General features: G+C 42.1%; 2 long non-coding RNA genes across 2 annotated transcripts; both read right to left on the minus strand.

Moving 5' to 3' along the window:
- Nucleotides 1-724: 724 nt before the first annotated feature.
- LOC112423686 (uncharacterized) lies at nt 725-45,159 on the minus strand. Its single transcript, XR_011611592.1, has 3 exons — nt 45,096-45,159; nt 5,671-5,746; nt 725-861 (listed from the first exon to the last, which is right to left on the minus strand). It is a non-coding gene; the product is annotated as an uncharacterized lncRNA (long non-coding RNA).
- Nucleotides 45,160-49,907: 4,748 nt separating this feature from the next.
- On the minus strand, nt 49,908-52,154 carry LOC105464815 (uncharacterized). Its single transcript, XR_977020.2, has 3 exons — nt 52,060-52,154; nt 51,000-51,059; nt 49,908-50,183 (listed from the first exon to the last, which is right to left on the minus strand). It is a non-coding gene; the product is annotated as an uncharacterized lncRNA (long non-coding RNA).
- Nucleotides 52,155-57,953: the final 5,799 nt, after the last annotated feature.

The following is a 57,953-nucleotide window of genomic DNA, read 5'->3' on the forward strand; positions in this document are numbered from 1 at the left end:
AGTGAATTCAGAAAATAAATTGTGTTGATTCTTTAGAGTTTTGAGGCTTTGAACAAAATAATGAATAACCCGTAGTAATTAACATGCTTGTTTGTTTTTAGATCTTTTGAATGTAATCAAGGAAAGGAATGGAAAGGAAAGAAGTGCCCAGAAGCATTTTGGCACTCACCAAAGCCAGGGGACAATAAATAACACAGTGGGGATAGATGGCTAAGTGGGTCCTATTTATGTGTTTTTCCTCGACACTAGAAACCATGCTTTAATTCAAAGCATTGTTTTCTCTTCAGGTGTCTCCAGTCAGCATCACATAGCTTTACTAAATGTTTTGATAATGCTAGAGTTATTTCAGCATACCAAGTGTCTTTGAGTAGTGCCTTAAGGAAATAAAGCTAAGAAAAAGAAGAGGGCAGACAGAGGGCATTTGACCACAAAGACTCAGAATTTCATTGGCTTGTAGAAGAATCCTTCTGGGAAATGGAATAGTTTATAGCAGAGATTCCGAGGCACATGTGTTCTTAAGAACAAAGGGGCCTTTGGGATGCTACATCAGTGAGGATGCTTTTAGCTGCAAGTAACCGCAGATCCAACTCAAGATTGGTTAAGCCAAGAGGAGATTTATTATCTTGTGTAACAAACACTTAAGTAGCTGTGCTCTACCCAAGGCACACCAGGCTGCTGGTTCTGCTTCTCTGTGGCTTCTGGATTTGTCCTCTTCTCTTTGTGGGCTTCATCCTGCAGCAGCTCTGAGCATCACATCCCTTCACATCAGTCTTGTGGTCTGTTTGGCCCCAGCCTTGTCTGGACATGTGTATGTTCATTAGGGAGTTCTGACTCTTCTCAATGAGTAGGTGCTGGAACCAGCTGCCAGTGAGGAGAGCAGAGGCTGAAAAGACTGAGAGGTACTACAAAAGTAAGAAAGGAATGTATAATTGTGAACAGGTCAACCCTAGCTCTTGAGGAGGACGTGCCTACCTTCAGTCACCTTTTTCTGATATCTGGGATAAAACAACCAGCAAATCAAGTGAGAGCAATACTACACTCCATAGATTACTGCTGGCATAACCCCTTAAGAGAAAACAAATCTTAAGTGATCTTAAATGAAAGAGGTTACTGTAAGCAGAGATGCATGTTTTCAAAGTTAAGGCAAGAGCGATAACATTATTGCCTTATATTTGTTTTTGTTTAGTTGGTTGGTTTTATTTTTTCCTTGAGACAAAGTCTCGCTCTGTTGCCCAGGCTAGAGTGCAGTGGAACCATCTTGGCTCACTGCAGCCTTGACTTTCTGGGCTAAAGCAATCCCCCTGCCTCAGTGCCCCAAGTAGCTGGGACCACAGTGGGGTCTTGCCATGTTGCCCAGGCTGGTCTTGAACTCCTGGCCTCAGGCAATCCAAGTGCTGGGATTATAGGTGTGGGCCACTGTGCCCAGCCTTTTTATTTTTATTTCTTAAGAGATGGGGTCTCTCACTCCGTTGCCCAGACTGGAGTGCAGTAGCACAATTATAGATCACTGCAGTCTCCAACTTCTGGAGACTGCAGTCCTCATGGGATCCTCATGGGATTCTCATGGGATTCCCCCACTTCAACCTCCTCAGTAGCTGGTATTACAGGCGCGTGCCATCATGCCTTACCTTTATATTTGTTAATATAAGCATCATGACAGCAGGATTTTTTTTTCTTATTCACTACTGGATCTGCAGTGATTAGACCAATGAATAACACACAGTACTTTCTCAACAAATATCTGTCAAATGAATGAGTAATGGTGGGGGCAGTTAAAAATAGTTTTAAAAGACCCGGAAAGAGAGAGAGAGAAAGAGAGAGAGTGTTAGAGAGACCTGGGTTCCAATACCAACTATATCATTTACTAGCTGTAGAATCCTTTTTTTTTTTTTTTTTTTTTTTTTTTTTTGAGACAGGGTCTCATCTGTTACCCAGGCTGGAGTGCAGTGGCGTGATCTCAGCTCATTGCGAACTCGACCTCCCAGGCTCAGGTGAGTCTCCCACCTCAGCCTCCCGAGAAGCTGGGACTACAGTCAGGCACCACTATGCTTGGCTAATTTTCTGTATTTATTTATTTATTTTTTTGTAGAGATGGGGTTTTGCCATGTTGCCCAAGCTGATCCTGAACTCCTTGGCTAAAGTGATCGACCTGCCTCAGCCTCCCAAATTGTTGGGATTACAGGCATGAGCCACCATGCCCAGCCTGTAGAATCCTTTTTGTGCCTCAATTTCCCCTTCTATAAAATGTGCATAATAGAAACCTGCTTCATCAAGTTGTTGTGAGAATTAAATGAATCAATACATGTAAAGTGCTTAGAACAGTGCCAGGCCCATAGTAAGCCCTCAGGAATTGTTAACTATTCATTATCATTATCATTACTACCACTTACTAAGTTTTTGACTTCTATAAGCCTCAGTTTCCTCACTTGTAAAATGGGAATAATAAAATGTACCTCATTTTGAGGATGAAATGAGACATTGTTTATTCTTTCCTCACAACCTCAGGTACAGGATTAGGAACAACTTGGACAAAGGTCACTATAATTCCTTATCTATTCTCAATGCTTTTTATTTACTAAGTTATTTTTATTCCCATAATATATTTGATTCCCACAAAAACTTAATAAGAGAACAGTTCAACTATATGCCCCTTTTACAGGTGGAGAAACTGATGCACGGAGCAGCTGAATGCCTGTTAAGACTCACTTTATAGACAGCTAGTAGAGCCAGAAGTCAACACAGCAGCCATTCGATGCTTCTCATTGCAGATCTTCCACATTCTAACACAATTTTTAAGCAGAGATTTCACAGCTGGAGAGTGACTTTATTGAGCAAATGTACAATATTGGCTCAGAAATGGAGGACTTATAAAGACTATTTCTACGTGGGATGATGTAGGGGAAAGAGGAAGGAAGTGACCAGGACAGGAAATAACATTTCACAAGAAGTGCTCTTAAGGGAAGAAGGTTAGAATGATCCATGTGGTACTGGATTAGAGTTAGAGACATCAGAATGAACTTATGAATTTAGTTTAATATAGCTACAGATGGTTGCAAATAGATAGTTGCAGATATGTATCGATTCACGGATTAGTATGTATAGATACATACATTTTATTGCTCTGTCAGCTAAAAGGGCCTAGAAACCACAACACCCCAGTAGTAATGAGCACCTCCAGCACCCAGATCTTGGTTTCTAATACCATTCTCCAGTAAAAGAAACCAGGAATCACTGGAGAAATGGCTGATTCTAGGGCTGCACTAATAACACACAAAAGGAGACTGTAGTGCCAGAAAGTAAGGAAATGCTGGGGAAAAAAAGATAGGGGTATGTCAAAGGGATGCAAGAGCCAACTGAAAAGGTTCCGAATGGCCAAAGCTTGAACAATTTGAGCAATAAAGTAAATAATGTAGCACTGGCTGATTACCCAAAGTATAAAATAAATGTTAGTCCACCTAACAGAAATACATGATTGTATAAATAAATAAATGGGGGAGAAGAGATAAATCTCCCTTGCAGAAGAATTCCAAATAATTTATGTAGATACTCCCCCATCAAGGAGGTGAAAGATATTTTTACCCCTTAAGTGGAGGCTGCATATAATGACTTCTTTCCAAAGAGTCCAGGATGGAAAGAAGGGATAAAAGAGTAATTTTACAGTGGAGAAGTCTGATAAACACTACCTCAATCAGAAGATAAAGTTAATATCAATAGTGATAAGTCAACTTGACAGTAGGTACCCTTCAGGTGATGCCATGAGAATGGTACTTTATCTCGGTGATCTTCCTTCCAAAAACGCATAATCCCTACCTCTCCATGAGAAAAACATCAGACAAACTCAAAGTGAAGAATATTCTACAAAATACCTGACACCTGACCAGTATTTCTCAAAACTATTAAGGTCATCAAAAATAAGGAAATTCTGAGAAATTGTCACAGTCAAGAGGAGCTTAAGTAGACATGACAACTAAATGTAACATTATATCCTGGATGAGATCCTGGGGCAGAACAGAGATGCTTGGTTAAAACTAAAGAAATTTGAATTAACTAAGGATGTAATTAAGAATGCATCAGTATTTTTTAGTTTTGATAAATATGCCATATGAATGTGAGATGTTAATACGAGAAACCAAGAATGGAATATTCAGCAACTTTCTGTACTGTATTTTCTTTTCTGTAAATCTAAAACTATTCTAAAATTTAAAGTTTGTCAAAAATTAATCAGGCTACTAGGACAGCAACAACAACAAAAAAGACATGGAAAACAAAACGCAGATGGGATAATAGAAAACAAACAGCAAGATGATGAATGTATACTCAACCATATAAATATATTCATTGTAAGTGGTTTAAACACTGCAATTAAAAGCAGACATTGTCAGAAAATTTTAAAAATACAATATCCAGGCTGGGTGTGGTGGCTCATGCCTGTAATCCCAGCACTTTGGGAGGCCAAGGAGGGCAGAATACTTGAGGTCAGGAGTTTGAGACCAGCCTGGCAAACATGGTGAAACCCCATCTCTACTAAAAATACAAAAATTAGCTGGGCATGATAGGACATGCACCTGTAATCTTAGCTACCCAGGAGGCTGAAGCAGGAGAATCTCTTGAACCTGGGAGGTGGAGGCTGCAGTGAGCCAAGATCGCACTATTGCACTCTAGCCTGGGCAACAGAGCAAGACTCCATTTAAAAAAAAAAAAAAAAAAAAAAAGCAGTATCCAATATTCAGTGTATGCTGTCTAACAAGAAACCACTTTAAATATAAAGATATAGATAGATTAAAATAAAAGATGGAGACACATATACCAATCAAGCAATAATCAAGAGAAAGCTGGAGTAGATACAAAGTAGAGTTCATAACAAGGAATATGATCATAGATAAAGGGGGCATTTCATAATACTAAAGGTATTATTTCATTAAGAAGACATAACAATCCTAATGTGCATGTACTTAATAACAGCTTTGAAATATACAAAACAAAAACTGATAGAACAGAAAGGAGAATAGAGTAAGAGTTTTCATTGATTTCAATACTCTTCTCTCAGTAATGATAGAACAAGTAGAAAAGAGAAAATAATACAAAATAAGTGAAGATAAAGACTCGAACAAATTCCTCCCCAAAACATCAGAATAAATTACATGTCTTTTACGTAGCATATAGATGGCTGTCACTTTTTAATCCAGTCTAAAAATCTATACTTTTTAATTTCAGTGTTTAATCTCTTACATGTGATTGATGTAATTTCTGATGGTGTGAGTTTATGAATCAGGTTGCTTTGTTTTCCATGTGTTCTTTATTTCTTTGTTCCTTCTTGATTGCCTTCTCTTAGATTATTTTCATATTCTTTTTATCTTCTTTATTGCTTCTTACCTTTGTCTCTTTGGTTTTTTTAAAATAATGATGGCTTTAGTGATTTCAATATGCAACCTTAATTTATCATTGTCTACATTGAATAAATATTACAGCACTTCACGGACAGAATAATGACTTAAAACACTATGATTCCATTTACAGCCTTTATCCCTTTGTGCTATTTTGTTATGTGTTTGACTTCTACATATGTTATAAACCCCACAACACTTGCTATTATTTTTATCTAAACACTCAAACATCTTTTCCAAATTAAAAAAATAAAAACTAGTTTTTTATATTTACCCATATATTTACCTTTTTTAGTGCTTTTCATTCCTTCCTGTAGATTCCATCTGAAATCTGGCTTCCATCTGTGATAACTTCCCTTTAGCTGAAAAAACCTCTAGAGATTTTAGTGATATAAACATATAAACAAAATGGCCTATTTCTTGTACTTTGGGTCTGTTGGTAACACATTCTCTGAGCTTTGTATTTTTTTTTTTTCCATTAAAAGTGTCTTTATTTCCCCCTCATTCTGAAGTTTATTTTCACAGGATGTAGAATTCTAGGTTGACAATTGTTTTTTTTTTATATATATATATATATATTTTTTTCTTTTCTTTTTTTTTTTGAGACGGAGTCTCGCTCTGTTGCCCAGGCTGGAGTGCAGTGGTGCAATCTTGGCTCACTGCAAGCTCCACCTCCCAGGTTCACGCCATTCTCCTGCCTCAGCCTCCCGTGTAGCTGGGAGTACAGGCGCCTGCCACCACGCCCGGCTAAATTTTTTTTTGTATTTTTAGTAGAGACAGGGTTTCACAGTGTTAGCCAGCATGGTCTCGATCTCCTGACCTCGTGATCCGCCCGTTTCAGCCTCCCAAAGTGCTGGGATTACAGGCGTGAGCCACCGTGCCTGGCAACAATTGTTATATATTTTTAAAACACTTGGCCAGGCACGGTGGCTCACGCCTGTAATCCTAGCATTTTGGGAGGCCGAGGCAGATGGATTGCCTGAGCTCAAGAGATGGAGACCAGCCTGGGCAACATGGTGACAACCCATCTCTACTAAAATACAAAAAATAAAAAAATAACAAATAACTGGCATGGTGGTGTGTGCCTGTAGTCTCAGCTACACGGGAGGCTGAGGCAGGAGAATTGCCTGAACCCAGGAGTCAGAGGTTGCAGTGTCCGAGACTGTGCCACTGTACTCCAGCCTGGCAACAGAGTGAGACTCTATCTCAAAAAATAAAATAAAAACAAAAAAAACCCACTTCAATGATATGATTCCACTATCTTCTGGATTCTATTATTTCTGATGAAAAGTCAGTTGTCATCCATGTCTCTCCTCCCACATTCCAAACCCCCTCTTCCTCCCAAATATAAAGTGTATTTTTTTCTTTGACTTTTTTTTTTTTTTTTTTTTTTGGAGACAGGGCCTTAGTTCTGTCCCAGGTTAGAATGCAGTGAGTTTTGTTTTTGCCACAACTCACTGCAGCCTTGACCTCCCAGGCTCAAGTAATCCTCTTACCTCAGTCTCCCGAGTAGCTAAGACCACACACCACCATGCCTGGCTAATTTTTTATTTTTTGTAGAGACAAGGTATCACTATGTTGCCCAGGCTGGTCTCAAACTCCTGGACACAAGCAATCTGCTCACCTTACCCTCCCAAAATGCTGGGATTATATACCTTTCAATATTTATTTTATCCAATTTTCTTTGTCCTTGCTTTCTGGGACTCCAATTCTATGTATATTAGACTATTTGATATTGTCCCCCTAAATTAATATTTTTATTTTTAATCTTTTTCTTCTCTGTGCCTCTGTTAATTTCTATTCACTTGCCTTTAAATTTTCCAATCACTTTTTCCCTGTGTCCTGTATTCTTAGGAATTTAGTTCACATATCCTCCTCTTCATTGTTCACTGGCTTTAAAAAGCAGACAGACAGATATTTTTCCCTTGGCATGAGTAACAGTCTTTCACAACTGTCTACATTTTAATTGGAAATAGAACGTTGAGTGGTTCTTAAGCTGTCTTATACAAAGAACATGCTAAAAATGTAGTATTTCTGAGAAATACTATCAGACATCAGACAATATCTAGGATATTTTTAAAAATTCCTTAAGTAATTCTGATGCGGGAGTCCCCACACACCCTGAGAGAAACACTAATTTGTTGCTAAAAGCTGAAGTCAAAATAAGTAGTTAGCAGTCAAAAAATGCAAATCAGTTTCAGTTGAGGCCTCAGGAGGACCATCAAAGAAGCTATCAGATTGCTTTACTAAATTCAACTTTCAAAAACTCATAGCCATTATGAAAACCAGTGTGGAGGTTCCTCAAAAAATTAAAAATGTAACTACCATATGATCCAGATTAGTACCTTCACCTATGAGCAGACCTCTGGGTATATGTCCAAAGGAACTGAAATCAGCATCTTGAAGAGATATCTAACCTCTCATGTTCATTGCCACATTATTCACAATAGCCAAGATATGGAATCATCCCAAGTGTCCACTGATGGATGAATAAATAAAGAAAACGTAGTATTGGCACGCAGTGGAATACTATTCAGCCTTTGAAAAGAAGGAAATCCTGTCATGTGACAACATGGATTAACCTGGAAGACATTACACTAAGTAAAATAAGCCAAGCACAGAAAGATAAATACTACACGATCTCATTTATATGTGGAATCTACAAAAGTCAAACTCAGAGGCAGAGAGTAGAATGGTGGTTGCTAGGGACCGGGGAGTGGTGAGGTGGTAGAGTGGGGGTGGGGAGATGTTAGCCAAAGGGTACAAAATTTTAATTAGACAGAATAAATAAGTTTTGGAGATTTATTGTATACCATGGTGACTATAGTTAATGATAATGTTTTATATACTTGAAAATTGCTAAGAGAATAGATCTTGAATGTTCCCACCACAAAAAAAAGATAAGTATATGAAGTGATAGATACGTTATTAGCTTGATATAATCAGTTCACAATGTATATGTAAGAACATCAGGTTGTACACCATAAACATACACAATATTTATTTGTCAATTATACCTTAATAAAGCTGGTGGAGGGACAACTTAATTTAAATAAACTGGTAAATATGGAAACAGGCATGGCCTGTAATTTCCAAAAGCCAGGTCGTTACTCCATTTCATTTGTTCTTGTTTTTATCCTGGGCTGTGGCTCCTCAGTGAGCCAACTAAAGTCATAATTAGACAGTTTTAGGAGACAAGAATGTGTACAGGCAGGCTTGTATAACTCTTTGAAAGATCTCCAAAGAAGAATATGAATGATTGAGGACACCTAGATCTGCTATTTACCATTTAATCCTAAGGTTCCATGGCCTGGAACAATTACCAAGAGCTAAAGATGTTAACTTGGATATTATGTGGCTATGAAGAAAGGACTCTAATTTTTTAACAAATATACCAGAAATTACACACTCAAATGAGTGCTGTTCTCTTCAGTAGGCAAAAGGAAATTGAGTATCAACCCTGCCTCATTGGTTTCACTCCCTAGAGAGTTGCATTGGGGATTCTAAGGTAGAAGCTAGCTCAGCAGGAAAGAGTCATCTGTGAGCATGGTCTGCCATGAGCATGGCTAGGGTCCATGGCAACACAAGTGGTACATAATTGCCTTTCCTGGGTTAATGGTAAGAGCCTTGGGTTTGAAGATTTGAGCATAAATTTGGCTCTGCCATCTACTAACCGTGAGGTCTTGTGAAAACACGTACTCTGAGTCTCAATTTATTTTACCTAATGGCAATTGGTCACAAAAAATTTCCACTTTCTATTTCATAGGTATACATGTGATATCCCCTTTGAAACTTAACAGTGCATTAATAGCAAGTTATTCTTCAAAGAAGTCACTTTGGTAGGCTATGATCTTATTCACAACAATTCAGTCGTTGCACATTTTTTGGGAGTGCATTTATAAACAGTTTGAGCAATTTGGTAGAAGCACTTTTACATGTCCCTGTGATGGCTAATTTTATGTGTCAATTTGGCTATGTTAAGGGATACCCAGAAAATGAAAAAAACATTATTTCTGGGTGTGTCTAGAAGGGTATTTTCAGAAGATATTAGCATTTGAATCAGTAGACTGAATAAAGAAGATTACCTCTCACCAGTGTGGGCGGGCATCATCTAATCCATCGAGGTCTCTAACAGGGCAAAAAGGCAGAGGAGGGGCGAATTCTCTCTCTTCTTGAGCTGGATGTCCGTCTTCTCCTGCCCTTGGACATCAGAGCTCCTGGTTCTTGGACTTATATCAGTAGCCCTCTTGGCTCAAACTGGGAGTTACAGCCTGTGGTTCTCAGGCCTTTGGATTTGGACCAAACCGTGGGAACTGGCTCACGATATTATGGAGGCCAGGAAGTCCCACGATATGCCATTTGCAAACTGGAGAACCAGCATCGTAGGACTTCTTGGCTTCCACAGTCTTGTGTGAGCCAATTACCATAGTACATCTCCTCTTAGGTATCCTTAGTTATTCTATTTGTTCTGTTTCTCCACGGAATCCTGACTAATACACGGTGGTTTGATAATTCAGCTAGATCACCTACAAATCAATCAGGACTTTGGATTCAAATGATATCCTTGTTCCCCAAAATCGAATTCACTATTAGTAGATGAAGATTTGTTACCACTGTGTTATTAAAAAGCATAGGCCACAGGCTTTTGAAGATTCTTCCCAAAGATGAATTCCAGAAATGATTTATGCAATTGCAGCCTCATTAGTGTAAGAGTATGGTCTCCCAAGGGAGCTAATGTTGAAGGCCAAAACTCACTTGAATGTGTAACCTTCTGTTAGCTTGTTTAATTAATCCGTCATTTTGCATTAGAATCTCATGGATGTATAGCAGAGTTACTGTGCTTTGAATCAGAATGATGGTCACAGACTGATCCTGCAGTAGTCTCTACGGATATAAACAAGGTAGCTGAGATGAACTCTCAGCCTCTGATAGAGAGGGAATTGGAGCTTTCTGGTGCTTACTAATAACATAACAAGAATGTCCTCAGTGATGTATATCTTGTGTAACTCTTTGGAAGATCTCCAATTAATCTCCAAGCAAACAACTATTTGTAACCCCAGAATTATAAAATATAGATTTAATACAGTTGTGAAAATCCTTTCTGTTTGGGCCAGGCAGAGTGGCTCACGCCTGTGAATCACTTTGGGAGGCCAAGGTGGGAGGACTGCTTGAGCCCAGGAGTTCAAGACCAGCCTGGGCAACAGAGTGAGACCCTGTCTCTACAAAAAATTTAAAAATTAGCCAGTTGTGGTAGCACATGCCTGTGGTCCCAGCTGCTTGGGAGGCTGAGATGGAGGATTGCTTAAGCACAGGAGGTTGAAACTGCAGTGAGCCATATTTGCACCACTGCACTCCAGCCACTCCAGCTTTGGGGACAGAGCGAGACCCTGTCTCAAGAAATAAAAAAAAAAAATAGGGATGAAAAAAGAAAATCCTGTTTGTTCAAAGGTAACTACTATGGTTAGGCAAAGGCAGGAAATGTTAGAAGAAATGCAGCAAGCAGTCATTGGAAGGAAAATATTTCAGCACTGGAGTCTGGGCTACGTGAAGGAGATGTCGACACAGTTTCAATCCTAAACTGTTAGGAAGGGTGCAGTATCTCTCTGAGACTGTGTCAAGAGGGATATCTGCCCTTTGCTGAGCTTTAGAGGGTCATACTCTAGCCTTTTTCTCTCTATGAGAAGAGGAGTCCGCAGGTTAAAGGGATGTGCCCCCCTTAAGCCCACTGTGGTAGAAGGAATTCTAAGATGGCACCCAAGATTCATGCACTCTCTATCTTCCCCCTCCCTGAGTGTGGGTGTAACCTATAAATCACACCACATGATTAGGTTACATTATATGGCAAAGGTGGAGGGATTTGCAGATATAATTATCGTTTCTCATCAGTTAACTATAAGTTAACAAAAAAAGATTGTCCTGGATGGACCTTACTTAGTAAGGTGAAATCCTTTAAAAGAGGGCTGAACCCTTCATGAAAAGAGAGGCTCTACTGCTGGGCTGGTTTTGAAGAATCAAGTTGCCATTAGTTCTTTCAATGACCACGTGAGCTTGAAAGAGGACTCTGAACTTCAGATGAAACTGCAGCCCTGGCTGACACCTTGACTGCAGTCCAGTGAGACCCTGAGTAGAGGACCCAGTTAAGCCACACTCAGACTCTTGACCCAGGGAAATCATGAGATAATGGACATGTGTTGTTGTAAGCCATTAAGTTGGTGATAATTTGAGATGCAGCATAGAACACGAATTCACCCATGCTTCATCTTCTAGTCCAATGGCACACAAAGTGTGATCTGTTTACTACTGGTCCAGGATGAGCTAAGTATAGAAAGTGAGAGTAAGTAGTACTTTCTATGGCAATTTAACCCTGCTGAAACATTTAAATTATATTTTACAAAAATGTGGATCCACAATAGAGTGAACATTTTTTTAAAAAATCATTTTTCACCGGATAAGTACTGTTCTAGTTCATGATCTGCCTTCTTAGAATTCTGAATTCTCTGCCCAACTGACCCTGAAAGAGGAATGAATCAGCTCTTCAAGGGCCTACTCAAGTCCTCTTTCTTTGGTCTGCCTGTCTAAGGGCAGACAGTGCTGCTGCTGAACTAACCCCTGGCCCTGACAGTTGGCCAAGAAACAGCTCTTTGTGGGGGTTGAAGATGGAGCTTCAGATGTGTGGGTTGGCATGTTCATACATGAATATGAGCACCTGGAAGTGCTGGATAGAAAGATGGGAAGAGGAGAGAGGAATAGCCAGGGGCCAGAGGCTATGGATGGTTGTTGACACGTAACCTCAACATTCCCTGCTAAAACATGGGAAATCCCAAAATTTTAAGTTCAAATACAGCTTTCATGTCATTGTGAAGGTCTATTGGCCAAAGTAGTGGGAGAAAACTTATTTTATTTAATATTATGCTAGCTTGGCTTATGTTTTTAAACATTCTAGACATAAACTATGCTGGCCTTCATTTGTTCTCTTGCACTGGCCTTGCAAATGTTAAGAGTGGGCCAGGAGAGTGGCCTTTGCTCCTGGAACACTTCCCTCTACTTCTCCCAGAGATTTCAAACCTAGAATCTGGAGCTGCTTAAGTGGAAGGGTTTCGTTCTTTTTTTGTTGTTTTTAGTGATGCCTCACCATAATTAACACAAAAAGGTTTTCTGCACTAATGATGCTTAGATTTTTGAAACCCATTTTTTTCCTAACTGCATGATGGTAGGTGCTATGGTTTGAATGCATCCCAAAAACCACATGTTGGAAACTTAATCCTCATGCAGCAGTGTTGGGAGTTGGGACCTAATGAGAGGTGATTAGGCCATGAGGGGGAAGTAAATGGATTAAAACCCATTTATGCCTAGGGTTCCATTATTGGAACCCTAGGCATTTGGGAGTTATTTATATCTACTGCTCAAGTTCTGATTGCAAAAATTCAAAAAATTGCAACCTCAGGCATAAATGGGTTTAGTACTGTTATCATGGAAATGTGTTTGTTATAAAAGGATGTATTTGGCCCCCTTTTGTCTCTCTCTCTTTTGCCCTTCCACCTTCCACCTTGGGATGGCACAGCAAGAAGCCCCTCTCCAAATGCTGGCCTCTCTGGTACTTCCCAGCTTCCAGAATTGTGAGCCAGTCAGTTTCTGTTCATTATAAATTACCCAGTCTCAGTCTCAGGTATTCTGTTATAGCAGCACAAAACAGAAGAAGACAGTGGGTTATCCTAAATCCATACGATGCCAGCGAGAACAAAGGGGTGTAGCATATTTCCTGAGCAGTGTTTCAGATCCCTAGCAGAAGGTAAATGCTGTAAATTACTGTGCATTTGCCACAGTGTAGTAGACTGAATAGTGGCCACCAAAGATACCCAGGTCCTAATCCCTAACACCTGTGGATACTAACTTAAGTGTCAAAAGAGGCTTTGTAGATGTGATTAAGTTAAGGAATTTTTTATGAAGAGATTATCCTAGATTAACTTGATGGGACCTAAATGCAATCACAAATGACCTTATAAGAGAGAAGCAGAGGGAGACTTGACACCAAATAAGGAAATAGGACATTAAGTCAAGAGGCTGAGCTATTGGCTTTGAAGATGGAGGAAGGGGCCACAAGCCAAGGAATGCAAGGAGTATGGCTCTAGAAGCTCAAAAGATAAGAAAAACGAGTCTCCCCAAAAGCCTTCAAAAGGAGTGCAGCCCTACCAACACCATGATCTTGGACCAATGAAACTGATTTTACATTCTGACCCCTAGGACTATTGGAGAATAAAAGTGTGTTATTTGAAGCCACCAAGTTTGTGGCAATTTGTCACAACAGGCAAAGGAAACTAATACACACAGCAAAAATTGAGACTATTTTTAAAATCTTTTTTTTTTTTTGAGACGGAGTCTCGCTCTGTCGCCCAGGCTGGAGTGCGGTGGCACGATCTCAGCTCACTGCAACCTCCACCTCCTGGGTTCACGCCATTCTCCTGCCTCAGCCTCCCGTGTAGCTGGGACTACAGGCGCCCGCCACCTCGCCCGGCTAGTTTCTTTTTGTATTTTTAGTAGAGACGGGGTTTCACCGTGTTAGCCAGGATGGTCTCGATCTCCTGACCTTGTGATCCACCCGTCTCGGCCTCCCAAAGTGCTGGGATTACAGGCGTGAGCCACCGCGCCCGGCCTATTTTTAAAATCTTAATTAAAAGTCTGGGATTTTGGTGTGTGTCGCAACCACTATCAGTTTTCTAGATACTCTTCTAGAGACAAGGTATTGTGAAACAGACAATATAAGTAAGAATGGAAGAGAGTAACACAGACCAAAAGGGCGTGCTTCAGAAACCACGTGGGAGGCCAGATCCCAGCTGACACACCACTTTAGAATAAGAGTGTTTCCTCAAAATAACTGTGAAGGAATGTCGAAAAGGGCTATAGATGTGTTCAGCTTTATTCCCACAGTTGACATTTATAATGTATCAGTCCGTTAATAGCTCGACTGACAGACAATCAAAGGATGTGTAGGACCCATAAATAGTCCCAAGCACACCCGAGAGGGAGCATTTGTAATGTAGCCTTCAGAGACTAGGTAGAAAGGAAAGGAAGGGAGCAAAGGAAAACTCAGGGAGGAATTGAAGGGACAAATGTTCCTGACCAAAGTGTCAGAGCCTGGACTAAGCTCTTGATCACAAAGAAATGGTGAGAAGCCCCGTAGCTGAAATTACTGTGAGAGCCCTTTGGAGTCACAGGAAGTATTTGTGGTGAGATTATTGGGAAACTTTCCCACTTCTTGTCTCCACAAAAGCCCCAGGTTAGTCCCAAAGGACTGTGGATGCTGTTGAGGCTTAGTGAACGTCCAGTAATGGGAGAAGAAGAGACTCGCTTTCAGTACCATTTTCCCCTGGGTGCAGAGAAAAAGCTCAGGCCATTTTGAAAACAGCTGCTGCACTTTTCCCAAATGGCCTTTCTTAGTTCCCTTCAGCTCCAAGCCCTTGGACTCATTCTCCATTTTTCTCTTTATGCAGGTATATGTTTAAGCTCAGGCTAGAAAAGGATCGCTGAAAGTCACTTGGATGGTGTCTCGTGTGTCTGTGATGAGCTTGCTGTTGCTTGCTTTCTTCTTGACAGGTGGGTTTATTTCTTATGGAATCAGACCTTTTGGCTACAGTGTTCTCTAAACATCTGTAACACCATCTCACTCAATTAATCTAACTTTGGATCTGATGTACATCAGAATAAAACCTATAGAGAATAGAGCTGACTACCCCAAATCCATGTGCCTCCACTAACCCCCCAGGAGCTTAGTGTGGCTGGTTGTGAATGACAGTGATCTCTGTGATGAGAAGTAATCCCTCCTCTAGAAATACTTTACCTGTTTTCTTTGGTGCTTAACACCCTCTGCATGAGAGTTATTGCTCTATGTGCTTTCATCTCTCCTGTGACAAAGGACACATCTTTCTCATTTCCACATTCCCTCCTCTTGCTTCTTTCCCACGCCACCTTCCCTTTGTCCCTCTGCCAACACATAGGTACCCCCTCAGTTAGGCACTTGCTGTACAGCCCATGGAACAAATAAAACTTTCAAACATTAGTTAATCAATGGGTTAAACAAACCAGTATCTTGAATATGCACAGCACCTAACCATTTTGATGGACTTTTGAATCTAGTGCCTCATTTTGTCTCTTCAACATCCCTCTGAAGTCAATGTAACAAGTAGTAATAGCTCCATTGAACATATGAAAAAACTGATGCCTGGGAAAGTTTTAACTTAAAAAAGGTCACATTGCAGATTATTGGCAGAGTTCGCATCAGAATCTGTTTCTTACTCTGTGGTCCTCGCCACTATACCGTGGTGCTTTTGTTTATTGAGTTGACCTATGGTAAAGTTATAAGCCTTGTTATTTTTGCAAGTGGGGAGACTGGGACTTGGGCATCTGAGTTTTGACCCGGAGGTTAATGGTGTCAGTAGGAATGTAACTGCATGCAGTCTCTTAGATGGATGTGTGGTAAGAAAACCTTTACTTTCTATATAACTCCAGAAGACAGTTCTGTCATTCTGAACTACAAATATCAACTATGGTTTTTTTTTTTTCAGGGGGATATGTATTATTTAATTAAAAAATATTTTTGATACAAAGTCTCGTGCTATTGCCCAGGCTGGAGTGCAGTGGTGCCACCTTGGCTTATGCAGTCTCCTCCTCTCAATCTCAAGTGATCCTCCTGCCTTAGCCTCCTGAGTAGCTGGGACTACAGGTGTGCACCACCACACCCGACTAATTTTTCTATTTTTTGTAGAGATGGGTTTCACCATGTTGCTCAGGCTGGTCTCAAACTCTTGGGCTCAAGCAATCCTTCCACCTCTGCCTCCCAAAGTGTTGGGATTTCAGGCCTGAGCCACTGCACCCAGTCAAACATTTTTTCTTTTGTTAATTTTTGTGGGTACCCTGTAGGTGTACATATTTGTGGAGTACATGAGATGTTTTGATACAGGCCTGCAGTGTGTAATAATCTCATCATGGACACTGGGGTATCCCTTCTCTCAAACACCTACCCTTTGTGTTACTATTTATTTATTTTTCAATGAACTCTCTTATTTATGTGAGATGACTCTGTTGAGGGTGAGGACAGGGCCAGATACTTGCTTCCTTTTCTGCCACATCACTGCCAGTCCATATTAAAGCCCACTCTGGAGGCTAATGAATTTTTCTTCTCTCTGTGTGTCCTGTCAACCCCAGTCACCTCTTCCCATTGGACCCGCTCTTCCCAGGACCCTGCGTTCTCAGCTAATGGATTTCAGTCAGAGGCAGCAGTAGATTCTTTAGGTTCTTCCCAGAGAAATTCCCCACAGCCCAAACCACATTTATCCTGCAAATATTAACCACTTTTCATAGCACTGCATCCATGAATTATTATGCTAACAGCTGCCTCTGCTTCATTGTGAGAAAGATATTTTCCCAGCAAAGGGTGGGGATGCAGGGCAGAGGAGGGTGAGAGGGGAGGAAAATCCCATCCCACCCTGTCATGCTCATTTAAAGTTATCATGTGCCGCCCACCCCTGATTCATTCAACACACATTTACCTTCTGGCAGCAACTGTGTTATGAGATATAAATATGAATAGAATGCAATGCTCTACCTAAGGGAATTCATGGCTAAGAAAAAGAAATAGACACAAACAGGTTGGTTGTAAAGCGAAGTGGAATTAGAGCAGGTTCAGCAAAGAAAGGCAGCAGGGACAAGGGACGGGCATTCCAGGCAGCAGGACAGGGTGAGCTGACGCGTGGAGGTGGGAAACAGCTCGCTGTGTGTGTTGTATCTCTCTAGGCAAAGCTCCCTGCAAGAGGAAAGAGCCAAGGAAGTGACAAGCAGAGTCCAGAGGGGCTTGCAAGCCATGTGAAGGAGCTTAGGGATGGGGTGGGAACTGACGGGTTTCAAGCAGGGGAATGATGGCAGATGTGCAGTTGTGTGGATGGTAGATGGGAGGATGGATCAGCTCAGGGCAAAACTGAAAGCAGGGACCAGCCACAAGAGGAACTTTATTCAGGGGAGAGATGTTGAGGGTCTGGACTGAGGCAGTGCAGCGGGAAGAGAAGGATGAATTAGAAAACAGTTGCAGAGGAACTTGGGAGGTCACGGGAGCTAGACGGGGATGAGGGCTGAGGGAGAAGTAGCAGTCTGGAAGCGTCTTTGAGTAGGGCTGGAACCCCTCTCTGAGGCTCTCTGCCCGGTGCCCAGAGAACTTCACAGGGGATAAGAAGATGGACACATGGGGTTGATGACTGCTCCAGACATTGTCCCCTCCCCTACAATCCCTCGTTCAAAGCTGGTGAGGAGTATGGCCAAGCAGCCCTGACCCCGGGACGTTGGTCCTCAGCAGGGCGAGGGTGCGGAGGATTTGGAAAGTGGGAAACCAGAGTGTAGCAAGAGGCTGTCAGTGGAAGGAGTGGAAGGGCCAGGCCCATGTGGTCACGTGTTTGCAGCTTTAGCTAATTCATCCTCCCAGTGTCTCTATGAGGGTGACACAGTTATTGTCCCATTTTACAGGGAGAAAACTGAGGCTCAGCAGGTAATCTGTGGCCAAGTTACAGACCACAGTGCTGGCGCATGGAGGGCATTTCCTCCAGCTCAGCGTGGCTGGCATGGGAGAAAGACTGGCTTCATCACAGCAAGCCCCACAGGGCCATCAGAGTGGACCAGGGAATAGTGCAGCCAGGGAGACCTAAGCAGAGCTTCCAGAGACGAGGAGAGGATTCTCAGGAGGTAGCGGGCATGGACCCATGAGACGCCTTTGGGCATTCACAAAAGGACTGAGGGCTTTGGGGCTCCAGCAGATTTCCTCAGGGTAGGGTAGAGGTAGGGAAAGAGGCTGAAAAAGATCATGATTTTGTTGCAATTTTACTAACCATCTTTCTTAGTTTTTACCTGAGCTAGCAGCCCCTGAAAGAGTTCATAAGCTCAGCCTCTGAATCTGTCCCATCATCCCCACAACCATCCTGGGAAAGAGAGTCTTTTCATTTTCTCTGTCTCTCTCTGTCTCTCAACAGATGAGAAAACAGTGGCTTCAAAGGTTAAACAACTTGTCTTTGATTGCACAGCTAACAAGAGGGAAGACTGGAATTTGAATCATGGTACTGCGACTTCAGAGGCCAGGTTTATAGCTGCTACACTAACACAGAGACCAGAAGAACCCTTGACATTAGCATAAAACCACAGATATGTGTTACAAGGCCAGGAAGAAGGAGGCTTGGGAGCGTGTTAGCTGAAATATATTGATCACCTTTTCACAGATTTTGCTTACTATCCTCCCAATGTCTCTATCAGGACAGTACAGTTACTGCCCCATTCTAGAGATGAGGAAATTGAAGCTCGGACGTGTTAAAAAACGTGTTCCAGGTCATACAGCAAGTAATGCTTGGGATCAGGATTTGAATTTAGACTTGTCATATTCCAAAGTGGTGAACTATAGGTGTATAGTCCCAGTGACTAGGGAGGCTGAGGCAGGAGAATTGCTTGAGCCCAGGAGTTTGATTTCAGATTGAGCAACATAGTAAGAACCCATCTCAAAAAAGAAAAACAGGTGAAATTAATTTTAATAATATACTTTACCTAACCCAATATATGCAAAATATTATATTTCAACATGTAATCAATATTTTCAAAGTTAATAATGAATATCAGAAATAACACATGTGCTAACAACATGTACACTGCAACACTAATATCTTACCTGATACAACAGTTAAAATCAAGTCCCACCACAGCAATAAAGTTGTGTCTACTAGAAAAATATTTTACACTGCTTCCATTTTTAAATTTACATTTAAATTAATTGATATTAAGTAACATTTAAAACTCAGTTCCTCAGTCACACTGGCTACATTTCAAGTGTGCAACAACTGCAAATGGCTAGTGGCTACGGTGCTGGTTAATGAGCACAGCTCTAAGATTTCCTTGTGTTTTTTAAAAAATTCAATTCAATTAAAATTCCCCTTCCATTGTTTGCTTGTTTAACTTTAAAATCCGTGTGTTTTAACACACCTGTGTTTAAACCTTGTAAGTCCCATCACAAAGTGTAAGTGGTTTGGAGATAGGTTCTACAACCTTCTCTTTGTAACATTATCACAAATCTGTGGTTGTTAGGCTGGTCTTAGTTGATGTTTGAGTTAAACCCTTCGTGTGGTGTTGAGACCTTTTCAGGCTTATGTTTCCCCTGGAGAGAGGAATAATCTGCTATTTTGGACCCCGTCATGATCCCTGCCCAGAGTCAAAAGTCATTCCCAAGCAGACCAATTTTTATGGGATCGTGTTCCTCTGATCTTTTCTCCAGGAGTATGATTTTCAATGGGATAGAGAAAGGCAAACTCCTGAAGAAACATTTCTCTGGGAAAGCTCAGGCTGAAGTTGAGGAGGGAAGAGGATAAAGGCTGAAGGGGCTGCCATCTCTGAGGGAGACCTTCTCCCAATACCTCAGAAGGCATTGTGGGATGGTCAAAGAGCGGGGAAGAAAGGGGATCTTTGAGAGAAACTTAGGGCTGGGTGCAGTGGCTCATGCCTGTAATCTCAGCACTTTGGGAGGTCGAGGTGGGTGGATCACGAGGTCAGGATTTCGAGACCAGCCTGGCCAACATGGTAAAACACCGTCTCTACTAAAAATACAAAAAATTAGCTGGGCATGATGGTGTGCACCTGTAATCCCAGCTACTCAAGAGGCTGAGGCAGGAGAATTGCTTGAACCCAGGAGGCAGAGGTTGCAGCAAGCGTAGATAGCACCACTGCATCCCAGCCTGGGTGACAGAATGAGACTCTGTCTCAGAAAACAAAGAAAGAAAGAAACTTAGGCAGAAAATTTGAATGGACACAGAACAGCAAACTCAGGGACTTCCACAGCTACTGGGAACCAACACATGGCTGGTATTGACCTCTCTTTGCTATTCTAGAATAGCACCTCCTTTGACCTCTCTTTGCTATTCTAGAATATTTTAATAATGAGACACACCCAAAACTTGTTTAGCATCACACCACCTGCTGTTTCTCATGGCCAGCATTATTTGTCATCAAATCTGATCCCAATGTTTGCCATATTATTGGATATCCTGTGAAACAGAATCTAAAAATATACATTTTTTTCCCTCTAAATCAGTCCTAACCTTACAGCCAGGGTTGCAACAGTAACATTGTTTTCTATTTCATTTTACTTTCCGGGATTAGGTAATAATATTAAATTCCCCATCTCATGTTAGTCTCTGTTTGAACTTGGCCTGGTATTTGAAGAATATATTTAGAGGTTAAAGCGTGCTACTTTTTATCCCATGCAAGTCAGTTATGGGTTCATAGATTTGTGGTTCTCATAACACTTTCTGTCCTAAACTGAACACATCCAGTCTCTCCAAATTGAAGTTCCTCAGCTGAGGTTATTTTCATCTCGGAGAATTTCTTGAGAGCTGTTTCTGTTATACAGGATAAAGGGATAGAGGAGTCACAGCTGCCTAAAGTCAGTGCCTCTTTAAATACAGGCCTTCCTTGAATCCGAGACTTGATGTCTTCCTTTAGTGGAGGGCAGCTCCTCAACTGAAGAGGGCGGGATTGAGGGAGCAGTTGAAGCAGCAGGTTTGCCTGGGCTCATGCTTTTCTCTTGTGTGGCCGCTGTTACAGGGACCTTCAGGCATGTTCTAGGAAAGCCAATTAAAGCAGAAAAGGCCCTTAGAACCAAATCGATTGCCCCCAGTATAGCTGTTAAACTTTGAGAGAGCAGCTGGGTGCTTCTTGTGGCCCTGATAGTGCCAGATTGTTCATGCTGCCTTAGGCTTTCCTGTGACATTTTTGAAAACCCTTGTTATATCTAGTTTAGTGAAATGTATTGATCAGAACAAAAAGGGCTGAAGTACTGACTCCAGGACCAACTCACAGAGCGAACCATACATTTCTATTTTTTAGATTCTGCAAAATACCCAAGTCAAACATAGGATTATTCCCAGGGTCATGACCATACAGCATTTTATCTGTAAAGAACAGATAGTTTAAGTCCTTTATTTCCATTTGATTTCAAATGTGGATAATGAAACAACGAATTTATTTTCAGAAATGTACATCACCTCTGACTCTTAAATTATCACCTGATGTTCTTCTTATTTTCACTTTGTAACTGCTGTATGCTATTTTGATTCTCCAGAAAGAGTTAAACTTCTCATAGATGTTAAACCCAAGTGGAAATAGTTGGCCCAATGCCTAAACTTGTTCTTTATGAGAAATGTAAGACTCGAAGGGATTCTGCCTTTTTAGAATTATCACAGAATGTGTACAGGAAGCATGACATTGGCAGAAAGGGAACATAGGTGCCTTTTACCATGTTTATATGGACATGGATTCTGGGTTTTACAGATAGGGAAATATTGTATGAGTCCATGGGGATATGTAGTGAAATGCAGAGGGAGAGGGAGAGAGGGAAAGAGAGAGAGAGAGAGAGAGAGAAAGAGAGAGAGATTCTTTTATACTTTCAGACTGAGCAGTATACCCAAGTCAGAGAAGCAAGGGTATACAGGTAAAGTACAGAATAATCTGGAATAATGTCATTATTGTTTGTTCTCTTTACTTCTTTATAGTGCATCTCAGAGAGAGAACACAGTTTCTCAAAGTGGATGGAAGGTGTATTAAAAGTTTTTAACCCAGAATAACCAAAACAATTTTGAAAAAGAACAAAATTGAAGATTCACACTTCCTGATTTCAAAACTTACTACAAAGCTTAAGTAATCAAGACAGTGTAGTGCTGGCATAGACTAGGCATAGAGACCAATGGATCGGAATTGAGATTCCAAAAATAAATCCATACATCTATGGTAATTGATTTTCAACTAGAATATCAAGCCCATTCAATAGGATAAGAATGTTTCTTTTCAACAACTGGTGCTGGTACAACTGCTTATCCACAGGCAAAAAAATGAATCTGGAACCCTACCTCACACCATATATAAGAATTAAAATGGATCAAAAGACCCAAGTGTAAAAGCTAAAAGTATAAAACCCTTAGAAGCAAACATAGGTGTATACCTTTGTGACCCCTGGATTTGGCAATTTTTTTTTTTTTTTTGGAACAGAGTCTTGCTCTGTCACCCAGGCTGGAGTGCAGTGGTGTGATCTTGGCTCACTGCAACCTCTGCCTCCCAGATTCAAGTGATTCTTCTGCCTCAGTCTCCTGAGTGGCTGGGACCACAAGTGCAGGTCACCACACCTAGCCAATTTTTTTATTTTTAGTCGAGATGGGATTTCACCGTGTTGGCCATGCTGGTCTTGAACTCCTGACCTCAGATCATCTTCCTGCCTTGGCCTCCCAAAGCGCTGGGATTACAGGTGTGAGCCATGTGCCCAGCTGGCAATGGTTTTTTAGTTATGACATTGAAAGCACAAACAACGAAAACAAGAGAGAAAAATCAGACTTCATCAAAATTAAACATTTTTATGTGTTGAAGGAGACAAGAAAGTAAAAAAACAACTTACAGAATGGGAGAAAATATATGCAAACCTTATGTTTGGTAAGGGTCTAGCATCTAAAATATATGAAGGACTCTTACAATTCAATAATAAAGAAACAAATAGCTCAACTTAAAAGTGGTCAAAACATGTGAATAGACACTTCTCTAATACACGAATGGCCAATACACACATGAAAAGATGCTCTACATAATTAGCCATCAGGTAAGTAAAAATGAAAACCACATTAGATACCACTTCACACTCACTAGGATGCTATAATAAATTTCTTTTAAATGGGAAATAACAAGCGTTGGCATGGCTGTGGAGATTGGAATCTTCATATATTGTTAGTGGGAATATAAAATTGTGCAGCCACTTTGAAAAACAGTTTCACAGTACGTCAAAAAGTTAAACATAAAGTTACCATATGACCCAGCTCCCCTTCTAGGTATATACTCAAGAGAATTGAAGGGATATGTTTATACAAAAACTTGTACATGAATGGTCATAGCAGCATTATTAATAATAATCCAAAAGCAAAAACAACCTAATTGTCCATCAACTGATGATTGATAAACACAATGTGACATATCCATACTAGATAATTAAATGAAAGAAAACCTTTTTTTTTTTTGTTTTTTGAGACAGGATCAGGATCTCTTTCTCTGTCATCCAGGCTGGAGTGCAGTGGCGTGGTCTTGGCTTGTTGCAGCCTTGGCCTCCTGGACTGAAGCTATCCTTCCACCTCCCTCCCAGCCCCTGCTTCCCCTACCAATAGCTGGGATTATCAGTGTACACCACCACACCCAGCTAATTTTAGTATTTTTTATGGAGACAGGGTTTCCCTGTGTTGCCCAGGCCCACCTGTCTCGTCCTCCCAAAGTGCTGGGATTACAGACGTGCACCTCTGCACCCAGCCCAGAAAACTTCTTACACATTAGCACCCACTCCCTATTCACCACTCCCCACAGCCCTTGGCAACCACGAATCTACTTTCTGTCTCTATGGATTTGCCAATTCTGGACATTTCATATCAGTAGAATCATACAGTAAGTGGCCATGTGTGTGTGTGTGTGTGCTCGTGTGCACGAGTGTGTGTGTGTATGTCTGGCTTCTTTCATTAGCATACTGTTTTCAAGGTTCATACATGTTGTAGTATGTACCAATCCTTTTTTCCCTTTTATTGCCAAATAATACTACATTGTCTAAAGCAAGTCTAACTTAAAGGAAAACATATATATATTTCATTGTATGATTATACCATATTTTTTTCACCCATTCATCAATTGATGGACATTTCTGGGTTATTTCCACGTTTTGGGCTCTTATGAAGAACGCCGCTTTAAGCATTCATGAACAAATTGTTGTGTGTTCTGTGGTCATATTTTCACTTCTCTTGGGTTTTTGTATATATTTTAAAGGCTGTAAAAGCTTTTGTGATTTAGATAATAACGATTCTTTTATTGACAAGTATAAAGCTTTCTCATCAAAAGATAGAAAACTGACTCCATTTTTATCACAGCATCATATCCGTAGAACACTGACAGCTCAAAAGGAACTCAGACACCTGCTGGGTGAGACCCTGATTCTATTGACAAGGCCTAGAGAGGTGGGGTGACCACTACAGGTAAGACAGCCAGTGAATGACAGAGACAGACACAGAGCCATGGTCTCCCAACCTACATCCCCCTCCCATCTAGATGGACATCATCTTTAACCCCATGACTCTTATCTAGAGTGAACCATCGATTTTTCCAGAGTCTGGGAGGGGAATGTTTCCATGGTGAAGATGACTTCCCAGAGTGGGACCTTACGGGGTAGTAGACCTCCCCTACCTCCCCCAAACCATTCCCCTTCTCCATAACTTACTACAGTACTTGCAGTTTCACCGGCAGCCAATCCACTGGTTGAATGGAGGGCTCACAAATGAATGGCCTATGGGGGCCAGAGAGTAATGGATTGGGCAGGCTGGCAAGCTGGAAAGCACATGCCCCCCACAAAATAGCTCAGGACAAAAGCCGCAGGAGCTGTGTTCATGAAACATCTTGGAGGCTTGGGGTTGAGCAAGTGGTTTCTGAGCCCAGGGTGCAAGATTTGGCATGTGGGCTAGCCTCCCTGATCCACAGAATAGCGCGGGCATTCCAAAATCTCAGAGATGCCGCTACAGGAGAAAGCCAGGCATTGTAGGGCAAGGCTCTCATAGTGGCCACCAGCACCTCACGGTGGCATGAAACTTGAGCAGGAGAGGAAGGGTGGGCTTGTTCCTGAGCACCAGGAGATGCAACTACCCTGGCACCCTTTTATTAACTGGGGAGAACCTTTGAGGAGATGCTGGTGAACGTTCCATGTAGGGGCTGAGAACCGTCCTAATTTGGCCCATAATACTGCAAACAAGGGCCAGCAAGCCTAGGAAATTTAGGATTCATCTCTAAAACGGTATTCTCTGTCTAGCAGCATATAGAATATTTTATAATCCAAATGAGTTGATTGCCTCTTGGCTTGCATTAGTGAGATGCTATCATTGCCATAAGCAGAAATCTCAACTCTGTTAGCTTAGGCAAACCATACGACTCACTGGGAATTCAGATTGCTGTTTCTTGGTCTTGCTCTTTGCCTTGCTATGTGCATATGAATGTGCAGATGACAAGTACAGATGCCAGGGCCCCTGGAAGATCAAAGTGCTGGCGCTGCCTTAGAAAATCTGCCCATGCCACATCCCTAAATCTGCAGGAAAGCCATAGAAAATACGCAATACATATTTGTTCCATTGAATGAACTCTAAAGCAAACCTACTCTTAACCATTCCTATGGAAGACCAAAGCACATGTGCAGGCGGCTGGGACCAAAAGCAAGGAGTACTTTTGGGGACACAACTGTCATTGCTGGTTCCCCACCACCTTAGCATTCGGCCATTTCCCCAATATCTGGATTAATTCGCTGCAATGAACATTTCCTCTCTTCTGTATTAAAACTACCCTAACATTATTTTCATGGTGATTTTTCCAAAACTGGAAATAAGAACACATTGTTTCTAGATTGTGGACAGTGGTTCCAGAGAAGGGAAAACCAGAAGGGTTTTATGACTCAGGAAGAAAGAGCTCCCAGAGGGGCCCAGGTGGTTTTTCTTCCATCCTCCACTTTACCATACTCTGAATATTTATTTATCTATTTATTTAGAGACACAGTCTTGCTCTGTCGCCCAGACTGGAGTGCAGTGGCACGATCTCTGCTCACTGCAGCCTCTGCCTCCTGGGTTTAAGTGATTCTCCTACCTCAGACTCCCAAGTAACTGGGATTAAAGGCACCCGCCACCACTCACGGCTAATTTTTGTATTTTTAGTGGAGACAGGATTTCACCATGTTAGCCAGGCTGGTCTCAAACTCCTGACTTCAAGTGATCTGCCCACCTCGGCCTCCCAAAGTGATGGGATTACAGGTGTGAGCCACTGCGCCTGGCCTGAATATCTTTTTTAAACATTACTTTGGAAGGTTTTCTGACTTGCCTTTCCACATTTCTAGCCTTCCCTTTCTGGACCCAATACTAATCTCCCGCAAGTCTCTTCTCCATTGCTTCTTCTCCCTGTTGGCAGGCCCATATTTTTGCGTGGCTTCTCTCTCCTGTTTACTCAAAAGCTCATAATTACTTTTCTCTTGTGGATAAAAATAAGCAGAATGCCAGTAGTATGATTTTTAAAGAGAGAAGCTCCCCAGATGCCTACTCCTGACTGCATGGAATCATTCTGATGAGAGCATGCTTAATCAATCGACCCTGCATTGTCTGCAAGGCTCGGTTCAACTGGCTGCCTCCATTATCCTGTAAACTGTGCAATTTTCTCTAAAGACATTTCACCAGCACAGCTGCATAAAACAAATGTTGAATGGGAAAAAAATCAAAAGTAGATATTTTTAAGACATCGTAACATCATTAAAGTTTTTTTTTTCCGCCAAAACCTGCATCTGGTAGTAAAATCTTTCTTTTCCAGACATTGCTTTCTCCAAAGAATCATTCAAAAAGTTGCTACCGTGTGAAAGCTCTTTAGCCATTTACATTTTGTGGGTTTTAACAAGCGTGTCTTCCAGGCTGACTCTGGCTGGTAGAGGTTATCACCCGTTCCTCAGTGGGCACCGAAATGCCGATGAGGCCATGACATTGAGTTTAAGAAATTACCTGTGGCCAAAGATCTTGATTGGCAGGGTTAGCACATTTTGCCGTATGGTATGTGCTATCTCTGTCCCCAAATATGCAACTTTTATGGTGTGACAAATTGTTTGTGGGACAACACACGTTGCAGCCCAGACAGTTAGACAAAACAGCCCATCGGAGCTGAAACCACAGGCGAGGTCTCTGAATAAGAAATATGCAAAACCACACCTGCCGGCCAACATTGCTGTTTGTGTCTTGCTCCTCCTTTTTTTCTTTACCACAAAGAAAATGAAATGTAAAATCAATTTAATATTGAGAAAAGGACCCAGGGTGAGGTTCCCACATATACTCAATTGAGTCAGTGATATTTTGTGTGGTCTGGCTATAGCTTGAGTGGTGCAGCTGAGTGTAAGCTGGTTGTGATTTGGAGTTTAAATCCTATGTTTAATTATTGCCAATCTCCTATAGGATACAATGGCTGACAACACAACAGAGTTAGCCTTAACAGTTGTCTGTGGTTTGGGGCTGGTTATCTGTTTAAGATCAATATATTCTAACAAAAATTCTTGCCATGGTTAAATCCTCATGTGTTCTGCTGTTAGGACTCAATATTTATGATACTTGAGAGCAGGAATTTTTTCATAATGGAAAGTGATATTATTGGGAGTGGTAGAGATTCATTTTTGAAATACATTCTGACATGAAAATGTCTTAAGGTCATTGAATTTCAAAAACTTGTCTTTTAAGGGATAGTTTTCTTCTGATGATATAACGAGATGAGAATGTTGTGCTGTCTTGAGTAAAATGTGTGGTATTTGTGTCTGTTGGGTATAAATGTGTATTATGTGCATTGGAATAATGGGTGCCTTCTATATTTTAAGTAATGAGAAAAGGTCCACAATTTTATAAGTTGTGTGTATGTGTGTGTTCTGTCTGTCTGTCTGTCTATCTATCTATCTATCTATCTATCTATCTATCTATCTATCAATCATCTATCTATCTTTATTTATATATAGTGAAGTATATATACACTTTGCCACTGGGAGCACTGTAAGTTTCTATAACCACTTACAGTTTAAGAATTGCACCAAATTGGCTAGGCATGGTGGCTCATGCCAGTAATCCCACCACTTTGGGAGGCCGAGGCAGGTGGATCACCTGAGGTCAGGAGTTCAAGACCAGGCTGGCCAACATGTTATGATGAGACCCTCATCTCTACTACAAATACAAAAATCAGCTGGGCATGGTGGCAAGTGCCTGTAATCCCAGCTACTTGGGAGGCTGAGGCAGAATTTTTTTCTTTTTTTTTTTAAACGGAGTCTCGGTCTGTCGCCCAGGCTGGAATGCAGTGGCACAATCTTGGCTCACTGCAAGCTCCACCTCCCAGGTTCATGCCATTCTCCTGCCTCAGCCTCCCGAGTAGCTGGGACTACAGGCGCCTGCCACCACGCCCGGCTGATTTTTTGTATTTTTAGTAGAAATGGGGTTTCATTGTGTTAGCCAGGATGGTCTCAATCTCCTGACCTCATGATCTGCCCGCTTCAGGCTGCCAAAGTGCTGGGATCACAGGCGTGAGCCACGGCGCCCGGCCAGGAGAGTTGTTTGAACCTGGGAGGCAGAGGAGTTTGCAGTGAGCCAAGATCATGCCACTGCACTCCAGCCTGGGCAACAAAGTGAGACTCCATCTCTCAAAAAAAAAAAAAAAAAAAAAAAAAACGTGCCAAATAAAAAGCCTGTTCTTTGGAGGTTTTGTAGATCTGCAGCACCAAGTAGGTGGTTGACACATATTTTCAGGAGTTCTGTTGTCATCACTGAATCAAATGTAACCTTAGTCTTTCCAGCCCATTCTGTCAGCCTAGTGCCAGGTTTCTTTTTGCAGTGTCCTCTCAGGTGGCCATTCAGTGCCTGTCATTCAAGTCCATTTTTGGATCCTTGAGTCATTTTTCTTCTTATCCCTCAAACTCCGTATTCAACTCATCAGTAAATTCTTTCTCTGGTATCTCAAAAGCATTTTCAATTAACTCTCTAACTCTATGCTCTTAATTTTCGCTACAGATGCTCCTCGATTTATGATGGTGTTATCTCCTGATAAACCCATCACAAATTGAAAATAGCTTAAGTTGAAAATGCGTTCGATACCTCTAACTTACTATACATCATAGGTTAGCTTAGCCCACCTTACATTAGTCTATAGTTGGGCAAAGTCATCTAATACAAAGCCTATTTTATAATAAGGTGTCAAATATCTCATGTAATTTATTGAATACTGTACTGAAAGTGAAAAACAGAATGGTTGTATGGGTATGTGAAGTGCGGTTTCTGCTGAATGTGTATTTGCTTTTGCACCACAATAGAGGTGAAAAATTGCAAGTCAACCTAATGTAAGTTGGAGATTGCCTGTACTGCCATCTCTCATCTGGAAACTACAGTAGCCTCCTAAATACACTCCCTGCTTCCCCTCTGGCCCCTCACTGATCCTTGATCACACAGCAGCTGGAGTGATCATCAAAACACATACATCAGATCTTATGACTTTTCTTCTCAAAACTTTGGATGGCTTCCCACATCTCTTACAATACATCCTAAATTCCTTAGGATGGCAACATCTTATTCCCTGGTTCCTGTATCTCTCTTCAACCTTATCTCATAATCTCACTTTCCCCCTTTCTTGCTCACCACATCTCTGTTCCTGGTTCCTTTTGGTTCTGGGAACAAATCAAGCTCTTTCCAGTCTCAGGGCCTTTGCCTCTGCTGATCTCTCTGACCCAAAGTGTTCATACAATCCCACCCTTGTTTCATGTAGGTTTTGGCACAAATGTCACCTCCTCAAAGAGGTTTTTCCTCACCATTTTATTTTATGTTATTTTATTTTATTTATATTTTTTGAGACGGAGTTTCACTCTTGTTGCCCAGGCTAGAGTGCAATGGTGCCATCTTGGCTCACTGCAATCTCTGCCACCCGGGTTCAAATGGTTCTCCCATCTCAGCCTCCTGAGTAGCTGGGATTGCAGGCATGTGCCACCACACCCAGCTAATGTTTGTATTTTTAGTAGAGAGAGGGTTTCGCCATTTGGCCAGGCTGGTCTTGAACTCCTGACCTCAGGTGATCCACCTACCTCGGCCTCCCAAAGTGCTGGGATTACAGGCACGAGCCACCTCACCCAGCTGTCCCTCACCATTTTAAAAGTAGACACTTCCTGCTATTCTCTATTCATTCCCTATTCTTTCCTTCCTGGTTTCTGCTACCATCTGTGATTATGTTGCTTATTTACTTGTTTATTATTTGTTTTCCTCCATAAGACTGTAAATCCCATGAAAGTAGGAACCCTATCTATCATGCACCCTCAGTGCCTAGTGCAGTGTTTGGCACAAAGAAAGTGCTTGATAAATTTGTTGAATGAATGAACGAACAGAAAATCCTTTCAAATATTGAGGAAAAATCTGCCTACTTAAAATTGCTGTGATTGGTTCTAATTCTGTTTCTATTATTGATTCCAATTCTAAGGCAACATACAATAATTCTGCAGCTTCATATACATGATCACATTTCAGATCTTTGATACCCTTACTTTATGTATTTATTTATTTTTTTGAGACAGAGTTTTGCTCTTGTTGCCCAGGCTGGAGTGCGGTGGTGTGATCTGGGCTTACTGCAACTTCTGCCTCCTGAGTTCAAGCAATTCTCCTGCCTCAGCCTCCCAAGTAGCTGGGAATATAGGCACCTGCCACCATGCCCAGCTAATTTTTTTGTAATTTTAGTAAAGATGGGGTTTCACCATGTTGGCCAGGCTGGTTTCAAACTTTTGACCTCAGGTGATCCACCCACCTCGGCTTCCCAATGTGCTGGGATTACAGGAGTGAGCCACCATGCCTGGCCAGATCTTTGATACCCCTCTTAGGCATCTTACATCTGTGCTATTTATACCTCTCAACCTTCCTTTGTGTGGCATGGCTTCTGACTTTCTCATCGCAGTAATCACTGTTGGAAGACTCTAGTTTGACAACATCCCTCACTAACAAAAAAAAAAAAAAAAAAAAAAAAGGAAAAAGAAAAGCTGGCATGGTGGCTTATGCCTGTAATCCCAGTACTTTGGGAGGCCGAGGCAGACGGATCACAAGGTAAGGAGATGGAGACCATCCTGGCTAACACGGTGAAATTCCGTCTCTACTGAAAAATACAAAAAAAGTTAGCCGGGCGTGGTGGCGGGCACCTGTAGTCCCAGCTACTCGGGAGGCTGAGGCAGGAGAATGACGTGAACCCGGGAGGCGGAGCTTGCAGTGAGCTGAGATCGCACCACTGCACTCCAGCCTGGGCGACAGAGCGAGGCTCCATCTCAAAAAACAAACAAACAAACAAAAACCAACAACAACGTGTTCTGACCACTGCAAGGTCTAATAGCACTCATTCTCCTTGATTAGAATCCCATCAAACTTATGGTCTGTAGTGTCCAGGATCTATTGTTTTTTCCCCCCAACGTATGTTGCAAAACAGAACATTCCCCAAGGTTTCTGGCACTTTCCCCAATCTCCAGGATTTCTCAAACACACCGCTAGTGGCTCTGCAATTCTATTTGCAAATTTCTTTTGTACTCTGGAATATAATTTGTTTGGACCTGGAAATTTAAAATCATGCCTAAATTATATATTTTATTTTAAAATATGCCTAGACTTTTCCTTGTTCTCTAACTTACTGTAGGCTCCATTTTTCCCTTTTCATCACCTCCTTTGCTGCACAGTTAGAAATCAGAATCCATTCTCCTCGCTCCAGAAGACGGAATTTGAGTATTTGGTAGTTTGTACTTTTTGTCACCTGTCAACATTTCACCATCTTCTTGGACCTGTCACTTCCTTCTTCCTCTTCTCTTCCTTATCCTCTTCCTCCTTCTTCTCTTCTTTAGTCTTTCTTCTTTTGTTCTCCCTTCCTTCCCTCCCTCCCTCCCTCCGTCCTCCCTTCCTTCCTTCCTTCCTTCCCTCTCTCCTTCCTTCTTTCCTTCTTCCTTCCTTTCTCCTTCTTTCCTTCCCTTCTTCCTTCCTCTGTCCCTCCCTCCTTCCTTCCTGCTTTACTTCCCTCCCTCCCTCTCTCTCCTTCCTTTCCTTCCTTCCCTCCTTCCTTCTTTCCTTCTTTTCTTCCTCCCTCCCCCTTCCCTCCATCCTTCCCTCCCTTCCCTCCTTCCTTCTTTCCTTCTTTTCTTCCTCCATCTCCCTTCCCTCCCTCCCTCCCTCCTTCCCTCCCTCCCTCCCTTCTTTCCTTCCTTCCTTCCTTCCTTCCTTCCTTCCTTCCTTCCTTCCTTCCTTCCTTCCTTCCTTCCTTCCTTCTCTCCCACCCCATTCTCTCTGAACTGAATCTATCATAGAAAACCCTTTTAATCTCACTTGTTTCTGAGACTTCCTACTAGCTAAGGCTTTAGCCTTCCTAAAAGCCTTCTCTCTTCTTTTTTTTTTTGTATTGTTTCTTGGATATGGGTCCCTTATTATTGCTTGTGAACATGTCCTTTAAAAAAAAAATGAGTTCATGAGAAAGTTTTCTGAGTGGCCACACTGGCTTATAAGTTTACTTATCCTTTCCCTATTTACAGGATTGTTCGTTATTCCATTGCCTTGGAATTTATGTAATGCTCTCTTTCCTTGCTATTATGGACTCCCAAAAGACATGGTCACATTCTCCCAAGGTCTCTATAATTTCCATATAGAAACCAGTTCTTTCTCATTGGTTAAAATTACATGCAGAATACCAGTTTCTCCTTTGATCTGAGAGCTGAAATTGTTAGCTAGGAATGTCTCAAAATTTTTATAAGCTGCTCTGTTTTAGCAAAATATGACCTCCAACAGACATAAAGATAGTTCAAGTTCCTATCCCTATGACTGCTTGCTTGTAGTTATGTGGTCTGCTTTCAGGAAGACTCCTCCATGCCTGGGCACCCAACCTAAGCCCTCACCCTCGAAGGAATCCTGTTTATGTTTTGCCTGTAATTCCCGACTGCTTCCATTCTTACTGAGTGACTTTCTGTACAGAAATGGGCCATCTTTTTGCATCCTCTTTTCACATATAAGGCTGCTTCTTCCTGTCTCTTTCAAAACAATGACTCTATTGCTGTATTTCAGGCAGGAGTCCCATCACATCTATGTGAGAATGGCTATGCTTCTTATGTTAACATAAGTTAATTTCTCTTTCTTTGCATCTCATCCTCTGTGAATCAGTGTCAGAGATATTTTCGTGCTTAAGGGATTTTTTTTAGGAGTTTCTCTCAATTTTAACAAAAACTGACGTATGAGTACCATCTACAAGACTCCAGCGGTTTCCCCAGTATCCCATTCTTCTCACGTTCGACTCTCATTCTCCCTCATCCCCTGAGAAGAATTTTTCCCTCTAATTTTCTTTTTTTTTTTTTATTGTTATTATACTTTAAGTTCTAGGGTACATGTGCACAACGTGCAGGTTTGTTACATATGTATACATGTGCCATGTTGGTGTGCTGCACCCATTAACTCGTCATTTACATTAGGTATATCTCCTAATGTTATCCCTCCCCTCTCCCTGCTCCCCACAATAGGCCTGGGTGTGTAATATTCCCCTTCCTGTGTCCAAGTGATCTCATTGTTCAATTCCCACCTATGAGTGAGAACATGCAGTGTTTGGTTTTCTGTTCTTGTGATAGTTTACTGAGAATGATGGTTTCCAGCTGCATCCATGTCCTTACAAAGGACACGAACTCATCCTTTTTTATGGCTGCATAGTATTCCATGTGTATATGTGCCACATTTTCTTAATCCAGTGTGTCACTGATGGACATTGGGGTTGATTCCAAGTCTTTGCTATTGTGAATAGTGCTGTAATAAGCATACATAGCATACGTGTACATGTGTCTTTATAGCAGCATGATTTATAATCCTTTGGGTATATACCCAGCAACGGGATGGCTGGGTCAAATGGTATTTCTAGTTCTAGATCCTTGAGGAATCACCACACTGTTTTCCATAATAGTTGAACTAGTTTACAGTCCCACCAACAGTGTAAAAGTGTTCATATTTCTCCACATCCTCTCCAGCACCTGTTATTTCCTGATTTTTTAATGATTGCCATTCTAACTGGTGTGGTATCTCATTGTGGTTTTGATTTGCATTTCTCTGATGGCAAGTGATGATGAGCATTTTTTCATGTGTCTGTTGGCTGTACAAATGTCTTCTTTTGAGAAGTATCTGTTCATATCCTTTGCCCACTTTTTGATGGGGTTGTTTGTTTTTTTCTTGTAAATTTGTTTGAGTTCTTTGTAGGTTCTGGATATTAGCCCTTTGTCAGATGAGTAGATTGCAAAAATTTTCTCCCATTCTGTAGGTTGCCTGTTCACTCTGATGGTATTTTCTTTTGCTGTGCAGAAGCTCTTTAGTTTAATTAGATCCCATTTGTCAATTTTGGCTTTTGTTGCCATTGCTTTTGGTGTTTTAGACATGAAGTCCTTGCCCATGCCTGTGTCCTGAATGGTATTCCCTAGGTTTTCTTCTAGGGTTTTTATGGTTTTAGGTCTAACATTTAAGTCTCTAATCCCAATTAATTTTCATATAAGGAGTAAGGAAAGGATCCAGTTTCAGCTTTCTACTTACAGCTGGCCAATTTTTCAGCACCATTTATTAAGTAGGGAATCTTTTCCCCATTTCTTGTTTTTGTCAGGTTTGTCAAAGATCAGATGGCTGTAGATGTGTGGTATTATTTCTGAGGGCTCTGTTCTGTTCCATTGGTCTATATCTCTGTTTTGGTACCAGTACCATGCTGTTTTGGTTACTGTATCCTTGTAGTACAGTTTGAAGTCAGGTAGTGTGATGCCTCCAGCTTTGTTCTTTTGACTTAGGATTGTCTTGGCAATGCGGGGTCTTTTTTGGTTCCATATGAACTTTAAAGCAGTTTTTTCCAATTCTGTGAAGAAAGTCATTGGTATCTTAAAGGGGATGGCATTGAATCCATAAATTACCTTGGGCAGTATGGCCATTTTCACAATATTGATTCTTCCTATCCATGAGCATGGTATGTTCTTCCATTTGTTTGTGTCGTCTTTTATTTCACTGAGCAGTGGTTTGTAGTTCTCCTTGAAGAGGTCCTTTACATCCCTTGTAAGTTGGATTCCTAGGTATTTTATTCTCTTTGAAGCAATTGTGAATGGGAGTTCATTCATGATTTGGCTCTCTGTTTGTCTGTTACTGGTATACAAGAATGCTTGTGATTTTTGCACATTGATTTTGTATCCTGAGACTTTGCTGAAGTTGCTTATCAGCTTAAGGAGATTTTGGGCTGAGACAATGGGGTTTTCTAAATATACAATCATGTCATCTGCAAACAGGGACAATTTGACTTCTTCTTTTCCTAACTGAATACCCTTTATTTCTTTCTTCCCTCTAATTTTCTAGTGTTCTATCCCTTTAAAAGTCTCCCTTGACTGGATGTAGTGGCTCACGCCTGTAATCCCAGTACTTTGGGAGGCTGAGGTAGGTGGATCATGAGATCAGGAGTTCAAGACCAGCCTGGCCAGCATGGTGAAACCCTGTCTCTACTAAAATACAAAAATTAGCTGGGCGTGGTGGCGGGGGGCCTGTAATCCCAGCTACTCGGGAGGCTGAGGTAGAGAATTGCTTGAACCCTGGAGGCAGAGTTTGCAGTGAACCAAGATCACATGATCACGCCACTGCACTCCAGCCTGTGTGACAGAGTGCGACTCCATTTCAAAGAAAAAAAAAAGTCTTCCTTAATTTTTTTTTTTTTTTTTTGAGACAAGAGTCTCACTCTGTCAGCCAGGCTGGAGTACAGTGGTGTGATCTCGGCTCACTGCAACCTCCATCTCCCGAGTTCAAGTGATTCTCCTGCCTCAGCCTCCCAAGTAGCTGGGATTACAGGCATGTGCCACCATGCCTGGCTAATTTTTGTAATGTTTTTAGTAGAGACAGGGTTTCACCATGTTGGCCAGGCTGGTTTCAAACTCCTGACCTCAGGTGAACCGCCTGCCTAGGCCTCCCAGATTGCTGAGATTACAGGCATAAGCCACCATGCCTGGCCCTTAATTTTTTCATTGAGCAAATACTCTTGTGTATGGAAAGGCATTTCTCTTGGACTTTGCCTGCTTCTCTGCTAGCTAATCATCACAGTAACTGGTGGTTACTCCAGGAACCATTATAGAAGATACCCTGCACAAACTGGCAAGAAAATGATTTCTAAATCTCAATTTAGCTGACCAAGTGATTCTGATGAAGAACCATATGAGAAGCATAGATACAGGAACACGACTTGTACAAGTGATCCCATGCAGACTGCAAAGCAATGCCCTTTGTGGTACAGAAAGAAGTGTCTCCTTTCTCCTTGGAGTCGGGGAAGGGGCTGTGAGCAAGGGAGAAGGAGGTTCCTGGAAGCAGGTGGGATTCGAAGAAGGAGAGGGGGCTTTGGGGAGGGGAGAGGACTGTAGGATTTGGCCTTCCCTACCCTTCTTTCTATCAGACAAACCATTCTGTCCCTCTGGCTCCCATGAGACTAGGAGGAAGTCCCTTGCCATTGTTCTCTATCACTGCCTTTTTTCTTCCTGCAGGATTGTGTCCCACCTAAACACTCCCCATTTCCTGCACTGCCTGCCCTGGTGGCTTCTCCCAGGACCTCAGGGAAGCAGGTGGCTTCATCTCCAAGTTGCCCAGGCCTGTGGCCCCGCCCCACCGCTCCCACCCTCACCTCCTTTACCACCCCAGGAGTTCTCTCTGGCATGCATGCCTGCCCCACCTTGCCCCAGACACCGTATCTGAGGATGCAGATCCAGGAGGTCGCATGTACTCCTGGGCTATAGTTTAAGGCTTATTCAAAGGCCTGTTTGTAGGCAGTATGGTATTAGCAGTTGACACTACATAAAGGCAGATTTGGGTTCAAATCCAAATTTTGATACCTTCCAACCAGTTGAGTTATTTAATCATTTTGAATCTCAGGGACCCTATGTATAAAATATTGATAGTAATCCTAGTAATGCACACAGATAATTTGCACACACACATGCACACATATTCGCATGCATATTTCCTGGCATATATGTTCAACTGATGTATCAGTGTTTCTCCATCTAATGACATCTACTTTTTTTTTTTTTTTTTGAGACAGAGTCTCGCTCTGTCGCCCAGGCTGGAGTACAGTGGGGTGATCTCGGCTCACTGTAAGCTCTGCCTTCTGAGTTCATGCCATTCCCCTGGCTCAGCCTCCCGTGTAGCTGGAACTACAGGCGCCCGCCACCGCACCCGGCTAATTTTTGTATTTTTAGTAGAGACGGGGTTTCACTGTGTTAGCCAGGATGGTCTTGATCTCCTGACCTCGTGATCCGCCCCTCTCGGCCTCCCAAAGTGCTGGGATTACAGGCATAAGCCACCGCATCCGGACTTTTGTTTATTTATTTATTTATTTTTTGAGACAGAGTTTCGCTCTTGTTGCTTAGGCTAGAGTGCAGTGGTCTCGGCTCACTGCAACCTCTGCCTCCCGGGTTCAAGCTATTCTCCTGCCTCAGCCTCCTGAGTAGCTGGCATTACAGGCACCCGCCACCATGCCTGGCTAATTTTTGTATTTTTAGGAGAGACAAGATTTCACCATGTTGACCAGGGTGGTCTCAAACTCCTGAACTCAGGCAATCCACCCACCTCAGCCTCCCAAAGTGCTGGGATCATAGGCATCAGCCACAGTGCCTGGCCATTTTTTTTTTTTTTTTTTTTTTTGAGACCGAGTCTCGCTCTGTTGCCCAGGCTGGAGTGCAGTGACATGATCTCGGCTCAGTGTAACTTCTGCCACCAGACTCAAGCAATTCTCATGCCTCAGCCTCCCAAGAAGCTGGGATTACAGGCATGCACCACCACACCTGGCTAATTTTTATATTTTTAGTAGAGATGAGATTTCACCACAGTGGCCAAGCTTGTCTCAAATTCCTGACCTCAAGCAATCCGCCTGCCTCAGCCTCCCAAAGTGCTAGGATTACAGGCAGGAGCCTCTGTGCCTGGCCAAATGGCATCTACTTTTAGTGTTTATTTTAAGGAAAGATAAAGGAGGAAAATAAGTACAATAAATTGTATCCATAATTAATAGGTATTGTGGAGAGGTGTGTGGGCTACTGGCGAGGGTGATTAGAGTCAGATTAAGTTTGAGAGCTAGTTCTGCCTCTAACTAGCTGTGTGATGGGCAGGAGAGTTAACCTTTCTAAGTCTCATTTTCCCCAACTATAAAATAGCAACTGTATTAGTCCATTTTCATGCCGCTGATAAAGACATACCTGAGACTGGGCAATTTACAAAAGAAAGAGGTTTATTCGACTTACAGTTCCACGTGGGTGGGGAGACCTCACAATCATGGTGGAAGATGAAAGGCAGGTCTCACATAGCAGCAGCAAGAGAGAGAACTTGTGCAGGGGAATGCCTCTTTTTAAAGCCATCAGATCTTGTGAGACTTATCCACTATGACAAAAACAGCATGGGAAGGACCTGCCCCCATGATTCAATTACCTCCCACTGGGTCCCTCCCACAACACATGGGAATTCAAGATGAGATTTGGGTGGGGACACAGACAAACCATATCAGCGACAATTACAGAACCCACACTACAGAAGTGTCATAATGAAACACGATAATCCACGGACAGCACCCAGTCCTGCACCTGGTGCTCAGCCAGGGCTTCACAAGTTGCTGCTGTTACTATTACTAGTTGTATTGGTTATTTTATTCTCCCTGCTGCACTCCCTAGCTCTGGACCAGGAGTCAACTTCTGTTGCCTGGTGGGGCAGGAGAGGAGGACAATGAGTAAAAGAACCCAGAAGGCACGAAATCCAGCCCTTTGGAGAGAGGAAAGTGGAAGGCAGGAGTGGCTGAAAAGGACAAGTTCAGAAAGGATGTGGGTTTGGTGGGGATAAGCACCTGGCACTTTGTTGCTTTTATTCTTGTCTTATGCCTTTTCCATCACTTTTATGGGCTGGTGTGCAGACATTTGTTGAAAGGACTCTTCCACCTGGATCTCATTGAAATCATGCAGCCTTTCTCTTCACTGAATATTTTTCTATCCCAGTAACTATATAAATGTTCCATTTGTGATGTAATTGTTCTGTTTCAGATTTTCTTTCCTAAACTAAAAACGAGAGTTACCCCAAACATTGGAGACAATGGCTTGAATGTAATGCTTTGAATGATGAATTTTTTATTTCCAATGGTTTACGTTTATTTTTTCTATTTAGCGGTCTACCCTCTGGCACTAGGTGGAGGCTCCAAAGGGCAAGGGTTACATTGAGAGGAGGATGGAACAATGCAGAGACTTACTTTTGATATAAAAATTTCCACTTTTTAGAGAGAAGCGTGAGCTAAACAGAGGCAGCTTTTACTTGTTTGGAAATGCAATCAGGGTCCTTATTTTAGTTGCTTAATATTTCTACAGCAAACAACCAGCTTCTGCCAAAATCACTTTTACAAAGAAAATACTCTGTTGCATTAACGGCCTATGGCAGTGACTTTTTCTTGAAGCTAATGAACTGTCATTCTGCATCTTGGCTCTGCCAAATAACTATGCATGGGAGGAGGAAGGAGGAATCAGGAACGGGCCAGAGTTTTGCTTTGGCATTTTAAAACATAGAAGATGGACCACATCTCGTTCAATGAGGAGATGAGGCTGACCGTTAAGTTGTTTAGTTGCGGTAGAGTGAAAGGAGGAGGGCTTCAAGTAGGTCAAGCCCCATTTCTCCTATTCACTTATTTATATGAGCTGTAAATCTCGGTTTTATTAGCCATAAAATGGGAAGATAATGCCTAGATAGCAGGGCTGGCTAAAGCTTAGCAGAAATTAGATGTGTGCACAAGTGACCCTTCTCTCAAGCCATTTGTGTGAATGTGATAATATGTATGAGGAATTTTCTTTTTTCACTGGAGGAGAAAGGGGAGTTTCTATAATAGGTGTTTTTAAATGTAGTGAGCCAAGAGATTACAGGAGGAAAATGGAAGGGTGGTATGACAACTGTGTCCCATGCCTTGGCCCTCATCCTGGGCATAAGTTTCTCTGTTCCTGACTCCCCCACCTCTGGTCTAATGGAGTGGGGTTTGGAGGACAGCATAGCCTTGAAGCCTAGGTGGCTGGGCGTGGTGTTTCACACCTGTAATCCCTGTACTTTGGGAGGCTGAGGCAGGCGGATCACCTGAGGTCGGGAGTTCGAGACCAGCCTGACCAACATGGAGAAACCCTGTCTCTACTAAAGATACAAAATTAGCTGAGCACAGTGACTCACTCCTGTAATCCCTGCACTTTGGGAGGCTGAAGCAGGTGGATCATCTGAGGTTGGGAGTTCGAGACCAGCCTGACCAACATGGAGAAACCCCATCTCTATTAAAAATACAAAATTAGCCAGGCGTGGTGGTGCACGCCTGTAATCCCAGCTACTCAGGAGGCTGAGTCAGGAGAATCGTTTGAACCCAGGAGGCGGAGGTTGCGGTGAGCCAAGATTGTGCTATTGCACTCCAGCCTGGGCAACAAGAGTGAAACTCCATCTCAAAAAAAAAAAAAAAAAAAAAAAAAAGTAGTCTAGGTGACAAAAGTCTCACCTGAAGATGGAGCAGAGCCACTGTTGCTCATTCCACCAAAAATCTGTTGCATCCTAAGGGCTCAGGGCAAACACCAGCGGCAAAGTGCTGCTCTCAAATGGCTTGAATGCCATGAGTGAGCAACTTTGAGGACCCAGAGAGTAGAGGGGTGTGTGTACCTATTCATGGGCCAATCTGAGACAGCTTCTAGGACACCTAGAAGGCAATAAAGGAGACTGCAAGTGATGAGGGTGTGGGGGGACCAGGGTTATTGAGGACTCGTAGATCTACAGATGGAGGCTTCATTGCAATGGGACCTCACAAATTGGTGAGGCCTGGGGACATGTGAAATAGTTGTCGTCGATAGGATTTCAGTGTGAATTTAAAAAGAGAAAGAGAAAGGCCATGTGAAAGCACTTTGCAAATTTTAAAGTGTTATAGAAAAGTGCAGAATTGGTATTATGAGGAAGACATTCTGGGATCAAGCACAGCCCCTGTTAGGGTGGCTCTGCCAAGGCCAGACTCAGGTGAGAGGCATCAGGTAACAGGGATACAGAAATGCTCCCCAAAGGCCGGGCACAGTGGCTCACGCCTGTAATCCCAGCACTTTGCAAGGCCGAGGTGGGTGGATCACCTGAGGTCAGGAGTTTGAGACCAGCCTGGCTATGGCGAAACTCTGTCTCTACTAAAAATATAAAAATTAACTGGCCATGGTGGCACGCACCTGTAGTCCCAACTACTTGGGAGGCTGAGGCAGAAGAATCATTTGAACCCAGGAGGTGGAGGCTGCCGTGAGTGGAGATTGAGTCACTATACTCCAGCCTGGGTGACAGAGTGAGACTCTGTCTCATTGAAAAGAAAAAAAAGAAAGAAATGCTCCTTGAAGCAACACATGGGAATTTCGTTGAGCACCTGCCATGTCCTCAGAATTCTTTTATCTGCTTAGGATTCAAATATAATTAATTCTCAGTCTCTGTTCTTCAGGAGCTCACTGTCCAAAAGGAGTCTGTCTCCCCAGTCCACATGCTGAGGCTTGCTCCAAAGCGAATGTGTGCACTGGAAAGAACCCACACAGGCCCCCTGAGAGCTGTCAGCTTTGCCAGGCTTCTGTGAGATCCCTGGGTCTGAGTAGCCAAGCTGGGAGGAGCACCATTTGCCCACTGACTCTTGGGCAAGGCTGCAGCCTGCATCCCAGCCGGCAGAAGGCAGGTGCTATCACAGCTGAGTTTGCAGCCATTGAAGGGTCCACTATTTGCTTTTAGTGGATAATATGTTTTATCTGCTTCAGATCCTTATTTTGGTTGCTTAAAATTTCTGCGGAAAACAAACAACTTCTGCCAAAATTGGCTCACAAAATTAGTTTACTAGTATAATCAGTTGTATAGCAAGTATTTACTGAGTAGCTCTTGGAAGGCAGTCAACACAAGAGGGATGGATCATTCTTCCAGTTCATCACACGTGGGTTGGACATGCTAACAGTCCCCAACAGCTATCAGGCGAGTGTATGGATGATCACACAAAGGCAGAGGCATCGCAGAAGGGTGCTAACTAGATGTCATGAGTCAAGGATACTCTAGAAGGATCTCTTTGCTGATAAGGAGGGTACCTCTAAGGTTCCTTCAGATGGGATGATTCTCTGTTCACTGTGATCGCTACTATGCAAAGGCCTGTGGGCCATTTAGGAGAAAAGCATTCAGTCCAATTCTGCAAACACAGTGAGGATGTAATATGCCCTAGTCATATATGAGTGGATCCAAGGAGGAAATACACACATTCAGTCCAATTCTACAGACACAGTGAGGAGGTATATGCCCTAGGCATATATGAGTGGATCCAAGGAGGAAATACACAGTCACTACTGTCAAGAAGTCACGACCTGCTGCAGGGTTTGCCAAACTATGGGTTATGGGCCAATCTGGCTATAAAAATAGGTGTATTTTTGTAAATAATGTTTCACTGGAATCCAGACACACTTGTTTGTTTACATATTGTCTATGGCTTCTGAGCACCCACTATAAGGGCAAAGTTAAGTAGATAGAGACTTTATCACCCGCAAAACCTAAAATATTTGCCTGGATGGCCCTCTACAGAAAAAGTCTGCCAACCTCTGGTCTTGTGGGAGGACACTGCCGAGCACAGTTAACTGTAATTCTTGGCTGTAGCATCTTGAATAGGGTGGCAATCCCTGGCTGCTGAGGGGGACAGCTGGCTGGCTGCCTCCCAGGGGCGTTTCCATGACTTGCAGGCCCAGAAACTAGACTTGGGCATGACCACAGAGTTTGTGATGGACTGAAGATGCCCAAACCACAGACTGACTTATAGGCTAGAAATGAACATGTGGGGTGGAATAGTCCTTTCGGGGACTAGAATAATTTCTAGAGAGCCACCCTTTGTACATGATACAGCACACATTCAAGTGTGGCTACTTATGCTGAGACTTTCTGATGAGCATGACTAGACAGCAGAGGGCCCCCAGAGTAGTTTGTTCAGGTCAAGGTGAGACGAGAGGAGAAACTAGCCCTGTGCCTTGCTGGACTCCACCACTCCAGTGCCTGAAATCCAACCTCCCCACCCCCATCAGCATGGTCCTCCCCTGGAAAAGATTGGAAAATGCAAGAATGTGCTTCTTTGACTCTGGCCTTCCTCTGACAGCCCTGCTTCTGTTAACACAGCCTTTCGCAGCTTCCTTAACGTCATTGGCTACAGGCTACAGCTGTTGCTAGTAAAAGGCATTGTTCCTTTGAGCTGGCAGGCACTTTGTTCTTTCCCATGACACACTGTTTTATGAGCTCATTCTAGAGGAGAAACCTTCTATCCCTGTGCTCAGGTTCTTCAGGAGCACCTCACTGTCTCCCTCTGCCCACCCACCTGCACCTGACGACTGTGGGCTGCGCTCTCCTGGAAGCACCGTCAGATGCTACCAGACTACAGAGGAGAGTGCCCTTAATCCTGACTGAAGGTTTGGGAAAAGGCTTCTCAGAAGAGGTAATACTTGATGCAGGCCCTGGAGGAGGAGGAACAGTTTGAGAAGAGAGCAGTGAGAGATGGCATCCGGGCGGGTAAGAAATGTCAGTGGTCACGGAGGCAGCATGAAGGGAGTGTTGGCTGCAGAAGCCTAGTGAGGCTCCTTAGAGACAGAGATGAAGAGGGAGATGGGGATGGAGATGGAGATAATAGAGACAGACAGATTGAAGAAGGCAGAGCGGGGGCTAGGGGGAAGGGGGAAGGGGAATGAAGCAGGAAAGATAGATCAAACGAGACAGCGAAGAGCCTGTGTGCCTGGGCTTTATTTTGGAGGCAATGAGAAACAGAAAGTGTTTTTGAGCATGATGGGACAATGAGGAGTTCTGTGGTTTAGGAAAGCCAGCAGCCACGGGAAGTGCAGATTCAAAGCAAGGAAGCTTCCCAGGGTTTGGTGATGATCTTGGTGAGAAGTGACACAGGGATAGTGGGAATGGAATTGAAAGAAAGGATGAAATTCCAGAGTATGGCTGTGCTTAGTAGACAGGAATCAGGGAGGGCAGGAGGAGAGTAAAAGGGTCCTCTGAGCTTCAATCCAGATGTTGAGGAGATGGTGGTATTATCAATGGAGCTGGAGCTCTTAAGAGGAAGAAGGATGGGGAAGAAAAGGATGGGGTTTTTGACAAGTTGAATATGGGGTGAGCATGGGTCCAACTGAAAGCAGTTGAAATACAGATGTGAAAAATAGATGCGGTAGAGTTGAAAAGTTGGGGCTCATTTTCACCTGAATGTTACCTGAGGCGAAGGGAAGACAGGTCATCCAAGACAAAAGTACAGAATGAAAAGAAAAAGCAACTAAGCATGAAATCTTGGAGAATGTCCTCATTGAAGGGTGAGCAGATGAAGAGGAGCCCACAAAAGAGACGAAGGAATTGTCTTCATTCACTCATTCATGCATGCATTCATTTGGTCAATAAATATTTTTTGGCACCTCCCATGGACAGGTCCTGAGCACCAAGGGTACAGTCAGAAATGATGAGTCCAGAAATGATGCCCTCCAGAACGTCCGGTGAGGAAGGCACTCAGGAAAATGCAGCACCTGCTGGAGGCCCAAAAAGGAGGGCAATCAGGAAGAACACAGTCTGATGGTGTCAAGTGCAGTGGAGGCTAAGAGGTGGGGAGGAAAAGATGGGAAAAGGAGAGAACTGGGGAGGCAAGAGGGACAAATGAGGGAGAAGAGAAGGGAGCGGAGAGACGATAGAGGCACAGAGTGGGGATTTGTCTGATTCAAGAATCCTAGGCTGGGCGCAGTGGCTCATGTCTGTAATCCAGCTCTTTGGGAGGCCAAGGTGGGTGGATCGCCTGAGGTTGGGAGATCGAGACCACCCTGGCCAACATCATGATACCCTGTCTGTACTAAAATACAAAATTAGCTGGGCGTGGTGGGGCAGGTACCCGTAGACCCAGCTACTTGGGAGGCTGAGGCAGGAGGATCGCTTGAACCCAGGAGGCAGAGGTTGCAGTGAGCCAAGATTGCCCCACAGCACTCCAGCCTGGGAGACAGAGCAAGACTCCATCTAAAAAATAAAAGAAAAAAGAATTCTGTGTTCTTTTCCCTGGCCTTACCTTAGAAAGCAGAGCTGACCTAATCAGGTTTACCTCCATTGCCATAGCAACCTCTAGGACTCACTTTGCTGTACATTCTTGAGACCTGAAGTGAAGAAGTTACTTTATATCAAGTTACCTACCAATTAGGCTAGCGATTTCTCTGTCTCTTAAAACATTCTTTTAAAGTCTTGTCATGTTTCGTCTTTCTAGAATTCATTTTTCACATCTTCATTCACTGGGATTCTGGACCATAATATATGTAAACACACAAAATACTAAAGATTGAAAATAAAATTATTCTGTTATCTGATTATAAAAGTGATCATTGTTAAAAAAAAAAAAGCCTTGGAAAATACAATATAAAGTAGAAAATACAAATCACTTATTTCCCCACCACTCTTAGTGTTCTGTTGTTTTTCTTCCCAGTCCTGTTTCTAAACACATTTGATGACATTTAAACATATTTTTATTGTTAATCTACAGTTTCATATATGGTTTTGTTTGCTAACTAATTATATCATGGACATTTCCCTATGCCACTAAAATAACTATAAAATCATTTAGTTATACATAAGCTTCACATTTTAGCCCTTCCTCTATTTTAATGCAGCAATTGTCCACCTTTATACATAAATATTTGTTCCTGAATCTTAAAAGTAGTCAAATTCATTCACATCTCAAAATTATATTTGTATTTACTTTTTCTAAGAATCTTTGTGTTTAATGTCTCATTCATTTCAAAGAGCAATATTAATACGATTGAAAATGATCACAGCATCTTTTGTCTCCAAATGCAAGTTATTTTGAAATGTGATCTGATTTTATTTTGTAAACTTCATTATTAAGAAATTTGACCCAAATTTGAGAAATGATACATTTACTCTTGACTCATGCCATTCAGCCCTAGGTTTCCATCAATGCTTGTTTGAATTCCATGGGTATAGCACGGGTGGACCTGCTTTTTCAGATTTTTAGATTTGTCAGAGAATATTAATCCTTAACCTAAGGTTTTTTTTTTTTTTCCTGATTTCTCTCTTTACATTTATTTCTTTTCTTAGTTTCATTATGATATATGAAACTAACATATCCTTTGTATGAGGATTCAGTGGTTACATCTGAAAGCAAACAGGAAGTTATTTTTTGCTTGTTGGAAAAATTCACTTCCCTTAATGTAGCTTTTCCCATTATTTTACTCTCAAACATTTGGTGTACTTCTGTTTCACATGTGTTTCTTGTAAGAAGAATATGGTTGGATTTTTAAAAATTAACTATCTTTTAGCTGATAAGTGTAATTCTTTTTTATTTAATTATGATCATTGATATATTTGGATTTATTTTTACCATCTTTTTACACTTTCTAGTCGGTGAAATTCCTACTCCATTTTTTTCTCCTCTAATATTTTGGAATGTATAGATTCTAATTTTTTAATGGTTAAAGTTATTAATTAGATTCACCCTCCTCCTAAAACTTAGAGTATTTTAACTCTTTCTCAGTTTATAAGCTAGTATTGTCCAGTATTTTCTTTCTATTAAAAAATCTTGTGAAATGTGTCATATATAAAAAAGTTTACAATATGCATGTGTGTGTGTGCATGTTTGCACACACACACACACACACATACATTCATATATTTACCATTTTAAGAAATAGAATATGACCTCTGCTTTAGAAGCTCATCTCTCCCAACCTCTGACTTTTATAACTTCCCAAATTAGATTAGTGTTGATATTTATTTAGATGTATCCATGTGACTACAAATGTCTTTGATCACATGGTTATCTTTCTTACAACTTACAGCTCACATCTCCTTTCTGGAGAAGTATATATATCCTTCTTTCCAAAGTATATATATCCTCAGGAAGTTCCTTTACTAAGAATCTGTCCATAGTAAATTATCTTGGCTTTTGTTCACCTAAATATATTCTATTGCATCCTCATGAAAGATAAGTTTTACTGGGTATCCAATTGTAAATTGAAACAGTTTTCCCAGCACTTTGAAGACATCATCTTGTAATCTTTTGCTTTCTGCTCTGTTCATAAGAAGTTAGATGTAAAACAGGAAAGCTGTCTTTTTCTCTAGCTGTTTTTAAGCTATTAAATTTGTCTTTAATGTTCTTTCATTTCACCAGGATAAGTCTGGGTGTGAATATTCTTTAGAATTTTTTGTACTTCCTAAATATAAGGAACCATACAAATGATTGAATATTGTGTCCATCTCATTTTCTCTAGTCACTCTTTCTGGAACTTTCATTAGATTAATGTTAACACTTCTCACTTACTTTCATGTCTATATCATGATATCCTTCTCTTTCTCTCTCTGAACTATATTCTAAGTAGTTTTGTCTTATCCAACTTTCAATTTATTAATTATACATTTCATTTCTAATTTGTTAGTCAACTCATATGCTGAATTTTAAAATTCAACTATTTTACTTCAGAAGTTAAGAATCTTTTTCGATGTTTCTAAGAGTATTTTGTTCCTTGCTAATGTTTTAAAGCTTTCTTTAAATATTGAAAACATTTATTTATAAGGTATGGTTTTCTGGCACACTCTCAGTTTTTGTAAATATAGTTTTATTAAAACACAGGCAAGCCCATTCATTTGCATACTGCCCATGGCTGCTTTTATACTAGAATAGCAAGGCTGAGTGTTTTTGACAGAGACTGTATGGCTTGCAAAGCCTAAAATGTATACTATCTGGCCTTTTAGAGAAAACTTTGCTAACCTTGCTCTATGTGATAATTCCAACCCAAAGCCTGAATGTCTGATTCTACTGTTTGATGTTTCTAACCCTGTCTGATGATGTCTTACTACCTGGGTGGTCTTGTGATTTTATAAAAATTGTGAGCTCATTTTTGTTGAGGCACTAGTTGTGAGAATTTTATGAGGCTTGAATTGGAGAACATTCCTTATATTTGTGTTTACCTTTGCCAAGTGCCTGGTCATTTAAAAAAAATTTTTTTTTGGTTTGTTTATTTAAAATAGTTTCAGAATAGGTACACAGAGTGAATTTGAACCCAGACTTGAGGCCTGACTGGTGATTATAACTTCTGGTAGGGGGTAGGGACTTTTATTTTTTCTTCCAACCAAAATCAAGGTTAAGATGCAAAATTTTCTTTGCTATTTCCTTTGCATGGCAAATATTTTCTAGTTCACTCTTTTATTGGGAATGTGGGCCTTTGGGGACTCATTCCAAAGTCTCCATGCTGACACTGCACTGCTTTGTCGCCTGCCTCTCCTGTCCCCCCTTCCCCCGACATGGATGTAAAAACTGAAAGTTCTAATTTACAAAACACTGGCAAATGCCCTCAGGGTCTGATGCCTGCTCCAGTGAACATTTACCATGCTCATTCTGAATTCTGGCTTCCGACTTCATTTTTGGCCTCTGGGGATTAAGATACTTTAATTTCTTGCCAAGTTAGCTACTTATTTTATCCAGCATTTTAAAGGTGCTTTTTTGGGGGAGAATTTTCAGGATATAGAGTCTGTCATATTGCTGGAAGTAAACATCAGGAAATTTTTAAATGAAAAAAACACATGATTAGGAAAATGGAAATAGAAAAGTTTCATAACATTCCGACAGGGTTCCAAGCCTACCTAATGTTTATTTATATCTGAGTTATGAGTGTTGTCTCTGGAGTCAGACAACCTGGGTTTGGAATCAGGCTCTGCCGCTTACTACTGCTAGGGGTGAGGGTGGGCAAACTTTTTCTGTAAAGGGCTGGATGGTAAGTACAGTTTTCCTTCAATATGCATAGGGGATTCCTTCCAGGATACCCCATGGGTAACAAAATCCATGGATGCTCGAGTCCCTGATACAAAATGGCCCAGTACTTGCATATAACCTATGCACGTCCTCTCGTATACTTTAAATCATCTCTGGATTACTTATAATACCTAATACCATGTAAATGCTATGCAAAGAGTTATGGTGTTGTATTGTTTTTAATTTATATTATTTTATTGTGTTGCTTTTTTATTTTTATTTTCAAATATTTTTGATTCTTGGTTGGTTGAATCCACAAAAGTGGAGCCCTCACATATGGAGGGCCAACTGTATTTTGAGGTTTGCAAGCCATATACAACTACTCAACTCAGTCACTGTATCATGAAAACAGCCATAAATACGTAATATGTAATGAATGGGCATGGCTGTGTTCCAACAAAACTTTATTTACAAAAACAGGCACTTAACTGGATTTGAACTTGAGGCTATAGATTGCACACCCTGGCTATGTACGAGTTAATAAATCTCTTTAAGCATCAGTTGTTTCATCTCTAAAATGGAGAAAATAATAATACCTGTGTCATCCATAGGTTGTTTGAGCATTAAATTAGTGAATTTATCAGAGGCATTTGAACCATAGCAATTCCATCTTAAATAGGGGTAAAATGAGACTGAGACCTGCCGGGCTGCATTCCCAGGAGACTAGGCATTCTTAGTCACAGGATGAGATAGGAGATCAGCACAAGATACAGGTCACAACAGCCCTACTGATAAAACCGGTTGTCATAAGAAAGCCCTCCAAAACCCACCAAAACCAAGATGGTGATGAAAGTGACCTCTAGTTGTCCTTACTGCTCATTATATGCGAATTTTAATGCATTAGCATACTAAAAGACACTCCCATCACTACTGTGACAATTTACGAATGCCATGGCAACGTTTGGAAGTTACCCTACATAGTCTAAAAAGGGGAGGGACTCTCAGTTCCAAGAAATCTCCACCTCTTTCCCCGGAAAGCTTATGAACAATCTACCCCTTGTTTAGCATATAGTCGAGAAATAACTATATTCAGTCAAGCAGCCCATGCCATGTCTCTGCCTATAGGGTAGCCATTCTTTTGTTTATTTCTCAAATAAGCTTGCTTTCACTTTATGGACTTGCCCTGAATTCTTTCTTGCTCGAGGTCCGAGAGGTCTCTCTTCAGGTCTGGAGCAGGACCCCTTTCCAGTAACAAATTCATGTTAGTGCTAACGTTAGCTATGATGTCGTTGCTGGAAGTGATGATGATGATTTGAAACCAGTTCCTTGATTGTTTAAGGTCATAAGGTGTCTCGTCTTCAAATCATTTAAAAGCATCCAACGTAGCTTCCTATGCTGCTATTGATGACACACAATAGAAAGCTCACAATACTGCAGTAACGAACGACCCCCAAATCTCAGTGGCTTTAAAGAACTCAGATTTAAGTTTTGCTCATACTACATTCCATCACACTGGTTGATGAGGGGTTCTCCTCACTGTCATTCCTCGGGGCCCAGGCTCATCGAGCAGCCACCATCTTGAAATCACTACAGGGGAAAGGAGCTTTGGAGGGTCTTTAAATAACAATTAAATGCTTGGTCTGCAAGAGATGTGTTATTTCTGTGTGCAGTTCACAGTCAGAGTTGGTCACATCTTTCTCTCCCACTAGCTTATTGCTTGGGTTGCTGGGCGTGTTGTCACAGACAAGCTTCATCTGTTGGCGCCTCCAAGGAGGGCCTAGAAGTGCAGAGCTACTCGCCCAAGGCCATATGCTTCCCAGGGCAGCCCACATCCAGGGAATGCTTCCTGTGTGGGTAGAAAGGCCCAGCCCTTTCAGCCCAGTGTGGGACAGTGTTGGGATTTGGCTCAGCCTGTTGTTTGGCAACTTGACTTCTCCCTCTGCCCAGTCCTGCTACCCTCTTTTCCTTTCCACCGGGGTTGTTCCCAAGGATACTCGTTAATAAGCATCCTGTACACTAAACTCCATCTCAGGGTTCTTCTCCAAAAACCCAATCTGTGACATTCACCACGTGCCTAAGAGAGAGAAGGTTGGAATATCTCCTGAGGAACACCAAGGACTACCTTACTCACTAAAGTGAACACAGTTAGCCCTTATAGAGGGGAGAGACTAAGATCCCAACCATGCTAATAGCTAATATTTATTGAGCACTTACCTGCCACATGCTGCACTAAGGTATGTTACTTGGATTTGCTCATTTAATCTTCACAATGCCCTGTGTATTAAAACAGGGGATTACACTAGGCAATGACAAGCTATGGCCTGCAGACCAAATCTGCCCATGCCTGTGGCTTTATGTATTGTCTATGGCTACTTTCATGCTATAATTGCATAGTTGAGTTGTTGTGACAGACACTGCATGACCCACAAAGTTGAAAATATTTACTATCTAGTCCTTTTCAGAAAAAGCTTGCCGAATCCTGTTTTAGGTATTATTTCCATTTTATAGATAGCAAAATTGAAGCTTGCAGAAGTGTGTGGTTTGTTAAATCACAGAATGTCAATTTTTAGTCATGTAGATCAGAGATAAAATTCTAAGTCCTCCAACCAACTGAATGGACCCCTTCTCCCAGCCAAGAGTATTTCAAAGTTAATCTGAAAAACTAGTTCCCATCATGGGAAAGGGGCAGTCAGATACGCCTCATTATACCATCCTTCCTTGGGAATTCAGGCACAACTGACCAGCATCAACATTAAAACAGGGCAGGCATGGTGGCTCACACCTGTAATCCCAGCACTTTGGGAGGCCGAGGCGGTTGGATCGCCCGAGGTCAGGAGTTTGGGACCAGCGTGACCAACATGGCAAAACCCCATCGTTACTAAAATTTCAAAATTAGCCAGCCATGGTGGTGCATGCCTATAATCCCAGGTACTCGGGAGGCCTGAGGCAGGAGAATCACTTGAACCTGGGAGGTGGAGGTTGCAGTGAGCCAAGATTGAGCCATTGCATTCCAGCCTGGGCAATAAGAGTGAAACTCTGTCTCAAAAGCAAACAAACCAACAAACATTAAAAGAGACTTAAGACTGACAAAACAGACTCTTTGCAGTAATAAGATACCAACATGACAAATAGCAGACCCTGAAAGAAACTGAAGTATATTTTTTTACATATTCTGAAATGGCCCTGCGAAGCTGTCTCTTGTGGGGAAAATCTACGTTCCGTAGAGAATCCCCTTCCCTTTCCAGTTCTTTTCCTTGATCCAGGAGATAATTACCTGAGTCTGGCATCTTTTTAAGTCTAATGAGAAACATTTACAATCTATTTTCTCTGAAGCCTGCTACCTGGCGGCTTCATCTGTATCAGAAAATCTTTGAATCCACCTATGACCTAACAATCCCCTGCCCCACCCCACTTTGTGTTGTCCCACTGAACCCATCTACACCTTTCCAGACTGAACCCATCTACACCTTACCTGTATTGATTGATGTCTTATGTCTCCCTAAAATGTATAAAACCAGACTGCATCTCCATTACCTTTGGTACATGTTCTCAGGGCCTACTGGGACTCTGTCATGGGTCACGGTCCTAATATTTGGCTCAGAACAAATCTCTTGAAATATTTTACAGTTGGACTCTTTTTGTCAACAGTCATGAAGACAAACATTTAAACAGCAGCCCCCTTCTGTGATGGCAGGTGCGGACCCCCCCACCCCCATGCCATTGATGGGCCTTTGTAAGTGCTCAGTGAATGATCAGGAATGATTTTCTTCCCTTCTCTTCTTTCCACCATCCTTCTTTGTAAAATTGAGGCCTCCTCTTCCATCTTTGCTCTAAATCCCCTCCCAGACAAGTTCTATTTTCTAGAGACAAGTGTATCCGAAATTGCAACCCTGTGGCTTCTCTCCACCAAGTGAAAAACACAAGAGACGCATCAGTTTTTGGTACCTTTGACTATAAAACCTCTGGAGGAAGTTCTGTTTTTCTGAAAATGGCTTTCTTTTACTGGAAGAGTTAGGGTGGTATATCTGTAGAGCCTGAGCTGGCTACCAGGAAACATTTCATGATGGCTAAGAAATTGTTCTGCATGCTGAACCTTGAAGTGATAACATAAAATGACAGCCTTGACAGACCCCCTAGAATCTAAGGCTGAGATTATCGGTTTCCAACTGCTTCCAGCTGAGAAGCGGCTCTCAGGGCAGCACTGAGTACTCAAAAGCATTCCCTCATAAAAGTGATTGTTCAAGGGGGATTCAAGAGTTTAATTCCTTAATGCCCATCCAACTGCTTCCTAGATTCTTCCAGAACATGGGCCTTATGCCCCTAAATTCACTCCCATACTTAGAAGCAGAACTGGGAACTGAACTCAGGTTGTTTGATACCAAAATTTGTGCTCTTAACCATGCATTTCACTCCCTTCTGGTACACAAATATCCAGGATCATGTATTTACTTTCTACAGATACTGTTATACATGCTCATGTAAATTGTCTGGCAATTAGCTGCAAGAGGATTATAGGAAGAGATTCTACCTATCCATCTCTTTACACCACGCCTTCTGAAGAGAATGTCCCTGACTTTCAGAGAGAATCCTTGGATTTAGTCAGGAATATTAGATCCCTAAATAAAAATGTCTAAAATCCTTTCCCCATTCTTCGTTGTTGTTGGTTTTGAGATAGGGTCTCACTCTGTCACCCAGGCTGGAGTGGTGGTGGTGTGATCACAGCTCACTGCAGCCTCGACCTCACAGGCTCAGGTGATCCTCCCACCTTAGCCTCTCAGTACACCTGGCTAACTTTTTGTGTTTTTGGTAGAGATGGGGTTTCATCATGTTGCCCAGGCTGGTCTTGAACTCCTGAGCTCAAGCGATTCACCTGCCTTGGCCTCCCAAAGTGCTGGGATTACAGACATGAGCCACCGTGCCCAGCCTGTTTTTTATTTGTATAAATTTAAGGGGCAAAACTGCAGTTTTGTTACATGGGTATATCGGGTAGTGGTGGAGTCTGGGCTTTTAGTGTGGCTGTCACCTGAATAGTATACGTTATACCCATTAAGTAATTTCTCATCCTCATTCTTGGTTCATTAAAAAACAACTGGCCCGGCCGGGTGCGGTGGCTCACGCCTGTAATCCCAGCACTTTGGGAGGCCGAGACGGGCGGATCACAAGGTCAGGAGATCGAGACCATCCTGGCTAACACGGTGAAACCCCGTCTCTACTAAAAGTACAAAAAACCAGCCGGGCGAGGTGGCGGGCGCCTGTAGTCCCAGCTACTCGGGAGGCTGAGGCAGGAGAATGGCGTAAACCCAGGAGGCGGAGCTTGTAGTGAGCCGAGTTGGCGCCACTGCACTCCAGCCTGGGCGACAGAGCAAAGACTCCGTCTCAAAAAACAACAACAACAACAAAAAAACAAACAACTGGCCCTCAAAAATGTCTAGGGAATGGTGCACAAATGAATGAATGAGTCAATGGATGAATGAATTAATCTCTAGACCCTTGACAACTTAAGGATCTTGGGCAAGGTTTATGCCCTTGATAAACAAACAAAAAAAAGATAGTCAGCAGTTTTCTTATTGCTGACGTAGGCGTCAGAAGGTACACAATCATTCATTGAACAAACACTGAACCTTCACTATGAATTGCACACCGTGTTACACACGGAGGATATGATATGCAAGGTCTCTGCTCTCAGCACAGGCAGGCCACCAGAGATGAGGCATGGAACGTAGTGTGGCCACAGGAAGCTTCATCTGGGGCTTTGGCCAGTTGCTCGTATGTAGGGAATAGAACATAGGGAGGCATACATGGATAGAAGATACCCTTTCTAGGAAGTGAAATGGGAGTGCAACATCCAGGTCAAGGATTGGGAAGGGTTAAGTGTAAGGTTCTCTGGCAGCCAGGAGATGTAACCCGATCCCTCTCAGCGGTAGCTTTTTAAACCTGGGCTTTAAAACCGGGAAACCTGGAGGAATCACAAGACACTGGGCTGGTTTTACTGGTCTCCCCTCTCTGTTTAGACAGACAGCTCTTGCCTTGCATAGCTAACGTTTCTTTGGTGGTGAGAGGGACTTCTGTATATTGCTCATTTTATCTGTATGATGATGATTTGTACTAGTTGCAATTCTAAGACTATGTCCTGGTCTCTAGAAACAAGGAAAGTTGAGAGCACAACAAAAGAGAGACGTTTTAAAAGCACCGACTATTTTAATGACATAATTCTGTCAATATTACCGTGTTTAGACGCAAATACAACAGGATTCTTTGTACAGAACTTTTCAAACCATTAATTTAGGATTAGGAAACTCCCCTCACTCCCCTGAGGGCCACTGCTTGATTCAGTTAAAGCAACTTAATTCAGGTTAGGGTGAAATTTAAGCAAACTCCATTGCTTAGCAAAATGCTGCCTGAAAACAGCTAAAGACAAGTCAGAATGTCCCTGAGCAAACCTCAGGCATTATTAACCAAGACCTGCCTTAATTCTGGGTTGTCTCATGATGAGCAAGGAGAAAAAAGTGTTCCCCTGCTAGAAGTATTCTATGTCTATTACAAAGCATCGATTGCGTGTTCAATGGCCATAAGAGAATGGATAATATACATGATAAGAGTTTGGAAGAGAGAGTAAACTGAAGTTAAGGGCATTTCAAAGGGCTTCATGGACGAAAGGATCTCGAATTCCAATTGAAGGAGAAGGAAGACTTAGTTGAGGAGGTGAGAGAATTTCAGAATGGTATCAAGGGAGGCCTGGAAGCAGGAATTTGGGTGTCATATTTCTACAGACTAGTAACTGATCAGGGTCTTTTTTTTCCTTCCAAAAAGAGAGAAGAAAAATATGAGGTTGATGCAAAAGTAATTGAGGTTTTGTAACGTAATGGCGAAAACCGCAATTACTTTTGCGCCAACCTAAATAGGTAGAGAAATGTAGTTGGAACAGAAGGTTCGTTTGAGGATGTCACCCAAGATTAGGTTGAAAAATTAAGAAGGAGGCAACCGGTGATGGGCCTTAGGTTTTAGAAGAGCAGACAAGGCCAGGATTTGATATGTAGAAGTGGAATAGTATTCTTTCTCCTCGTTTTCTTCTTTGCTTTCAGGTTGCTTTGGTCACTATATAATGTCTGCCTCAGTTTGATGGCAGACAGAAAGATTATTGGGAAAAAAAAAATAGGATCAAGTGTTAAACTCAGGCAGCATCATGTTCTAGTGCTATTGGATGAAAATTCTAATGTAGACAAAAGATATAACAACTTTAATAACTCCCTGAAATTTAAGTAAAGAAGCAATTCTAGGCTGGGCACAGTGGCTCATGCCTGTAATCCCAGCACTTTGGGATGCTGAGGCGGGTGGATCACCTGAGGTCAAGAGTTGGAGACCAGCCAGGCCAACATGGTGAAAACCCGTCTCTACTAAAAATACAAAAATTAGCTGGTCATGGTGGCGTGTGCCTGTAATCCCAGCTGCTTGGGTGGCTGAGGCAGGAGAATCACTTGAACCCGAGAGGTGGAGGTTGCAGTGAGTCTCCATCTCCAAAAAATATATATATATTAAAAGAAGCAATTCTAGCAACTCAACAACATGAAAGACACTGAAATTGAAGCAAAGCAGGAGGTTCCTTTTAAAACTGGATCACAATTTATAAATAGCTGTATCCAAATGGAGAGAACATTATTGCCATCCCGCACTCAAACAACCTTGCATGTGTCTGGGCACCTTTGAGCTGAAATTTAAGCAGGGAAACTAGTCATTGGAAAAATTCCCATGACTGAATGGAACGTCAAAGCTTGCTGGGAGCTGAGATGCACCACTGCACTCCAGCCTGGGCGACAGAGCGAGACTCTGTCTCAAAAAAAAAAAAAAAAAAAAAAAAAAAAAAAGTGTTTAAAACTGAAATATGAAAGTAAAATAAAACTTGGAGGCCTTCTGGTGATTCAAAGGCAAGTATTTCATAGATTTCTCTGTTGAGGTGCATCTCATTTTGGTGTGCATCCAAGTGTTTTCCAAGATGAAAAACTCCTTGAGAGCAGGAACATATTTCCTTTATGCCTTGTTGAATGCAGGCCAACCAGTGGCCTGATGAGGTTTGGAGGGTGTGAATGACAAGTGTAAATAAAATTGTGTTGACAGCTATTTAATTATCATGTAGTTTCATGTTGAATGTTCAAAAGTTCTGAATAAATGAGCATAACAAATCTCAGTGAAAGCTAAATTAATTAACACATTTTGGCTAGCTGCAGAGAGCCATTTCGCTGTCTCCAGGAGTCCCCACGGTGTGATACTCATCTTGATTATGTAAGGCAAGTGAGGAGGGGAAGGGAAAACTTTATTTTTAGTGAGTTCCCTTTTTGTTGATTGACTCCTCTAAATTTGTAGCAAGGCAGACCATGCCCCTGACCCATTTTCCTCTGATGGGTCTTGTTTCCCACCCTGTAGTTCCTTTTTTTTTTTTGAGATAGAGTCTCGCCTGTCACCCAGGCTGGAGTGCAATGGCATGATCTCAACTCAGTACAACCTCCGCCTCCCGGGTTCAAACGATTCTCCTGCCTCAGCCTCCCGAGTAGCTGGGATTACAGGCGCCTGCCTGCCACCACGCCCGGTTAATTTTTGCATTTTTAGTAGAGACGGGGTTTCACCATGTTGGCCAGGCTGGTCTCAAACTCCTGACCTCGTGATCCTCCCACCTTGGCCTCCCAAAGAGCTGGGATTACAGGCGTGAGCCACTGCTCCCGGCCTGTAACTCCTTTTTAATACCTGCTTCACATGCGATGATTTGTTCAGGATCTGTTTACCCCAGGAGGCTGCTGCTCCCAGTGGACAGGGTCTGTTATTGCCATGGCCGGGCACTGAGGGCCAGCACAAAGGCACTTGCTGGTCCAGGGGCAACTCTGGGTTGCAATCGAACAACATATTAATTCTAATTTCTCCATCTAAAATGGAAATCTGTTCTGAATTTTCTGTAAGTTTCTATGGAAGCTAGGTGAGGACCTATAGTTGTTCAATAAATGCTTGTTATATGAAAACAAAAGGGAAGGGAAGGGAAATGCTAGGGTAAACCTCATTTCTACTTGTTGTTCTATTCCTGGGGGTACGTCATCTTTTTCTGCAAAGCAGACCTGTTTCTACCTTTGCTCACACAGCTGGGTAGACGGACACTAACATTTTCATCACATGAGCCCACATGAG

This window comes from Macaca nemestrina, chromosome 13 (assembly GCF_043159975.1).
Source record: "Macaca nemestrina isolate mMacNem1 chromosome 13, mMacNem.hap1, whole genome shotgun sequence".
Taxonomy (NCBI): Eukaryota; Metazoa; Chordata; class Mammalia; order Primates; family Cercopithecidae; genus Macaca; species Macaca nemestrina.